This window comes from Lycium ferocissimum, chromosome 5 (assembly GCF_029784015.1).
Source record: "Lycium ferocissimum isolate CSIRO_LF1 chromosome 5, AGI_CSIRO_Lferr_CH_V1, whole genome shotgun sequence".
Lineage (NCBI taxonomy): Eukaryota > Viridiplantae > Streptophyta > Magnoliopsida > Solanales > Solanaceae > Lycium > Lycium ferocissimum.
The window spans coordinates 13,504,284-13,559,761 of record NC_081346.1 but is presented as its reverse complement, the minus strand read 5'-3'; the positions used below and the strand labels follow the sequence as shown (position 1 = coordinate 13,559,761).

Below are 55,478 nucleotides of genomic sequence, written 5' to 3'. Positions count from 1 at the left end.
GTTAATCATCCTCATTGTACAAAGGTGCTGCCCTAGCTAAGCATGCAAAATTACCTTTTTCGGTTGAGTAAACATGAGTCTAAGTGTCCTTTTGAGCTTGTTCATTGTGACATTTGGGGACCTTTCGGAAGTACCTACATATAATGGTAAGAAGTATTTTGTAACAGTGATTGATGATTACTCTAGATACACTTGGATATTCTTAATTGCTTCTAAAGCTGAAACTATAGTAGTTATGAGGAACTTTCTTCTTCAAGCTCAAAATTTATTTTCTTCGCCAAGAAAAAAGTTTAAGAACGAGATAATGGAGTGAATTCTTTAGCACAGAGTTTACTGATGATCACCAATCTTGGCATTCTTCATCGAGTACATGTGTATATACTCCTCGGCAAAATGGTATTGCCGAGCGAAAACACAGAACCATACTCCAAGTTGCCGGATCTCTCGGTATTTCAAGTTCCATTGAAATTTTGGGGTGAATGTGTCCCAAGTAGTCTATATCATAAATAGATCGCCCTCCAAGGTGATAAAGTTCAAATCTCCTTTGAAATGTTGTACCTCCATCCTCCTAACTTGTCACATCTTAAAGTGTTTGGTTGCCTATGTTATCTTTGCAAGTCTACTCACTTGGACCAAGTTCTCTTGAAGAGCAGTGCCGCAGTGTTTATGGGGTACTCTCTACTCAAAAGGATATGTTAGTATGATATTCATTCTAAAACATTTCTAGTCAACGAAATGTTATATTTCAAGAAACTGTTTTCCCTTCAAGGACTTGTCTCCTCTAATAATCTGTATTTCCGCATTAGATGTGCTTACTCCTTCATCAAATCTTGAGTGTCTCAATCTATCTATTGATCAAGAAGCAGCTGAGTCACCACAAGTTGGTATACAACCTGGTGTTGGTGGTCCTTGTTGACACCCAATTTTGTCCCGTCTTCCCAAAATATTTAGTTACGCTTCGATATTTTGGCGACTTTAAAATAATTATTTGTATTTTACTATAATTATTAGTTTTTATTAATACAAGCATTTCATTATTCTATGTAAGGTACAATTGTTATTATCTTTTATTTTATTATCACTGCTACTACTACTACTATTATTATTATTATTATTATTATTATTACTATTATTATTGTTATTATTTGTTATTATTGTGACCAGTATTATTATAATTCGCATTTCAGCATTTTTATCAGCTTATGCACACGCGCATCGTACTTATTTTCGCGCAATTAAACAATAGCGTTTTATTCTTGTTGAACTTTAAAATATTACCACACGGTTATTATGGCGTTTATAATTTTATTTTATCAGGGATTGATAATTACATATGTTTTATATAAAGTAATATTTTAACACACGTTAGCATATAATTAATTAAAATGGGTCTTTTATTTAAATTCGAGGGAGCCAAGTTACTCGGCTTATATTTTAATTCATCTAACCCAAATCCGGACCCAATCAACCCATACTATTTTTGGACCAGCCCATAAGAAATCTAAAAATTGGCCCACACCCATTATCCATCCGACCCGCCCCGGCCCATCTCATTTCTTAATGAAACGAGTAGGGTTTTCCCTACTTGTTTCCCTCAGCGCCGCACCCTCTCTCTCTCTCTTACCCCCGCTCCTCTCTCTCCTCTCTTCCTCCTCTCTCTGTCATTGATGCAAATAGAAATCTCGCAGGCCCCTTTCGTTCCCAACAGGCCTGCATGGCCAATTTTGGGAAAGAAATTAATGAACCGATTTCTTCGGTTCAGAGGTCAATTTTGGATGCTTGTTCTTTTTCTCTGGCTATCTGCATTCAATCTGAAGCATTTTAATGGACTTCGTCCGTTTGTGAAGGGAGATTTGTTCTTTATCAGTCTTTTGATTTCTCGGGTACAGATTTTTAATAAGTTTTGTTCTCTTCTTCGTGGTCTCAAAGACAGATTTGAAAAAAGGTCAACTCAAATCCCGCCCATTTTTTTTTTAGTTTTCAGAATCCTAGCAAAACCCTAGTTCACCCCTATAAATAATCGTTTAGGGAGTCATTGAGAGGGGGTTTTTTTTTTGGGAGGAGCCGCCATCGAATTCCCTAAAAAATACAAGCTGCTCAGTCGCCCAAAAAGAATTTCCCTTTCAAAATATCAGTTTTTTTAGTAATCATAATATTTTGATATCAGTTTGAAGTACTAAATCTTTCCCTGTGGGTTTTCGCACCCTTTGGTATTGGTTCGGATCCGAGTATACACAAACTCGGGGTTTGCGGTGTTTCGAGGATATCGAGATCTCCGCCTCACTTCGCTGCACCCGAAGCAGGTGATTCTCCTTTCCCTTTTATGTCTTTATTTCACTTTCCGACTCAGTGGTTCTGTGTTAATTCAAGTACTGCTTTGTTATGTGATTTGTGTATATAGTCTGAATCCGTGTATGTGTTGAAATAGTTGGTTTCCTGGTGTTGTTAAGTTTACCGGTGCACCATTGGTGATAATTAGTCCCCCGTTTGGTTCGGTTTCTTGCTGGGTAGTTGTCTTCTTACTTTGGTTCGGTTAATATGCTTTAAGTTTGGTGCATTTTCCGTCGTTCGGTAGAGACTTAAGACATTTGATCCGTTTTTAGCATGACCGGTTGATTAGCTTGGTATGTTTAAAGCATGCCTTTGGGCATTATATGAACATTTTTGTCTAGTCTAAATGCATGTCCTGTGCTAATATACTACCATGATAAGAGTAGATAGTCGATCATTATATAATAAAGGCTAGGTATGATTGAATTCAGTTTGGTTAGGCACCATAGTGTAATCAGTCCGCCTTTATCTTGTTGCTTATCCGAGTAAAATGGAATAAAGAACATAAGAAATAAATCTGTTTCAAGCTTAGGCGTAAATTCTATTAACCCGAAAATTCGGAGTATACGTATGAATTGTAGAATGTGGCATAATGAATTAGCCCACTGTATTTGAACCTAGCATCTCATCTTGATGTCTATAAATATGTCCATTTGCAAATATGAATACCTTTGTCGAATGTCATCGCTGTGTGTGGATCAATATTGTTGTCAATTGGACCAATCAAGCATATCTATGTTTAATTCAGTCTTTCGATCAATTTGAAACTGCTTTGAATAAAGTTTGGTAAATTGAACTGAAATAATAACTTGGTCAAGATATGGCTGTTTCCCGAAATCTCGGTGTTTTAAGCCCAGTCTCTCGGCCTTAATTTGGGTAGAACAGTGGCTTAAATGGTTTGAATGCGGCGTCGATTAAAATGCAATCTGTGAAACCTTCTTTTAACTCTGTGGAAATTAAAGACACAAAGATCACCACTATTTTTGAACCTTGAATGTTTTCCCTTTCAAATGGTAGGATTTCAGTCGGGTTTGCGGGATTAGGTATTGTCTAGGCTTTAATGACTGCTGAAATGATTCTTCCTGGGAACAACTAAAATATGAACTGAAATACGATGATGTTTTGCTATAGCTTTAGTACGGTAAGTCACTGACGGTGACGATATTTTGCTACAAATATTAGTGTCCTGCTTTGTTCATATAAGAATATGAGTTGGTAAATGGGCCTAAATGCTATAAAATCCCTCCTGAACTCAGTAAATATTTGTATGTCATGTCTGGACTTGGTACGCATCATGAATTGGCAGCATACCCTCTTCTCTCGCTATGCACGAGTAACATATACAAAATGTCCTATTTGAATTCTTTAAGTAGTCGGATGTTACGAGTATACTTAATCCTGATCATATGCGCTTCGTGTGAGTAAACGTGTATGTTTGAATCTCGGGTATAACTTGTTATCAATGTGGGGTTGCGTAAACTTTGTGTGTCTTCAGAGTATATTTTCAGTTGGTCATGTATATCTATGTATATTACCGGCAAACCTTTATGAGAACACATTGATAGGGAGGCTAGATCGGTCATTGTGGATCAAGCTTGAACCCTCCTCGGTGTTAGCCATGCCTGGGAGTCGTGAAATCCCTTGGAACTTGTGCAACATCGGGAGAACGGGGGGCAAAAAGCTTCCCGATATTGACCTTCTATACATCCTTATGAGTGTGTATACATGAGGTATATTTCAAATAAACATAGAGTATACACGATCTGCAGATTTGTTTGAGTTTATATTTTTACATGTTTAACATTATCCATTGATCGTATACTAATTCTTTTCCTTTTATTTTATGCATGACCTTCGCATATGAGTCCGAGAGACTCGTCTTCCGCATTCGGTGTTGGGCCAAGGCCCAACGAAAATATTATTCCCCTCTGTCCAGTTCTGTCCACAGCAAGAATAAAAATGTCTGGGCCGAGACCCATGTTGCCTAATAACAACGAATCCGCGAAAGATGTTAAAATTCTGGCCGGGAGCCCAACAAGCTAGACAAGACCAAATGGCCGAGCCCATTGATTATATTTGCTCTTCTATTTTATTTATGTGCTTCTAATTTATATTATGCACTAACCCTTTACTTTGTTTTAGATGAATTATAGTAAATTAGTGGGCTAATCTAGTATAATGAGTAGTTAATTAAAAAGGGGAAGTTAGTAGTTAACTCCGTAGGTTTTATTTTTATTTACGTTATCTATAATATCTATCCTAAATTATTTACATTATCTTTAATATTTATCTTAAAATTATTTACATCATTTATAATACTTACTATTACTAGAATCATTAATTTCCAATAACGAGAGCATGTGCCTTGAACTAGAGAATTACTTTCCATTTCTTTATCGCCTGGGAGATTTAACGTACCGTGGACATGAAATATATGAATTTAGGCATCGTAGGTTGATTTAATTTCAATTAAGCATAGTTAACAAAAGATAGTAAAAGGATGAAGAAAACTCGTTAGCTATTTTGTATTTCATTTTGTACTTCTAAAACGCAAAGTCAATTAATACCTCATCGTTTAGTTTGTTTCAAATATTTATTAAAACATTGCACAAACCCGCATTTTCTTCTACTTATATGTAAATTATCATATTTCGTAAATCTTATTTTTGAATAGTATTATTTTACTTCCGTTTAAACTATTAGCAACATTTATAAACTTTATTTCAAATAGCATTCTAAAATCTCCTTTTATGCAAATTATTAGTCCCATTTTAAATAGTGTTATTATTTGAAGTCATTATAAGTCTGTTATAAATAGCATTTAAAATCCTCTTTTATACAAATTACTATATTTTTCTATAAGTCTTATTTTAAAATAACATCACTATTCTCATTCAAAGTCTAACAGCATTTATAAACCTCATTCTAAATAGCATTATATTTAAAGCTTTAGCAATATTTATAAGTTTTTTGGTATTTACGTATATTATCATATTTTCTATGAGTTTATTCTAAATAGAATTTTCATTTAAAACCTTAATAATATTTATAAGTATTATTTTAAACGGCATTATTACATTTTCTTTTAAAACCTTATTAGTACTAACAAACTATTTTCTGAAATTTCAAATATTATATTTGCGTCTTTAGCCCTAATTAATTAACCTACGTTTGGCCGGATAATCGTAGTTACGGATCCTAGAGGATGCCTAACCCCTTCCCCTTAGGATAATTAGAACCACACCTAGAATTGAAATTTAAGCAGACCATTAACGGGTTTAGTTAGCTTTACCTTAGTTAATAATTAGGTGCCCTAATTCACCTTAAAATCAATTAGGTGGCGACTTCTAAAATAAAGCAAAAAATAGGAATCTCCAATATGTTGTACCTAATTTAACCCGGTCTAAGTGGGGTATAACAGTCATAATATTGTCGCGTAATCGAGGAAGTAGAATTACATATGCATGGTGATACTACAAATAATACACACAGGTTCCAGTTGGTTCTCCTCAAGAGAGTCCTGAGTCACACTTTAGCTCCTTCGATACTAGAAATCGGCCCGTACCAAGCAAGCAACCTACTTGGATGCAAGATTATATTGTTCATGGACTGGTCTAGGTGCAAACATCCTATGGCTCAACATGTCTCTTATGGGCATTTGCACCATTCTTACACGGACTTGCCTTGTCATGTATATACAAGTCTCTCGGAACCATCATCCTTTAAAGAAGGTGAAGCGGATCTAGGTGGATTGAAGCAATGAAAGTGAGATTCTTTGCCTTAGAAGATAATCGGACATGGTCTTTGGTGGATTTACCTCCTGAGCCATAAGGCCATTGGGTGTAGGTAGATTTACAAGGTCAAATACAAGTCTAATGGAGAAGTTGAAAGATTTAAAGCAAGGTTAGTTGCCAAGGGCTATAGTCAAAGAGAAGGCTTGGACTATGGTGAAACCTTCTCTCCTGTGGCCAAGATGGTGACTGTTTGAACCATTGTGGCAATTGTTGCTTTTAAACAGTGGTATATCTATCAAATGGATGTACATAATGCATTTCTAAATGAGGACTTGATTGAAGATGTGTATATGAGGGTTCCTGATGGGTTTGCAAAACGGAGTCTCATGGGTTTGCAAACTAAACAAGTCACTTTATGGTGAAAACAGCTCCTAGGCAATGGAACTTAAAACTTACGGAGGCCTTAGTCAACGTGGGATTTCGGCAAAGCCATTATGATTACTCACTATTCACGAGGAGGAGTGGTCTTTACGTCTTTGTGATAATCTTAGTGTATGTAGATGATCTATTGATCACGAGGCCAATCAACAACTTCTCATGCGAAACAAAAAAAGCATTGCGAAGATACCTTGAAGATGAAGGATCTTGGAGAACTTAAGTTCTTCTTGGGTATTGAATTTGCAAGGTCTAGCAAGGAATAGTGATGTGCCAAAGAAAGTATGCTTTGGAGTTGATAGGCGAAATCGGGCTAGGAGGTCAAACCACGGGAACACCGCTTGGGTTCAACCAAAAGCTTACTTCAAAGACGGTATGACAAATGGATTCAAGACAAAGATGCGGTTGAGAACAAGACTAACAAAGATACAACCGAGAACAAAACTAGAATGGAGGATAAAGTTCTTGGAGATCCAAGACCATATCGAGGTTGGTAGGAAGGTTGTTGTATCTTCAATGACTAGACGACTTAGCATTTGCGGTTCAAGTCTAAGCTTGATATATGCACACACAAAGCGAGTCTCGTTGGGAGCGGCACTCGGAAGTAGTGAGGTATATCAAAGAAGCACCAAGTCTTAGGCTGACAGTGCCATCGGGAGCCACAAATGAGCTAGTTGCATATTGTGACTCTGATTGGGGTGGATGCTTAGAATCTAACTGGATATCTACTAAAGTTGGGTGAAGCCTTGATCTCTTGGAAGTCAAAAAACAAGAAAGCGTATCAAGGAGCTGCGAGAAGCGAATTCGAAGCATGGCCTCATGTGCGTGATAACTTGGCTAGTTGGAATCTTAAAAGAGCTAGGAGTTCAAATTGATCTACTTGTATTAATGATGCAGCGACGATGAAAGCTACGAATTCGGATTGCGGCTAATCCCGTCTTTCGCTGAAAGGACAAAGCATATTGACATTGATCGTCTACGCCGTGATTGAAAAAAATTACTCGAGGAATGCGGCCGAACATATACACACAAAGAGCAACTAGCGACTTGTTCATTAAGAGTCTTGGAAAAGCTCGGCATCGATGTTGCTAAGCAAACTAGGAGTCAAGAATGCTTCAACCATCAACTTGAGGAGGAGTGTTAACTAGACTAAGAGTTAGCAAGTTAGCATGGTTGAGTTAAAATGATAAGTATGATTAAGTGAGTTAGTTAGTTAGTTAAGCATTGTATATATAGAGCTAAGTCAACGTAAAGTTAAAAAGTTATCGAAGATATTTTTATCCAAATGTAAAAATTCTCTCTCTATAACTACCTTCCTTCTCCTCCAAGTTAACTTCCTATTTTCTTCTTCTTTTTAGATCAATCAAACCTCCATTAATGAACTTTCAATCATAATGATTCAATCTCATATAAAAAATTGGAAATTTAAATAAAGCATGTAAAAGGGTATGATTCCAAAAAGTAATCTATGATTTAGCTAATTCGTGTGAGTCTCAGGTTTTCCCATAATTAGCTAGAGAACTAGTAAACTTAACCGCTCTTGGCACGGTCATAAAGAAGACCCTATCAACTTTACAAACTAATTAGTTATAATTGAAAGTATTTTGAAATATTATTTTAAGTCTTAATCCGTTTTGTTATTTCACATTTTATGTTACACCCCGTATCTAAGAACTAAGGTTATACTCATATCATTAGAGTTTTAGTGGAAAAATTGAAGGTTTGAACGTTTTGCGAAAATAGTTGATAGGCCTACTTGGCAAAGGATAACTCTTTGATTAGTTGGGAATTTGGGAAAGTACCCTAATGAAATTGTAGTACATAAAAATAGCTTTCTAACGATATAAGGACCAGGCCAATCAGAGATCGGAGCAAGGAGATATGATCGTCTCAATATGGCTAATAGTAAGGCGTTTAAAAGTCTATAGAATCGGCTAAGTTTTGATACGTCGGCTTCCGGTCGAATTTCGTGAAAATCCGTTGGGAATTTTAGAAAACTTAAAACATGAAAGTTGTAGCCTTTGAAATATCTTTCCAACGGTATATTATGGATCCCAAAATGGAGGCTGTGTACAAGAAATTATGTCTATTTTACCGAACAACTTTGCGCAAAATCGACACCGCTTCTCGGGGCGCGTGAGGGCGCGTGAGAGCGCGTGCGATGGCTCGCTTCGCGGGCTGATCGCGCGACTCGAGTAGTTACTGCACAAATGTTGCGCGATTCACTGTTCGCGCACCCATCGCGAAACAGTCGATTTCGGGTCAAAAGTTGGATTTCGCGTTTTAAGTTATATTTAAGCTTGGGGTTTATTTCCCTAACATCTCTAGTCACGAAAAATCACCCTAAAGTCGGGGAACAAGTACCAAGCCTCAAGAACCCTCCAAGGTAAGTTTTATCATGATTCTAGATTGAATTCAAGTCCCTAACCCTTTCTAACATGAGTAAACCCTTCTAATCCATAGAGTTGTGATTGGAACATTATTGTTGGATGTGGAAACCCTAGAACCCAAATTCAAGAGGATTGAACGTCAAAAAGGTAATGTTTCTACACTCTAATCATTCATAATAGTGAATTGATGAGTTCTTGGGAGAATAGTAAATGGGTTTAGTAAAGAGAATTACACGAACTATAGTAGGGTTTTGGATTGTTGACTTGAGATTGTTATAATTATATGGGTGATGGAGAATGATATTAATTACACCTAATTGAGATTGTAGAATCAGCTAGAAGTAATAGAATGGGGATTGGGTGAAGAAAACACCATTAATGAAGGTTGTGGAGCTTCATGCCCACCAAGTGTTTGATAAAATGCTTAGATGATCAAAGCACAAATATTGTTGCTAATATAGAATCCCTATGACCTGTATTGCTATAGATTAAAGTCGAAGGGATTGAAGAACATTGTGATACGCTCAAAAGCAGGAAGTCAAGGTATGTAAGCGCTATCCACGTGTGGGAACATCCTTGTTCTTCCCCATGTTTCAGTATTCCATTATTACACACCATGTTTTAGGATTCTAGGTATATTCATGATAAACCCTAGACACTTGAACCACGATGTATATTATATGGTCAGTTACAATTCCGTTTAATTAGTCTTAATTTACTATTTTGGTGATTGAGACTCAGTCCGTAATCTATGAAAAACCCGTGACTTGTATCCCGGGTTCTATAACGTAAGATATGAGATGTTGTGCTTATTTCCATGAAAAGCTTGTATATATATTTATATATGTATTTATTTTCATGTACCCATGTTCATGTCAAGACTCAGAAATCATGTCTTCAGTTATTTTCATGTTCGGGAGTTGTATTAATACCGAGAAGGCTCAGATAGCCTGAAACTACGTATGCTAACGTAGGATAAGGATCGCTTCGCCCAGTTAGGACGATTCCTTCATGTTTTCCCCATTGAGGGACTTTGGATCCATTCATGTCATGTTCGTGTCTCGTGCCCTGGCAAGGTACGAAATGGCTTAGCTGATCGGGCCGAGATCAGACTCCACGTTTCTCCCCGTGGTGGTTCATGTCGGTATTATAGATTATTTCATGCTTACAGTACTCATGTTTATGTTCAGTTTCAGTATTCGGTTTTCGGTTTTCAATCTCATGTTTATATATCATGTGCCTCGCTACTTCTCTCATGTGTTTATATACTAGTACATTCAAAGTACCGACGTCCCCGTTTATTGCCTTAGGGCCTCGCATTTCCCGATGCGTGCATCGACTTACAGACACACACCGCTCGCAGGGACGCTCTATTATCGCCTTTTGGGTGAGCCCCATTCCTTCGAGGTTTAGTCGGTTGTTTACTTTATGTCATTGATGCATTAAAGGTATCTTTGCTGGGCCTTGTCCCAGCAAGTGCGTTTTATGTCAGACTCATGCTAGAGGTTTCATAGACTAGACAAGTCAGTTGGGTCATGTTGGACTTTCATAGTCGATTAGCCATTTTGGCACAGTTATGGTATTATCCGCGCTTTTGTTTTTAAACAAGTATTTCATAATTACTATGACGTCGTATGTTTTCTTAAAGCCCATCGTGTTTCATATTATATTTCCGCTCATGTATGCCTCATGATGATTCAGCAAGCCATGTGGTTCGCTCGGTCACATGCAGTCAGGCACCGAGTGCCGTGTTACGCCCAGGCCATGGTTCGGGGCGTGACATTTTATATATTTTCTCTAACTTCTTATCACCACTTGGTCCTTTGGAAATTAGATCTATCCAAAAAAATGAAAAAGGGATTCCTTAAGTTATGGTTGAAAATCATTTTCCGCCACATCCAATTCTGCTTTAAAAATTAAATATCTCTCTCAATTTTAAATGATTGACATTCTCCCCTTCCTATCCTGTGCATTGTCTATTTTGCCTTGTCTTATTTTAGTAAATTTTCAACTAATTATATATGTCATTTTTAAAAAAAAATTGTTTTTATTACATAGGGGGTAGGGGAAGGGGAAATGGGGAGGGAATTATAATGTGGGGATTCGAACCTCAAAGAACAAGGTGAAAGTTCAGGTAGTCAACCAACTGAGTTACTAATTATAAATGTCATATATATATATTCTAATTAAAAAAAAGTATGCTCATTCTTTTTTATTATTCCAACATTATATATGAAAAAGTATACACAAAAATTGTAGAATTTATATCATCCTAAGAAAAAGTTGTATATACATTTGTCTACAGATAATCTGTCAATTTAATGTTACAGTAATAACATTACTATCTACAAAGGAAGTATCATATCATTATAGTTTTTAAAGAGGGAGAGATAATACAAAGAAAATGGATAATTAAAGGAAATAAAATGTAAAAACCCACATTTTTGTTAGCCCTGAACCTCGCTTGAGGACATCTGAAACAAAAATATAGAAAATCAATCTCAAAATATACACACAAGCTGACAATTTTTTTAAAACAAATATACCATGTAGTTATAATAAATGAGACTTCAACAATTTTTCCTGCATTAATGAAAAAGAGAAAAAAAAATTGAAATATTTTTTGAGACTTGAGCTTTTCTGAATATGAAATATGAAAGGTTAAGTAGTATAATTAAAACTTTATTTTTACAATAATATAGATAAACAAGATAGGGAGAAAAAGCAAAAGATAGAAATTATTTATTTCTATCTGGTAAGCAGCAGGAACAGGAAAGCGGAAGTCATCCCTTTTCTTTGCAAAGCATAAGGGAAGAAATTTTAAAAAACGAAAAAAAAAAAAAAAAAGAACGAAAAAGAAAAAACAATTACGATTTATGAATCTCATTGTTAACCTTTACTTGATAAAGTTAATTTAAATTTAATACAAACCTTTTGAGGTTGAATGAATCTGCAAATTGCTTGAAGATATGCAAGAAGGAAAATGAGAAAAAGAAATTGAATTGAAGTTACTCTGGAAGCATAACAATGTAAAAATGGCACTCACCCTTTTAACTGGAATTCTCCAATAAAAAATCCACTCAAGCACTATTTAGTTCATCCTACTGAAAATTCCTCGGGACACTTCCTTAGATACACAACCTGACAACAAAAGAGCAATTGCAATGTCCATTTAAAGAGAAGACAATTGGGTTTCTTAATTATATTTGATATTATCATGACATTAACTCATACTACGTTACAACTCTTCGGGCACGTCCTATAGAATAACTCACACATTATGTGCCTTTTAGTTTACTAAAAATAATGAGGAAAGAACCGAATTAATGAGGAAAATTATAGGACTTATTATTATTATTATGTTTTAGGGGAAAAATAAAAGAAAAAGGCCAAAAAAAAAAAATAGATAAATAGCATTTTTGGCCAAAGAGAGGTGCCACATCACTCTTTCATTACCTAGCTTTATAATTATATATACATATATAGGTATGCCACCATGTTTTGCTCCTCTATAAATGTGTTGTAACAACGGACAATTTATAACCTAAAATAATCTGCGGCTATTCAGCAACGTGAATAAGCTACATTTTTTGAAAATGATGAAATTTGATCGATCAATACCTCAAAATGTATTTCCACCACCACTAGAAACAAATACTTTGTGAATACTTGCTCAGCACTTCATGCTGAACTGACATGCAAATTCTTCATGTATAAGTTGCAAATAGCAACTGATCAAATTATACCTTATTGATTCTATTAATGCAAATGCACCAATGAAAAAATAAGTTCTAAAAAGCCCTCTTAATCGAATATTTTGCTTGACTTTGTCTTTAGTACCAGGTGTTGTATATGCGTAGAAGTGATTAAAAGGGGAAGAGACAAAACTTCTACTCTATAGCCGGTAGGTTGGTAAAGAAGAGTTATTTTCTCATATAAAAGAGGGTATGAGCTTAATTTTAAAAATTTCATATATAATTGAGTCCTAACAGAAGGAGGATTAGCTAAGTGATAAGAATTATCCATCTCCAACCATGATAAAAGTTAGTGAAAGCTAGGCTCTAAACAGGATGCTTTTTGTAGGATACGGCACTACACAAAAAAAGGTTTAAGTTACCTGCACCTTCAATTGAAACTACAAGATAGTGTAAGAATTTATACATCAAATACATATGCCTATAAACAAATATATATAGATATCATTTATGAACTGCAGCGAAAATTAGTGTTATCCCAGCCATAACGATCAAGTGCAAAAAACGCTATAAAACGTCAACCTAAAATACAAGAAAGAGATAAAAAAATATTGTGGTGATTTAGTAAAACTAAAGTAGTCTAGTATGATCAGAAATGTTGGGCGTCACAACAAAATCACATTGATTCATTTGAAAAAAAAAAAAAAAAAAAAGCTACTTATAATGAGTTGGATACTCTTAATGATACGGAGGCGCTTTTAAAACCGTGCGGGGCCGCCTAAAGCGACAATATCACATCATGTTAAAAGTATCTTTGTTTTTACCCAATGGCTCCAGCATCGCCCCAATATGTGGCGTGTGGCCGGTTTAACGCCAGCTCAATCTAATCTTTGGGCCGTTTTAGCCCAACAGGAAACACATGCTTATATAACCAGTCAGTCCTGAAACCCATCAGACCCCTTAGCTTATAGCTTTCCGTCAAATGATAAGGCATCTAAGAATAATCTTGAATCTTGATTTTGTGTAAGTTGGGTTATCGCCTAAAATGGACGTAACTATTACTAGGATTTGCAAGAGGGGTCAAGCTCAGGACATACGTGATTGAATAATCTCCACTACACTAGGAGGCTAACTAAGACAAACACTCCATAGTCAGAGGTGATATGATCCTAGTACGTATCACGGTAGGAACACACCATTGTAGGGCATAAAAATATTATGACAAGGAGAAACTCCAAATTAATAAACGTTTTACATATGAACGTACGAGGGAACCATCATCACGAGGAGGAACTTCTGTTCAATGGACCAAAAACGCACAGAATAGCAATTATTCACCACAAAGACTTTATATTTGAGTAAACTGGGACTGACATTCCATTTTCTTAATGTCCAAGGAAAAGAAAGGTAATGATCCAACGTTCGCGGAACTTTGTATATAGTCATGAAAAGAGATTGATGCCCAATCATGTTCATTAGTGCTGTGTGATGAATACTTTTCACTTTTATCTTTTATTTGATAATAGCAATCAGTATATGTGAGAATGCCGGTGATTTTCAATGGAATAACAAATCCAATTTTTGCATTTGTTCGGTGTTCATATATGTTGTGCACATAAAATTGACCCTATACATGTAATTTTTTGCCAAGGGTATTCCGGGTGAACACCCCGGCCTAAAACGTATGTGAGAATGCCGTTGTGGAATATAATCGATTTACAGCGGGCCATATATTTGTGCCAAAGATGGGTTCTAATTGTTGGGCTAAAGCGGCCCAAAAATACTCTTAACATGGTGTGATATTCTCCATTTTGGGCCAACCCCGTACGGTTTTCTCCAAAAGACCTCACATCATTAGGAGTTTTCAACACCTTATAAGCAGCTCATTTTTCTTTTCAGCTATCAATGTGGTACTTTGTACACCCAACAATCTCCCCCTCGAACTAAGTTCCACATGGCTCATTACCATAACTCACGGGTCAGAGATTTAACATGTCTGTGTGTCACCCACATCGTCAGAGTATTTACGGTAACCGAAGCCCAAAGGCTATGTATGCGTTTTCAAAGCTACGGGTAAAGGTTGTAAACCGGCCCATAGACGGGCAAAGGCACTAAGCCGGGCCTCATGCCACAGTCCGCCATCTTCATACTCGTCCCGCCAAATCATTAGCTCTGATACCAGTTGTTGGGCTAAAACGGCCCAAAGATACTCTTAACATGATGTGATATTATCCGTTTTGGGCTAAGCCCGCACGGTTTTATCCAAAAGGCCTCACATCATTAAGAGTATCCAATACCTTATAAGTAGCTAATTTTTTTTTTTCAGCTATCAATGTGGTACTTTGTTCGCACACCCAACACTAATTAGTTATTTGTGTTGTAGAATATTCAACATAAATCTAATGGAGCAACATTGTGCAAGACAAATTTATAAGCAAATTAAAGAGAGAAATTAATGAAAGAGAATTCAATGGAAAAACATAGATTGAATAGGCAAGGCATTTTCAGGAAACTGTCTTTAGGATAGTAATTCCCTCCCCCCACACACTGTGCAAGTGGTTAACGGAAAAGTCCATCTCCAGGATACAATGCCTATTCGGAAAATCAAAATTGCACTTTTTGATTTCTTTTTTTTTTTCCGGTAAATAAGTATCCTTTATATACCAAGGGAAATATGTACAAGCAAAGAAAAACCCCCAGAAAGTTGGACATGCCTCAACCTTCAAACAAACAGAAATCCATCCCAGCTACCCATCATACTTCCTTCTACATGTATTCAACATTACACCTATTACTTCTATGGGTAGTAATTCATGTTCTTCAGGACACCAGCCAGTTTTGAGAACCTAGCACTCCGATAATGTATTTCCTACACTATCATCTTGCATAATACTTCATGAGGACTAGCACTTTTCTGGAATATTCTGTTATTCCTTTCCTGCCATATGAAGCAGACACAGCTTGCCAACACCATTCTGTACACCATAGTTCTAGCATTTTTCCCAGTCATAAACTTACCCGCCTATGCTAGTTCTGCATTCCAACCTAGGGCCTGTCGTCTGTCGATACACTCCTTGCCAGCCCAGTAGCTTAGTCCACAAATTCTTAGAATAAGGGCATTTGAAGAAGAGATGGTACACGTCCTTATCAGCAGCATTGCATAAGAAACATTCTTTGTCATCCACCACTCCCCACTTAGCTAGTCTTGTCCTAGTATATAATTTCCCATGAGCAGCAATCCTGAGAGTGAATATCCATTTTGGAAGTCCAAGGTTGTTGCACCCCAGTCTCCTCCAAGGTACTTTGATGAAATCCCCTCGCAGTTTTTGATACATCTGCTTAATAGAGAAAGTATTCATATCCAACACTTTTTCATTTCTTCTACCACAAGAACTCCACCCACCTAAAATATTGGAATTTGCCGGAGATGAAGTAGAATTTTGATGGAGAAATTGCACCGTTAAAAGAAGAGTGAATTTAGTTATTAAGAATAATTTCTCTGGAATGGAACAAGGAATTGTTTCCTTCAGTTCTCACCTCATCAGACTACAAACAACACAACCCCTTAAATAAATAGAACTTCTTTTTTAAACTAGCAATACATGCTTGTGCGATGCACGAGCCGAACATGTCTATTCACTTTAATTAGCCAATCTTTAAGGTTTGTATTTTGAAAATAACTTTTCAAAACATTCTAATTGTTATTATATATAACAAGATATACAAAATGTATTTTATGTACCATCACTTTAGTTACAATTAAAAAATGGAGCTTAAAATTTAAAAACATATGATGGAATTAACTCTTTGAGATGGAAAGAGTCGGACTTTTTTCTCATTGTCATGACAATGAAAGTTGTTCATCGATGTGAAAAAGAAAATTAGTAAGAATATGAAGGAAAATTAATATTTTAAAAAATGGAGTTTAAAATTTAAAAACATATGATGGAATTAAGTCTTTGAGATGGAAAAAGTCGGACTTTTGTCTCATTGTCATGACAATGAAAGTTTTTTATCGATGTGAAAAAGAAAATTAGTAAGAATATGAGGGAAAATTAATATTTTGATTCTAGATTTTTTTTTTAAATTCTTTAATATCTTATATGTATACTGACAGATTGATATTCATTTCAATTAATTAACTTTTCAGATCCAAACATAAGAACCATTGTTGTATATATTGAATTTTTTAAAAGCAAAACTAATAAAATATTTTTATTAAATTAATTAAAAAATATATTATAATTTTTTATATTAACAATTATAGATAAAAAGAATTGTTACAAAGAAATCAAAATTAGAAAGATATAATAATCAGGGAATGCAAAGGACAGTAAAATAAGTAAAGTATTGACAAAGAAGGAAAACGGGGATAAAAGTCACTCCCTCCCTTCACTTTTACTTGTCGACGTTAAAAAAAGAAATTTTTGTTCTTCTTATTTTATCCTTCACATTAATTACTTTTTTTCAAATCATTTTCTGAGGCTATTGAGACTATACACCAATAAATATGGATATTATGATAAAATATATACTTCATTTATTAATTCTTAAAGAACGTGAAAGGTCAAAAGTGGACAAGTGGAAGTGCATGAAAGGAATAAATATGTGTAGAAGAATTAAAATTGAAGTGCATACATGTATACATGAGAAGAAAATAAATACTCAGTACTATGACATATGTCTAAGTGATAAAAAATTAGTTGGTTAAACTGTACAATTTATATAACTTTTGGTACAAATTTTCATTGCTATTGTTCGTCCCCTCTCCAATAAATACATTCTAATCAAAATTGATAATTTTCAAGAACATTTATTACTACGGATAAGATGAGAAAGATGTAATTAATTTTATCTTGATTTTGTAAATGAACAAGTAATTTGGACATATATTTTTAGTAATGTGGCCAAGTAATATGGGAAAAGAAAATTTTGTTCTTATTATTAATTTTACCCTTCACATTAATTACTCATTTTCAAAGACTATTGAGACTTACACCAATAAATATTAATATTATGGTAAAATATATACTCCCTTCGTCCCATATTACTTGTCACTTTTCCTTTTGCACGCCTCTTAAGAAATCATAAATAAAAGATGTATTTTACTATCTTACCCCTATCTCTCTCCAATAAATACATTCTAATCAAATTGACTATTTTCAAGAACATTTATTACCAAGGGTAAGATGAGAAAGATTTAATTAATTTTATCTTGGTTTTGTAAATGAACAAGTAATTTGGACATATATATATTTTAGTAATGGTAAGTACTTCATTTATGAACAAGTAAAAGTGCAAGGAGGAAATAAATATGTGTCAGAGAATTAAAATTGAAGTGCATATGTGTATACATGAGGAGAGAATAAATATTCAGTACTATGACATATGTCCACGTGGATAAAAAAGTAGTTGGTTAAGAACAAATAAAAGTGCACGGAGGAAATAAATGTGTCGGAGAATTAAATTTGAGGTGCATTCGTGTATACATAAGGATAGAATGAATATTCAGTATAATGACACATGTCCACGTGGGATAAAAGTACAATTTATATAGCTTATGGTACAAGCATTCATTGCGGGTATAATTTTTAAAGCTTTTAGTACAAGCGAATGTTAAGTACTTCATTTATGAATAAGTAAAAGTGCACAGAGGAAATAAATATGTGTCAGAGAATTAAAATTGAAGTGCATATGTGTATACATGAGGAGAGAATAAATATTCAAAAAGTAATGTTGAGTACTTCATTTATGAAATAAATATGTGTTGAAGAATTAAATTTGAAGTGCATACGTATATGTATGAGGATAGAATAAATATTCAGTATTATGACATATGTCCACGTGGATAAAGAAGTAGTTGGTTAAAGTGTACAATTTATATAGCTTTTGGTACAAGCATTCATTGCGTGTACAATTTTAATGTTAAGTACTTCATTTATGAATAAGTAAAAGTACACGGAGAAAATAAATATGTGTCAGAGAATTAAAATTGAAGTGCATATGTGTATACATGAGGAGAAAATAAATATTCAAAAAATAATGTTGAGTACTTCATTTACGAACAAATAAAAGTGCACGGAGGAAATAAATGTGTCGGAGAATTAAATTTGTGGTGCATACGTGTATACATGAGGATAAAATAAATAGTTAGTACAATGACATATGTTCATGTCGGATAAAGAAGTAGTTGGTTAAACTGTACAATTTATATAGCTTATGGTACAAGCATTCACTGCGGGTACATTTTTTAAAGCTTTTGGTAAAAGCGGGGTAGTTTTGTTCGTACCCCCACCGCACTTATATATATTAGAAAAGCAATCGTTGAAACCCCTTTTAAAATGGAATTAGTTATTGAATAGAAAGGACACAATCTTTCTTCAAGGGACGCAACTCGTTAGCAAAGTCACATAAGATAATTACTGTTATTATTAAATAATACTCATATATTTTAATATATATAATAATCCCCCACTTATTATTTAATAATAATATACGGATTCAAAAATGCACGAAGAATATTATTGGGTATTTGCATAACACATAACTAAAAGTAGCTCATCAGCCTTGAACCTGTAGAACGACCATGAGCATAAAATTCATATTCGGTATTATACATGAGTTCTTGTTATGCAATGGCGGCGCCGATTAATATACCCCTGTATTATGAGTATATACCCCTCATTATACTTTCGGTTCAAATATACCCCTGTAGTTATATTATTGGTTTAAATAAATATACCCTTGCAGTTATACTATTGGTTTAAATATACCCCTCCTTCATTAAGGTTATCCAAGAAGAACATTCAATCCTACGTGGCACTGTCATTGATGAGGTGAATATCACGTCGCATGCCACCTCAACGCTACTATTTCCACCACACCGCCACTATGACCATCTCTATATCTAAAAAAAGTGACTTCGTACAACTGAGACAAAGGGGAATTTGTGCTTCCTAAGATACCCACTATGAACAAGCTTTAACTCGTAACCCTTAATTATAATTGCAAGATATTTAACGAGTTTATTGTGTGCGTTAATCAAGACGAGGGCCAACCATTAATCCCTCAAAAAATTCACTGTTTGGATCAACTCATCATTACACTTGGGGAATTGAGAAGTTCTGTTTTCATTATTTTCCGAGGAATCTAAGCAGAATTATGCATTAATTGTCCATCACCAATTCACATCAAAAGCACGCATCTTCCCATTTTTTCCTTTTGGGATCTTCATTCTTCGTTGTTCCATATACTGTAATGTTTCGCTTTCTTACGTTATCTCTTTCATAATTCAGTTGAATTTTAATTTGCATATTTGGTGAAATAGACCTGAGAATTGCCTGCAGCTGAATTATTCGGGAACACAGACTATATATCGAGGATTCTTATTATCAACTTTACTAGTTTGGGATTGATCAAACGTAGTTATTGTTATACTCATTCTCGGGAAACAATAGGCAACTTCCAAGCTTTGAATAAGGACGACTTCTAATGTGCCTCTGAATTCAGTGGCGGAGCCAAGAATATGAAGAAAGGTGTGCAAATTTTCTTCTCATTTGTGTTAAGGGTGTACAATATTAAATATATACTCAAAATAACTAATATTTAACTTATGTCTGTTAGAGTAATTTTCGTGAAAGTGTGTGCACACCACCCTTCCCAAAAGGTGGCTCCCTTACCACCTACCGATCCGCTTGTTGGAGGCGGATCTGCTAGGAATTTGAAGAGGTAGTCATGGTGGCAATACTGGTGGAGTGGAAGGAAATTTTAGTGGTGGAAGAACAAAAAGAGAGGAGTGGTAAAATGGTTAGGGGCGCTGAGGTGGCATGGCACATGACATCCATCTCATCAAATGCCAGTGCCATGTAGAATTGGAGGTCCACCTTGGACAACCTTAACGCAGAGGGTATATTTAAATCAATAGCATAGCGGCAGGAGTATATTTGGACCGAAAGTATAACGAGGGGTATATTTAAAACTTTTCTCATAGTACAGGAGTATATTTGGCCCTTTTCCGAATAATTTTTGGGTTCAACCCATTTTTACCCGCCGAAGTTCAGCCCAATCCGACATTTAACACCCCTATGTATGATCAGTGGAATGAGGAATTCTTTTTCCTCAAACTCGAATCCCGCCGCTGGATGCTTCCTACATTGTCGTCCCCTTTGATCTAGAAAAGGGGACAAGGGAAAGGTACTTCATTTCAGGCAAGCACTAGATGTGTTCTTTCTTTTTGTAAGTTAATGGACTATGATGTGCCCCTGCTCTTAGAATAAGATCTCAGGGCTTTCGTCCAGTTTGAATATTTAGAATGACTCTATCCTTAATTAAGAATTTAGAGTTTGAGGTTTGAGAATAGACAAATTTCCTAATAAGGAGCTTCGCGGCGTATTAGTCGGAGGATTAGGAGTTCTAGACAGATGGTTTATTTTTTCCAAAATAGCTAAACTGATGCTATATATAATGCAAAAGCACCATATATATGTACAACTAATTAATTGAAGTAAAACAACAACAAATTAGCTTTAACTAGAACAAACAAAGATCTGTCCCTGTATTTAACAATGAAACATAAAGTAGAACATAATTAAAGAGCAACAAATAGAAAGTACAGATCCGAGCATGAGTGGTGGGATACTTAACCGGCGTAAACATGAACGCCAACGGCAATGAGTAAGATAGTGATGAGGCCAAAGAAAATGACAGCATGTACCAAAATGGCGAGGCAGCTGGTTTGCATACCACCAAACTCCACCACTCTTCCATGGCCAGGTAATTGGAACAGAAGCCCAGGCGATAAGAGCACGAACAGAACCACCGCTATTAACACTGGTCCCCAATCAGCCATTGTGAGTAATTAACTTGGTTGATTTGGCGAGAGAGAGAGGAAAAAAATTGGGGGAAATGAGATTGAGAATCTCACACGGAACTAGTGTTAGTGGTGGAGCAGATGTGGCCAAAATTGAAACGAAAGGGACAGATGTGATTTTGGATGTTAACGTCATTTGAATATGGTTCATTGCCTCGTCATTCGCGCATTTCTGTGTTGGGCTTTGGTTTTGGACGGTGGCTTCTCATCCTCCCAAGTCCCAACCATTTTTCTTCCTTTAACTTCGGTGACATAAGTAGATAAGAAAGTTAAAGCTAACCATGAAAGTAGACTTCTTTTAAATCATATTAACGTGTCTTATGGACGAAGTCTTTTACACTCAAATTTGAGACCAGACACGCTTCTGTCAATAAAAATATTGATCTGGTCACTTAAATTTTTTTTATATGGGACGGAATGTTGACCAATCAAGAACTCTCACATTCGGATGCTGCAATGAATATGTGGCTATATTAGGAGAGATATATGACAAGAAATGAAGACTTTCGGGACGAGGCGGGAGTGGCCTCTGTGGAGGATAAGATGCGGGAAGCGAGACTGAGATGGTTCAGGCATGTGCAGAGGAGATGCACGGATGCCTCAATTCGAAGGCGTGACAGACTAACTATGGAATGTTTTAGGAGGGGTAGAGATAGGCCAAAGATGTATTGGAGAAGGGTGATCAAACAAGACATGGCGCAGGTCTGACTTACCGAGAACATGAAGGCGCGGGTCCAACTTACCGAAAACGTGACCTTCGATAGGAGGTTATGAAGGACATAGATTATGGTAGAAGGTTAGTAGTTAGTTGAGTGTATCATACTAGTAGTGGTAGTATTATTCTTGTTGTCTCTTGTCATTCAAATCTAATTGTTGTTTTTTGGACTTTGATTATTGTATTGCATTTTTTCCTCTTATTTTTTTTTTCTTTTTCAGACATCTTTTTCATGCCTTATTATTTTGCCATGACTTTTTATACTGCTTTGAATTGTTTGTCTTTGTGCTGAGGGTCTACCGGAAACAGTCTCTCTACCTCTCAAGATAGGGGTACGGTTTACGTACATTCTACCCTCTTCAGACCCCACTTTGTGGGATTTCACTAGATATGTTGTTGCTGTCACTCACAAATTTAAGCGTCTACTTATATATTTTATTTTTTATGATTATTTACTCGATTGAAATATACTTGTTACATCATATATTCTATATTATATTTTATCCATCGAAAACAACCTTCACCCCACAAATGTAGGGTAAGGTCTGCGTACATCATACTTTTCTCATACCTCACTTCCTAGCCCAAAGTCCAATACCAATTGGATCTGTGGTAGGGAGCAATTAGGGCAATTTGTAGGATTGGCCTTCGCTGGAGGTGGTCTTTAATTTTTATTCCTTAAAATGATGGTCTTTAAATTTGCCCTTCGAGTGCAAATGCACTGCGTGCCCGTATGCAATTTAATTTAAATAAAGGTTCAAATTGCATAATTACCTTCCTCGCAAAATTCTGCTTTGCGATTTTATATTTTTTATTTTTTTACTGAGTCGGGGTTCGAACCCACAATCTCAAGATATTAAGCGAAAGGCAAAACTTATAGACCACCAATTTGAATGACAAAAATTAAAGACCATCCCAAATGGAGGACAATCCGCGAAAAAAAAAAAAAAAAGGAGCAATTAGGCCCAAAAGTCCAATACCATGGGCCACGCTAGCTTGCGTTCGCAATTACTCACTTCTCATAACCGTTTCAAATGGATAGTCTCCATGAGCGGATCCAAGGGTGATTTTGAATTACGTGATTTTGAATTACAGAGGAAATCTGAACAAAGTATACAATTAAATAAGTTTAGGGTTATGTGCAAATTTTCTATTTGGAATATCTACGGATGGATCCACTGAATTCCAATGGTATAAAAAAATATGATAAGTAATTGATACGATAATAACACATGAGTGATCAGTCCCATGGTACCTTAGAAAATTGCCATAAGGTACGAGTACGTTGAAATTGTTAACTTTAGCATTCTGCACATTGATGATCTTCGAATTACAACATTGTAGCAAGTTTATACTTCCTCCATCCCAAAAGATTGTTTTACTTTTCTTATTAGTTTGTCCCAAAAAGATTGTTGCATTTTTATATTTAGAAATAATTTTACTTTATGAGATAGTTTACAACCATATGAATTTCTAAGGCTTGTTTTGGACCAGACATTTCAAAAGTCTTCCTTTATTTCTTAAACTCATTGCTAAGTCAAACTAAGACAACTTTTTTGGGATGGCTGGAGTACAATTTATCCGTTTTAATTTATGAAGATAAAAGGTTGAAAAGAGAAGGGGTTACCGTCCAAAAACTGCATCCCAAATGTTATTGTCACAGTCTTTTTATGGATTTAATTTATATACATTGACAGTTAAAAAAAAAATCTTTCAAAGTTACTCTCTCCGTCCCATATTACTAGTCACTTTCCCCTTTTCACGCCCCTTAAGAAATCATAAATAAAAGTATATTTTTACTATTTTACCCTTATCTCTCCACTTAAGTGTACTCTAATCAATATTGATTATTTGAAAAAGCAATTACTGTTCAGGTCAAAATAGAAAAATGTAATTAATTCTATCTCAATTTTGTGAATGGACAAGATATTTGTAGTAATTTGGATAACTAATATGTGACGGAGGGATAATAGAAGAATTGACACAAAGGTAGAACTCTCATAAATACCGGTATAACTTAACATGTTAAAAAGGAGTCTGAAAGAAACTCCTCGGTAATTTTCTCCATAAATGCAAAAAGGAATTTTTTCTGAAAATAATTCTCGTCAAGAATCCTCCACGAAACATTAGAAACAATTTTCTGTGGCATGTATGATTACAGACTATTATTTTATATAGTGTAATTGTGGGATTGCACTATTTGACTAGTAAAACCAATTTAATGACCCTGCAAACTTGTGTTTGATTTGTTCTCCAATAATTAGTCAAATTAGATTATTACACTGACATCAGGAACTCCATCGAACAGGTCAAAACCAACAGAATTTCATTACATTTACAAAGCTTGAGCAGAGTGAAAACAAATCAAGAATAAATAAATAAAAATAATCAGAACAACCATTCATTTTTTTTTTCCCGCAAAATCCAAACTACTAGAAGAAGACAAGAAGAAGCTAGTGAAAGTAAATGCGAATACGAACAGCTAAGATAAGAATGGTAAAAAAGACGAAGAAAATCAGAGTGTGCATTAGAACGGCTTTGCCATTAGTAGTGAAGCTTCCGAGTTCCACATAACGCTGATTCCCCGGCAGCTGAAACAGCAGTCCAGGCGAGAGCAAGATGAAAAGAATATAACCTATCAGAATTGGTGCCCAATCAATCATTTTTCTTTCTTTAGTTATATGGCTTTTCAACTTCTTTGGATTATATTGTTGAACTTGCAGGCTTGTGAAAAAGTTCAATTTACGCTCTGCTACTTAAATTGTTTTGCACTGTGTCAAAATTCCATGCTTTTACCTCAAGGTAAGGATTGCGTTACTGCGTAAATAAACATGGCAGAGCCTTGGGATTGAGGGGAAAGCATCTTCCCTTTCGGATCTTTCTTATTTTTTACCATATAGTAATACAATATTACAAACAAGTTAGTTTATGTTACTCTCGTTTTAAGGATTTGAAGTGGCAACAGAAATAGAAAATTCTACCAAGGACCTCGAGAAACATGAGGATTTAGGTTGTGGTTGGCACCGAGGAGGCGAGTACTTCCAATTTTTTCCTGTTTGGTTGGTTAGAAATATTTTAGTTTTTTTTTTTTATATATTTTATGAAATCGAGTTCCCTAAGTATCAAAGTAATGATTTCCTTGATCGGAGCAGGGAAAACGATTTATATAAGTGGTATTCCATGCTGATTGTATTATCTCCGCCTTCCAACACCCCACCCTCACCCTCAAACCTACCTCTATAGTATTTGCCTAAATTATACTATATAAATAACCTTGGAACAATATTTTTTCATACTTATTACCGCATTATTGAAATTAAGAAAAAAGGTATAGCTAGATGCTACTCTTACTTGGGGCATGTTTGGACATAATTGATGTTAAGTTTAGCGTTCAAAAATTGAAACTAACTAATAGTGAATTAGTGATAATGGAAAAAATTAGAAATATAAAGATATAATACCAAAAAGGCGTTTAAACGGTCTCTGCCTCAATGGCCAATAGATAAAAAGATTAGAATATTAAAACGCAAATGAGATTTATTCTCTACTTTTTTTCCCTTTCTGTTTCTCAACGGGCTGTAAATTTTATTTTTTGCTTTTAATCAAGTTTTTTTCTTCAAAAACTTGTTTAGTTATACATTGTGTCAATTTTTCATTTCAAACTTGAAAAAAAGTTTTTCAAGTTAAAAAAAAAAAAAAAATCTCCCTCATAAAATTTCAACATTTTCTCATGTGTGTCCAACAACAACTTCTTCTTTCAAATACTCTTGTTCAACTTAACTTTAAATATGTATTTTTTTTTTTCCAAATATCACTCAATTTCATATCCAAACACCTACTTAAATTCGCTGTGAATTGGAACATCCTAGGACCTAGAGGCTCCTCTAGTTTTCTACAAGAACCATAGTCCATAATCCATATAATTAAAGAAGGAAAGTCTCTCTCTAAGGTTTTGAGCATCTCTAACTTACGACTTGGAATATTGCAAGGAGCACGCCTCTCTCTTTCAACAACTCCTCTTTAAATGGTTTATTCAAGAAGTATTCGGTCTTCAAGTGCCGTTGGACTTTACAATGAAAGGAATTTTTATAATTGGCTTTTATGTGAAGAAAGATGGACGTTTAGACTTTACGTATCTGGCTCTGGCTCAATGGGAAAATCACAAAAATAAAAGTAGTGAAGCTCAAAAAAAGTATACTTGCTAAAAGAAATATGAACACTGGTGGAGACATCAAACGTGTCATAATATTTAAAAAAGGAATTGAACAAAAGGCACTTCATCTAAAGATTGCAAAAAGAAAGAAAATGCTGTCCCCTTGTAGATATGTAAGGGCAAGGAATAATATTTCCGCTTCAATATGTCATCGGGAAATAGACAAATAGTGGTGTGTATGTATAAGCAATTGAACTCTATTTTATTTTAAAAGGGCATTATGTAAAGGTCGCCACATTTTTCGTTAGTCCACTTCTTATATTGTTAATTAATGTACGGTGAGCATTTTGTTTCTTGTTAAAAGTATCTTCGGATAAGAAGAAAAAAGAAGTGTAATTGGATTTTCCATGTGATAGCATGGCATCTAAATGTGGCAAAATATGATGTTAGTCCCACAGTGGTACGACGACGAAAATTGTTCTCTTTGTATAAATTTGGGCGAAGCTAGCTTTTCTGAATTAGGTCAATGCCTATTTTCTTATCATATGCTTAATAACATCCTAAGGAATTCATTTTTATTAACCAATGAATTGTTCCGTGGATAAGAAGTTCTCTATTCCATTATTCCATGAATCATGTCTCAAAATCCAGAAGATAATGCTACATATTCAAAATGATTTTTTTCATTTGTTTCACGTACAAAAGTAATATTTATTCTAATGTACACATTTAAAAAGGGTATACATAATGATTTATCTCTTGTATAATTATTCTTAATTTGTTATCACTCTTAAAATTAGTTTAAACTAACATAGTTATTACTATTTGTATCTTGAAAGTTGTAGTTTCTTTTTTTGCTTATTCATTCGGTATCCAAACTTTACTCTCAGATAAATTATATTTGGGCTATATCAGCCCATTAAAAGAAAGGGAAAAGGACATATATGGCCGGTCGGGTGAAACTAATTCCACCCGGTGGCCAAAGTCCTTCTAAACCCAAATTATACCCATTAAACTAATCCCGTCCATTAGCCAAAACTTAAATAAGCCAATTTTCAAATAAAAACCCAAATACAAAAATGTTTGAGGCGATTTTTATATATAATATGTGTCATTTGTGTATAAAATATGTATCAGTACCTATCTGTAGTGTATAGAAACTGTATAAAATATGAATCACTAAGGTATGTATCATTTTTGTATATTATATGTATCATTTGTGTATATAATGTGTATCAGCACAGTGCAACTGCCCTGTATAAAATAGAAAATTGTATCATTTTTGTATATAATATGTATCATTTTTGTATAGAAAGTGTATATATAATTCCAGCATGTGTATATAAACTGTATCAGTCTTGTATAGAAAGTGTACCATACGTACAAAAAATGTATTATAGAAACCGTATCATTGTGGTATATAATATGTATCACTATTGTATATGTAAAAAAAAAAATATCATATCATTATTGCATAATATGTGTATAATAAATGTATAATTAACGGATAATTTATGTATAATAAATGTATGATTAATTCCAGCATATGTATATAAACTGTATAATTCTTGTATATAAAGTGTATATATAGTTCCAACAAATGTATATATCTTTGTGCAAATTTTTAGAGGTCACTCGCCGCCACAAAAAGTTTTTTTTTTTTTTTTTTTTTTTAAGCTCTGAAGTTTTTGGGCCGGCCCGGCTATGCATTATTTTGGGCCGACCGGCCATTTTTTGGCATTATTTTGGACCGCGCGGACTCCTGAGGGTATTAGGCCCAAATATTGGCCAAATGTGGCATTATTTTAGGCCATTGGACAAACAATTTCCTTTTCCCTAAAAGAAAAACACTTATTATTCAAAATTTCTTCTTTGTTAAACTCGAATTCGAGACACAAACACATATGAATACAACCAGTTTGCCACATGCCATGATGGTAGTCCCTCCATTTCTAAATAAATGGTGTTTAAGCTTTTCATTTTGTTTCAAAATACATGGTGCTTTACGATTTTAAGAAATAATTGATCTTATTCTTCCAAAACTACCCTTATTTACATAATCAAGAATCATTAAGTAACTTTTTTATGAAAGAGATAACTTTGAAAGAGGTAAAATTTGATTAGGGGTAAGTTAGAAAACACTCCTAATTTTATAGGAGTGAATAATTTTTAAGGGGTGTGCATAAGCTAAAAACACCACTTATTATGAAATAAAGACTATATATGTTTCATTTCCAAGTTCATGTAATTAATGTATACATTCCTATAACTAGAGACATCCATCACATTTAATGACAATTATGCTAAAATTGGCAAAATGTCTGAAAGGAGGGAGAAATTTGCGGCTAACTACTGTTAGGGGGGGAACGGCGGCACATCACGCTTGACCTTACTTTTTGCTAATAACTTTTTAAATTTAAGATAATTAAACATAAATTTATAATGATAGTAATTTTTTATAGTTACACAATTTTATTGCATGTTAACATATACTACAAATTTAGAATTTCATAAATTGAAACAGGGAGAGAAAGGAGAGACAAAAGGAGAAGCAGTAAAATCCAAAAAAGGAAAAAAAAAAAAACTCACAATCCAAAATTCAACGCCGCACGTCTCCAGTGAAATTGGGATCATATACCGAAGGCGGACATTCGTTGACGTGGAAAAACACTATTGGTCAATCTCTCTAGAAACTTGGCATCCTCCCAAAAACATTCAATTGCAATTTGCCATTCCTTTCCTGTCTTTCTCCCATTTCTCAGGCTTCCTTCTCTCTCCTACTCCTTGCCGTTTCCCGGAAAATTCATCCCAAGAATTTTCCCGGAAAAAAGGCATATTCATCATTAACGACCAGGATTCATTAATTTTGGCTCCAGAATTATATTGTTGATATAGTATTGTGAATTTCGTAGATTGGATTGAGGTGGATAATTTGAGATGACTACGAGTCAAGGAGGAGGATCGTCGAGGAGGAGCTCGTTGTCGTTGACGAGTTCGGTATCTAATTTGAAGAAGAAAAGTACAGCTGCTGATAATGGTGCAGGAGGACAACCTGATTCTGCTCCAAGAAAATCGTCTCGTTCCATGTGAGTTTTTATTAGTATTCTCCTGTTATTAACCTCATGCACGCTGTTTTTATTCTTTGACTTTGACATTCATTTACCCAATACTTATGATCATCCTTTGTTGAATAAGAAAAACTCATATGTATTTACTTCTCTTTTGTTATGTATGTATGATTCAACTTATTGGGATCAATTTATATAAATTGTCAACGCTTGAGGCTCAATATCCTGAAGGTCACGGAAAGAGTATGTATGTATACAAGATTTCTATTAAGGGGGTTCAAAAATATAAAAAAGTAAATGTACAGACAAGTCGAGGGAGTTCAACATCTACTATATACACATAAAAAATAATTGTAACTTTGTATATACAGTGTAATTTTTTGCCGAAGGGGGTTCGGATGAACCCCCGGGCTCAACCTAGCTCTGCCCTTGTATGTATATACAGTGTAATATTTGTATATACAATTGTAACATTGTATATACAAAGGTAATTTTTCGCCGAAGGGGGTTCGGATGAACCCCCGGGCTCAACCTAGCTCTGCCCTTGTATGTATATAGATACGGAGGCAAATCTAAAATTTCTAGAACATGGGTGCACCATTAAAAAAAGAAGGAAAAAATGTAGTAAGTGGGAATTGATCCCTAGTCCTCAAGGTAATATTAGCCTTTCTTATAGTGTGGGTTCGAGCAGATAATATTATACCAACTTTAGAAAATATATACATGAAATATCTATTTTTACGGAGAGACCATGGGTTCACGTGCCCTAAATTTAGAATGTAAAATCGCCCCTGTGTATATATGTGTGTGTATATAATGTATAGACACCCATTTAGGTAGGGGGTAAGTGGTTCAGTTATCAGGTTGGGTTGATTGAGAATTTTGGGGAGCTCTTGGTGCAATAAGCTCCAGTAATCCTGCTATTGACGCAAAATAATTAAGTGTGAGATAGAATTTTGGTTATGCTGTCTAGATACTCTCATGCTTAGTTGTTTCACTTATGCTAAATATTGGAAATTCGGAGCTGGAGCTGTGTTCTGGTGCGGGGAATATCTGTGACATATGTATAGGTTCTCCAAATCTAAATTCGAGATGGAAGAATGCATTCCCCTCATGCACTTGGACCTTGGAAATTAAGCTTTTGGAATTTGAATCCAAGCATAGTGATCGCCATCTTACTATTACACCAAGTCAAAATAAACTGAATTAAATGCTGGAATAGAGTGAATTACAGTTGCAAATAGATGATTTTTGCATGGATGCATCCACTTTAGACTGGTTGGACATGGACGCAGGGGCTTCCATATAGTAGGTCTCAAAAAAGACATGGAAACACTATGTCAGTCTGAATGTACCTTATTTGCTATATACTCATGTTCAATATTAAATCAAGTCAATGTTACGTGGTTATACTGCTACGCTATTAAATGCTGTGAGTGATTCATAGGCTGCACAAGTTTGGCTGAGGTTTTTGCTTATTCAGTTTATTGGCTATAGTCTGTTCTTTCGTTTGGGCTGGTTGAGTTTGTTTCATGCACAAATTATTTCTGCCTTTGAAGTATTACACTAGGTATGTTGTTGTTGTTCTAAAGCATTGCTTAGCCACTAAGATCCATCCACTACTTTATCCTTAACTTCTTGACCACAAAGTGACAACTACATTAAGTGACAGTCATAGCTGGAAATGGTTTTGCTAGTGAATCACGAGTTCAGGTTAGGGATGGGGTTAACTATCACTCCAACCCAAAATGATCATTTGTGTATCATTGTTCTAGCAATAATATTTGGTTCACCACACATTTGTTTCAGGGGATTGACTGGAGAGCGGACAGTTAAGAGACTGCGACTGTCGAAAGCCCTAACAGTACCTGATACTACAAGTATTTATGATGCTTGCCGCAGGATGGCTGCTCGCAGAGTTGATGCTTTATTGCTGACTGACTCAAATGCATTACTATGCGGTATCCTGACAGATAAGGTTAAAAATAAAATTTTAACTAAATCTTGCATAGTTGTCATAATCCGACTAAATAAAATCAAGTTATGAGATTTTCCCTTTAACCCCAAAAGAATGCCTTTGACTAACTTTATTTGCATCCTTTCCGTTTCTTTCTTTGGGAAATTGAAGGACATAGCGACAAGGGTTATTGCTCGTGAAATTAATATTCAGGAAACACCAGTTTCAAAGATTATGACGAAAAATCCTGTTTTTGTGCTTTCTGACACACTAGCTGTAGAAGCCTTGCAGAAAATGGTGCTAGGTTGGTATATTTGAATAACATAAATGGTTGATTCTTGTGAGCTTATTCAATATCTCACTGTCAAACCGGCCACAGGAAAATTCAGACATTTGCCGGTTGTGGAAAATGGAGAGGTCATTGCTTTGCTTGATATAGCAAAATGTCTTTATGATGCCATTGCTCGACTTGAAAGGGCAGCTGAGAAAGGAAAGGCCATTGCAGCTGCTGTTGAGGGCGTAGAAAAGCACTGGGGCTCATCTGTTTCCGGTTAGTCGAGAATTTTGGATTGTTTCTATATTTCATTGATATAGCTTGTTGAACGTCTTGGGGTTCATTTTCCAAGTTCCCGGTGGTTGAATACATTATTTGATCTTCCATTGCATGCGTCATTTATTAACCTCCTTTATTTCTTGTTTGTCTCAGGTTCTAATACATTTATTGAAACACTTCAGGAGCGGATGTTCAGGCCTTCACTGTCAACCATCATCTCTGAGAATTCAAAGTAGGTAATATCTTAACTTTTTATAATATTTAATCTGTGATTCATAGTTTGTAGTCTGTATGATAAATTTCACGCAATTACTGTACCTGCTATGTTTCCAGGGTGGTTATAGTTGAACCAAGTGATACTGTTTTAGCCGCAGCAAAAAAGATGCTTGAATCTCGAACAAGCTCTGCAATAGTAATGGTTGATAACAAACCACGAGGAATTTTAACGTAAGGTTTCTCTCCTTTTCTCCACATGTCAGCCATTGAATATGAGCTTTAGTGTAATGCACGCTAATCATCTCATTAAAATATCTGCCCATGGTCGCTGCAGTTCGAAAGACATGTTGATGAGAGTCATAGCTCAAGATCTCTCCCCTGAGTCCATTCTCGTTGAGAGGGTAAATCTCTATCTGTTTAACCTAGCTCTCTCTTTATTGTAAGCTCCTAATAAATTATTATCTAATAGTTTTGCAAGTAAATGAGATCTCATATTCTTTCATTTATTTCCTATATTGGAATTTAAGAAATAGTCATTTGATCTCCCAGTTAACTTTCGTTTTATTACACATTAATGTTCAGGTAATGACCCCCAGTCCAGAATGTGCTACAACCGATACACCTATAGTTGATGCTTTACATACAATGCATGATGGAAAATTTTTACACCTTCCTGTGGTTGATAAAGGTAACATTTGATCTTCCCAAGTGTGGTTTGAGATCTGATATCTTCTTTTCCCGATTTCTTTAAAAAATTGTAATTCTAATGTGGTGCAGAGGGAATTGTAGTTGCTGTCCTTGATGTTCTTCATATCACTCATGCAGCTGTAGCCACGGTAAGAAGCATGCACACAGATGTTTAAATTTTGACGATATTGACTTGTCAGAACTCACTAGTTATTATGCATATGCATGCTTTTACCATAAGTTGACAAGCTTCTGAAATTAATGACTTCCTAGCTATGTTTGCATATAAGGGTGCATATAGAAAATAAGAAATTGTCAGCCCTAAGAGCAAATTAGTGCTCCGAGCTCCCTTTGACCAGTTATGAAGGACCAAATGCTGTTTAAGATCATTGACAAGTCATTATTTCAGAAGTTCATCCATGTGTGTTTTGTCATTCTGCATCTACGTCATGATCATAAGGGACTGATCGTGTCAAGCTGTCAATTGCGGAAAGAGTGTAAACAACAACAGTTAATAACTCAGTTCTTAATGGATAATCATTATGCAATTTTATAGACGAATGAGAGCGATTCAAACTTCAGAATAAGCTGATTTTAGACGACATTGCTTTTCTCAAGAAAACATGTTATTTTAAAATATGCTTGGGTTTCTAAGTTTGGAGAAGAAGCATATTTGTGGCACTCGTCATGACAAAAAAATGGTTCAACTAAGAATCCTAACTAGCAATACATCGAGCCATATTCCCGGTGCTCGTCATGACAATACTAGCCTTAAATAGCATGGATCTCCTTCATGCATTTTCTGTGAAGCTCATCATAAGTAACTGTAAACTTTTAGGCTAATTCACCGGTCAAATCACCTTTTAATGCTGTCTTGTGTATACCTATCCTCAAATCAGCAAACTTCGCTGCCTTCCACTTCACCATGATGATGAGCTTCCCTTGCAGCCATTTGCATTTTAAATGTATAAATTCTTTTTAGGGATCTTTCAACTTGGATCCTGGGGCCACTTTGCTATGACTGTTAGTTTATGCATTCAACAGAAGGGCCCAACAACATGTCCAATATGTGAAAGACATTTCTAGATTTTAAAAATAATTTTGGTCGGTATATACAAAGGAGATCAGATCGATGATGCTGCAATAAATCTTGAACATCATTATGACCTTTCCTAACTTAGTACTAGTTTTAAGATTTTTTGTTTTTTTTTTTTGTTTTGTATTGGTGACATTACAATCCATCCTGCAATGCACTGTGTTGACTTCCAGCCCTTTGAATTTTCTATATTTGTCGGCCAAGATTCCTTGTTGCCCAAGCTTGTAGAATTATTCCTTAACTGTGCCTCATCAACCAGGTGGGAAATACTGCTGGAGCAAATAATGAAGCTGCAAACACTATGATGCAAAATTTTTGGGATTCAGCTATGGCGTTGACTCCAGATGATGATGAAGAGACGCGGAGGTTCTAGCCTCGTTTTCCATTATGTCACATCGTATTTTCTTTTCCTTTTCCTGATTTTTCACATTTGTCTGTGACATTTCAGCGAGGGTTCATTGAAATTAGCTTCTGAAGGTGCAGAAACTGGAAGATCGATTCCTTATCCTTCAGCGAGCCTGCCAAATACTTTTGCCTTCAAGATTCAAGATCGAAAGGGAAGGATGCACAGATTCAACTGTGGTATGCTATTCATGAGCCCTTCTTAAAAAATTAAAAATAAATAAGAAACACATTAAGCACTTGCCTTATCTGACCTATGCATCTTATATGGCCTTGCATATAATGCAGTTAATATCTGTCAGATACAAACTAAAGTTTGGATCCTTATACTTCTTTCAAGCATCTTGTGACTTCTGATATAATAGCTTTCTTTGAAGCTCGCCAAGTCCTTTCGATATTGCAGTAGGATTTCACATGCGATTTTTCCATCAAACTCCTTTTCTTCTTTGGTTCTCTACTAGTGATCCTCATGCAAGTCAAGTTTATGAACTAATAAGGCTTACTTTTCATACTTGCAGTACTCTTGAATATCCCCATCCTGCATTGTATATTTAGCAGTACTCTTGTTTGTCATTTTTTGTTGTCTGGGAAATATTGGAACTGTGGTTCTCCAGTTATTTGGAATATGAATGTGATTGTCAATTATGCCACCAAAACCAACACTTAATGAAATATGGCATCATCTCAGGGCACTCTTTATTCTCCCTCAAAATGAACAGTTATAACCTGACTCCCATTATGTTCCTAATATTTCAATAATCAGATACACGGAGCGTGACAGATCTCATAACTTCAATCATTCAGAGAATAGGGGATGACATTGACCGAAACAACCTTCCTCAGATTTTGGTAAGGATGCGTGAACTTTTCCCTTGTACATATGAAGGTTTTCCTTTCCCGTGTTTTCTGTAATAACCACTTGACTTAATGTTCATTGTCGATCCCTCTCTTGCAGTATGAAGATGAAGACCATGACAAGTGTATCCTAGCATCAGATAGTGATCTTCTAGTGGCAGTTGAGCATGCAAAGTTGTCAGGCTGGAAGGTACGGTTGTTTTTTTCCAGTCCTTGGTTCTAAAACAACACGAGTTAGTATGAATTATAAGAGACGTAACAATGGGGAAAGAATGTTAAGTTTTTAGTTATTAGATGTTGCTTTATTTTTCATTACAAAGTAAGGACCGATGATAGGCATGAAACCTCTACAGGGATTGCGATTGCATTTAGACTATTCAGGAACACCTGGCCGTAGGAGAGGTTCAAAGTCCGAAAGTTTGGATTATGCTCGTCCAGAATCTGCATGGGCTTCAGCCTATACTGCTGTAGCAGCTGGTGCTGCATTAGCTGCGAGTTTAGGTGTATTCGCTTTCTTAAGGAGATCCGGTGAATGATCACTTGAAAGTTTCGCCACTTGATATACCTTGCACAGGGAGCAGCAGATAGGAATAATAATGGGTCAGTTTGATTTGTACGATTGTTGGCTGTGCTATAGGATTTGGATCAGTAGCTCTAAATTGGAGCCCATTTTATCTTTTTTTGCCCGGAAGCTGAATTTGCAGGTGTTTATTTATCTATACTGCTGAGAATTGTGTCCTCTACTCCCTTTGTAATTCTCTGACCCAACAAAGTTTTAGTTCCCGGAGTGTAACAGAATTCAGAGGTGTCATATGGCTCATTGATATTCATGTAAAGATATTGCGAAACAAATCTTCTTTGTGCTTGTAGTGACAAATTTAAATTTATTGTCAATGTCAGTGAAAAGAGAGAAAAACAAAAAAAAAACTCGGTTGAATTGCGGTGTCCAAACTTTTGATTAATTGTGGTTGTTTTTTTTTTTTTCTTTTTAATTATATGTTTTTATTAATCTTTCTTTGGTGAGGGGATTTGGAACGAGAAATTTTAATTATATATTTTTATTAATCTTTTTCTGGTGAGGGCATTTGGAACGAGAAAGGAGATGGTCGAGTCCAATCACTAGCTGCACGACAGTGTCTAAACTGGTCCGTCATTCATATGGATATCAAAATAATGGGTTTCAAAATAGGTCCCAATTTTTGAAAATTGTTTGATTAATTTAAAGTTTTCGGAGTTTCTTGAGTGACATAATAAACTAGGAATCATAGGTTGAATTGTCAAAGTTAAGTACTAAAATGAGTGTAAAGTGTAAACACGAGTTTATCTACTCATTAAAAATTAGAAAAACACATACTAAAAGAATTAGTAATTACTAATAGAAACAAACTTTTCTTCGTCTCGAGTCTCGACTGTAGTAAAAGAGTTTTGAGACACCTAATTGCACCAATAGGACCATTCGACGCGCCAATAAAAATGCTACTACTATAATTAGTACTGGGGGAAATTGTTACTTCTCAGTTTGTTTCAAATTATGTGACGAACTCCGACAAAAATAATCTTTTATATTTAGAAATAATTCAATTTTAAATTTTTTATTTATTTTTAATGATATAAATTAAAATCATACATAAAAATTATTTTAAATTATAAATTTTAAAAAATTTAATTAAATAATATCAGATAAATTGAAACGAAAAGAGTATCTATATAAGATATAAGGGTCCAACTAGAACGTGGCTACAATAGAACCAAATTCTCTGAGGGTTCCACCTCCCTCAGAGAAAAAGAAAAAGAATAAGTTCAATCTTTGTGTCGGTGCATTAATTCACGTGACAATAGCTAGTGATACTCAACGTATTGATTACATCTCACTTTTTCCTTTTCTTCGTCGATCTTTTTCGGCACATTGCTTCACTTCTTTCACTAATGACTATCTAATATTCTCATTGTGAATTTTTCTGAAGAAAAGAATTGTAAAAAAGCAATGCAGACACTAAGTCTCCCCGCTTTCCGAGATCCGAGAAAGCGCCGGACCACAAGAGCCTATCAGTACGCAGCTCTTTTTACTCGCATTTCGCGGCAGATCAAGCTTCTGGCTCGAACCCGCGACCTCCCGATCACACAGCAAAGAACTTTACCAAGCATTACGATAGCGCTCCCTTCAAAGAAGAAAAAGAACTGTACAACATTAAAAAAGAAGAAGGATTTAATGGATTTTTTAATGTAGTCACATGGGTTATAGGAGAGCTAAGTAGATAGCTGAAGCCTCCTGGATTCAAATGATAATGCATTGATATCTCAATCTTTAAACTAGTTAATTTTCATAAAATAGAAATCTTTGAAGAACTTTAATAAATCTAGTTCCATTGTGCTCTGCTGACTATCATTTCAAGCGGCAGATGGATTTTCTTGGTCTAAAAATGGCATGTCCTCGGCTCATGATTGGTACTTTCTGACTTAAATTGAGAAAATTACCACAGTGACTGAAGTGAGGAAGGTTCCATTCCCAGAATATGTTCCAATTGACAAGCATCAAGCCTTCATTCTGGTTGCTGTTACTAAACAAGTTAAGCAACATTACTAAAAGGAAACTTCAAGATCTCCGTATCATATGCCCACCTTTTTGTCTCTTTTTTTTACAAACATATTACACGGGGAAGGAGAATAAAAGGAGAAGGGGACAGTGAGAATGACACACTTTATTACGAGGAAGACTCACCGGTATAACTAGATTATAGTAAGTCTTGGTGGTAAAACATATGTTCACATCTATTCGCACTCGATATTTACATCAAATCATATTAATGTATTAAAGTGAAAATACGTATCAGTTGACCATGATTTAATGATAAAATACGCAAAAGATACATACTCCCTCCGTTCTAAAAAAATTGTCTTACTTTTTTTATTAGTTTATCTCAAAAAATTGGCGAAGTTTTATATTTAGAAACAATTTAACTTTATGAGATGATTTACAACCATACAAGTATTCAAGGCTTGTTTTCGACATTTCAAAATTCTACTTTTGTTTGTTAAATTCCGTGCCAAGTCAAACTAAGATAAAATATTTTGTGACGGAGGGAGTATTATGTATTGATTGAGTGCCAAATATCTCCTTAAGTTTTTTCGCTGTTTCACAGTTTACTACCACAGCCTCCTCCATTTCCAACTTTAAAGTTTAACATCTAATTAACCACTTAAACTATTTACCCAGTAAGACCCACATCACATCAGGACAATCTGTCCATTTAAAGCTTCAACACACTAACATCTGCACATTTATTTCATTCATTCACCTGTTTCCTTACAGCCTTACTACACTACCAGATCCTTCCTCTTTTTAGTTCATCCTAACCACATAGCTGGTTTCCTATTACACCTCACTCACATTAAATCAATCATTTTTCAATTGTCACCCATAGATTTCTTTTCCTTGATATAGTTCATTTGCTATTGCTGTTTCTCCATTTTCTCCAGATTCAAGAATGGACCACTTGAGAACCAAAGCTCCACCTATTTCCTATATTTTCTTGATTTTTCTTACTCTTTCATGGGTTTTTCAGAACACTTATGGAGAGCAAAAACAACCCATTAAAACAGTTGTTGTGTTGGTGTTGGAGAACAGATCTTTTGATCACTTGCTTGGATGGATGAAGAAATCAGTGAATCCTAAAATCAATGGTGTTACTGGTAAAGAGTGCAATCCAGTGTCTACTAAAGCTCAAGATACTGAAACTATTTGCTTCACTGATGATGCACAGTATGTGGATCCAGACCCTGGCCACTCTTTTGAAGATGTGGAGCAACAGGTATAGTTGACGTGTGTGACCATTTCATTAAAAAGTTTAAATAGCTATTCTCATTCACGTGTGATCCTAATTTTTTTTGTGGACTAATCACGTGAAATATTTTTTTTTTTACTTTTTGGATGACGGTGAAATTTGGCTGAAGTGTATAGGTACAGCACAGTGCGTAAAATTTGCAAGTCTATTCATTTTGAAACAGCTCATGTTGTGTATGAAATTTCATATGGTGGAAATTCAGACACTTATGACTGAAGTTCGGTCATTTTTGTATGAATTTCAACTTTGGCTGATTCGATCATTTTTGCTTGAGCTTTAGCCTTTTTTTAATATAAAGTTGAGACATTTTTGTTTGAAGCCTCTCCACATATGACCCAATTCAACTATTTTTGCCTAAACTTCATATATTTCTGAAATGCCTGAATGTAGCCATATGAAACAATACATATTAAATAATGGTATCTAAATAGGTACCCAGTGAAATTTAAACCCATGATTCTGTGATACCATATTGAATTGTATGTTGCAACAGGTATTTGGCTCTGGCTCCATTCCTTCGATGTCAGGTTTTGTGGAACAAGCACTCAACATGTCTGATAATAATCTATCAAGAACTGTCATGAGGGGATTTAAGCCCGAAAATCTCCCAATTTACGCAACATTAGTTCGCGAATTCACAGTATTCGACAGGTGGTTCAGTTCAATTCCAGGTCCAACACAACCAAACAGGCTATTTATATACTCTGCTACTTCTCACGGTTCCACCAGCCATGTCAAGAAGCAGCTAGCTACAGGTTATCCACAAAAGACTATTTTCGATTCGCTTCACGAAAACGGATTGGATTTCGGTATTTATTACCAGAACATACCAGCAACTCTTTTCTTTAGAAATTTGAGGATGTTGAAGTATATGTTCAATTTCCATCAGTATGATTTGAAGTTCAAGAAAGATGCCAAGAATGGGAACTTACCTAATTTGACTGTGATTGAGCCAAGGTAATGTCTCGTGTGATTTTCTTTAATGTCTCGTGTGATTTTCTTTATCATATTTGATTTTTTAATAAAGAGTTTACCATAATTAATATTGTTTTTCAGAAGAAAAAATGTAAATTTTCCATATTCTCCCTTTTGGAGGAAATTGTTTGGATTTCTATAAATTGAGAATTCGTCCATCCAACAATCGCATAACAGAATCCACGATATAATCACTAAAGAGTTTTGTTTAGAGGGAGATTATTCTCTCCGTAGTTATATATTTTGTTTCATATTAATTTTATCACATTTAGGTCAATTAACAAACGATATTAAAGATTTTGCCTCTTTTAGTATACTTTTCATTTGTTATCTGATTTATCGTTGTTCAAGATTTATAATTGTTAGATTTCGCATAACATCATGTTAACATGACCCCAACAGGTATTTTGGTATAACAGGGTATCCAGCAAATGATGATCACCCATCACATGATGTTGCTAATGGGCAGAAATTAGTGAAAGAGGTTTATGAGACACTAAGAGCTAGTCCCCAGTGGAATGAGACACTTTTTGTTATTACTTATGATGAGCATGGTGGATTTTATGATCATGTTAAAACTCCTTATGGTGATGTTCCAAATCCAGATGGGAATACTGGGCCTGCACCTTCTTTCTTTAAGTTTGATAGGCTTGGTGTTCGTGTTCCCACCATTATGGTCTCTCCTTGGATCAAGAAAGGAACTGGTAAGCTTTAAACTTTCCATCTTTTTGATTCAAGCCCGGTGTTTAGAATTGATTCACTGGTCTAATTAATTCAAATTCGTCTCACTATGCCGAGTTTTATAACACCCTAGGTATTTGGCCACCGGAAAGTTTGAGAAATCTGGCTGATTGACCTTTTGAGTGTTATAGCCATAGTTAATATGATTTTTCTGTTACAAACAAAAGAAGATGACTTTATTAGGTACTTTAGGATAGTTGAGTGACCATTTGAGTAATGGACTCTGTGGAATGGTAAAAAAAATTCTTCACTCTTAATCAGAGTTTTTGGGTTGCAGTGAGAATGAAATCCTCTCCGACTAGAAGTGTTAAAACCCCTCATAATGACCTTTTACGACACGAATTAGTTTGTCATGCCGGTGAGTTCCAGACATCGGATGCTTAAAGTGAAAAAAGTACAGAGCTTGTTTTGACTAGTCGCGTTTTAGAGCTCCCTAGTGAAGATGACTCTATTTCTAAAGCTTCAACCTGACCGATGGTTTGGTGGAGTGACTAAGGTTTCACTACACTTGGACTCCATCAAAGGTTTCGAGTTCGACATGGAGTGTTAAAACTAGGGGTGTACAAAGTAAACCGACAAACCGCACCAAACCGATAAATCGAGTCAAATCGAGAAAAAAACCCGACTAGTGGTTTGGTTTGACTTGGTTTGGTGTTGGAAAAAAAAATCCGACCATAATTGGTTTGGTTTGGTTTTAACTAAAAAAAGTCAAACCAAACCAAACCAAACCAACCCTACATTATATGTATTCAAATTTTAAAATATTTTATACATAAAAATATTTATTTGTAATGTAATTTATAAATATTTCTTAAATTTTTTCGTAGTTCTTTAACTATTATCATATTATTCAAGCTCGAACTTCGAGTTTTGAATGTCAATAAGTTTTATATCCTATGGATGTTAGTAACTCAAATAAAGTCCAACTCAAATAAAGTCCAAACCAAAACTAACTCAACACTAATGCTAACAAAAGAAATTCAATTTACCACTATGAATGACAATAATGTTGCATATCTATTCTTCAGTTTTGCATAATTTATTTAGAGAGTGAAAAAACATAACTTAAGTTTTATTTCTTTGTCATGTAATTAATACTTATTAGCCCTACTTATTTTAGCATGACTTAGTATTTTTAGATTATGGTCATTTTCTTTATGGCTTGTTAATTAGCAATATTTATTTTGACCGAATTTATTAGCTTTTGTTGAATATTTTAATACAATGTCTCTTCTCACATTTTGTGTTATTTTCTTTAGAAACACCTTAATTATATAGTTGTATCTTACTAGAACTAAAGAAATATTTGAAGTAAAAGTTATATGTTTTGTATCAAGACTATTCCGAAAAAACCCGAAAAACCCGAGAAAACCGAATAACCCGAGAAAACCCGAGGTTGAAAAACCCGAATTTTATTGGTTTGGTTTGGTATATAAATTTAAAAACCCGACGCAATTGGTTTGGTTTGACGTTTAAAAAATTCGAACCAACCCGGTCCATGTACACCCCCAGTTAAAACCCCTCATAATGAGCTTTCTACAGTGCGAATCTAACTTAGTTGGATCAATGAGTTTCAGAGTAAGACAAGATTGATCCAAAATTCTATTCCTTTCAGATGGATAAACTAAAATATCTTTCAACATATACGGCAAGATGTGCAGATCTGTCTGCACTGTACTTTTATTTAATATACTAGTAATATGGTCACGGGATTAACTCTTTTTTTTGCGTTTTTTCTGTGTAGTGTGCTAGTTTCTGATTAAGTAATGTCACATTTTTGTTTTATATGCAGTGATAAGCAAGCCTAAGGGACCTAGACCAAATTCAGAGTTCGAGCATTCATCAATTCCAGCTACCGTAAAGAAAATATTCAATCTTACATCCAATTTTCTAACTCATAGAGATGCTTGGGCGGGCACATTTGAGCAGGTTGTAGGTCAATTGTCATCTCCAAGGACTGATTGCCCTGGTAAGACAACTAACACTCTTATATATATACTAGTGATTATAATATTTTGCACAAAGCGACAAAATTAATCTTTATTATTAGATGAGAATGTATTTATATTAATATAATGTGGAAGTGATAGGATAATCATTATAGTATAGAATATTCATAAATGATCTTGTCACGGGGGTTTGTTCATTTTATTAATGTATCCTGGCTGGCTACTTCAGTTTTAACAAACCACCCTCGCTTCCGCTCACTTTTGACCATTGTTTCATAAAGTATTAGTACAAAATATTCAAAGTTTAATTTTATGTACCGATAGCATAAATAAATTATATTGATAAATTCTAGTGATAGGATATTGTAGCTTAATTGGGATCTGTCTTATTTTTTCTAGGTTATTAGTTCTACTTCTATATAATATAAGTGATTACCTGTAATTATCTTTTAGGATTAATAACATTTTTCGTCCTTTAGTTATTGATAACTTCTAATTTAGTTATTGTGATACTAAACACATTTCCTAGATAAAAGGATCAAAACCACGCATCTAAATTAATCGAAAATAGTTAAATATATTAAGTCATATATCTCTATGGCTATTATTCCGGTCTTTTAATTAGGTGATTTGATACTGTAAAAGTTATTCCGCCTACCAAGCTAAACTCAATTTTTGATTTGATTATTTGCAGAGGTTCTGCCTGAGGTATCTCCATTGAGGAGTACTACTGAAGCGGATGAAACTCGGGCGTTGTCCGAGTTTCAGAGCGAGGTGGTGCAGTTAGCAGCCGTGTTGAATGGAGACCATTTCTTGAGCAGCTTCCCACATGAAATGAGCAAGAAAATGAATGTGAAAGAAGCTTATAATTACGTAGGAGGTGCAGTTTCAAGATTTATTAGTGCAAGTAAAGAAGCTATTAAGTTAGGAGCAGATGAGACTACAATTGTAGATATGAGATCCTCGCTCACCACTAGAACCTCAGTCCACCACTAGATTATGAATAAAAAACACTTTTGTTATATATAATATAGTTTAGTTTTTGTGGATTTTGCCATTTCCATTGATATAGCATACATGTTGTTCCTGGATTTCGTCCCTGAATCCCCACGAAAATGAAGTTGCAGCCTTTTTAATTAGTAGCCTCTAGCAATTGTCGTATACTAGATTTGGGCAATGTCAGTGGAGCCGGAATTCTATACAAAGAAATTCCAAAATGTCACGCATGAAATTTGAACTTGTAACCTAAAGCCATTTCTTAATTTTTTTGCGTTTCTGTCACTTTACTAGAATTTTCCCTCATGTAAAGGGGATTCAACAAACCTATATATTGTTTTAAAAAAAAAAAAATAATAATAATAAAATATATATATATATATATATATATAAAAGGGCAAACTTAGGGACTTTTGTAATCCTTACAAAAATTTCCAATTTTTTTTTAAACTGTTTAATTAATTACTTTTAGGTCTCAATCTTATTTATTTAAGTCAAATTTTGTTTTTTTTTTTTGTTTTCAAGGTCTACTTTTCAAAAGCTATCGAACATCCTACTTCATTTTTCATGTTCTTTGGTTTTCTGTTTGCTCGATATCCGCATTTGAGCCCAATTAATCCAGATAATTCGCACTGTATCGCGCCCATTCGGAAGAAGCTCTCCCTCCAAAGATTTTTTCCATATCCATGTTCGAACCCCTAATCCCTAATTAAGGGAGGAGCCCATCCGTTTTGGTGTTAAATTATGTATTTATCTTAAAAGTTCATTAACTATGTATAGATTATTTATTTAGAACTAAATAACTTCGTAAAATTATTATACATAACTTATAAATGTCAAATTAAATTTCCGCATTTGATTTGAAGTAAATAATTTCATCAAAATGAAAGTTAAAATATTAAAGGAGTGGAATGAAAGTTTTGCTTTCATATATTGAAAATATACTTATATGAAATTTAATTATTACTAACGTAATTACCCACTTGTGGGACTACAATGGGTATATGATTATTGTTGTTGTACACTTGTATTGACACAAATTATATTTCTTTAATTAAATATCTACTTTTATATCTTGAGTTTGCATCACATAACTAGTGTATATATATATATATATATATAACGACAATAAAAGGACAAGTTTTCACCCTATTTCCACGGTATAATTTTCCAACAAAGAAAATTCAATTGAATCCTCAAAATATCCGGGGTTCCACATAAGAAAAGGCTTTTCACGAAATTAGAGCCTTTTCATAATATCATGGTTAAACTTTTTGAATTGATTAAACAAATCTGAGTCATTAGATAATAAAGACGACATGTGTCAAAATTATAAGATTCTACTTGAGGAAATGAAAAAATTATGTTGTGGAGTTGAGCCAAATCCTTGTTCTACTTCCCCGTGGTATTTTTTTTTGAAAAAGGACAGAAAGGTGGCATATATTTCGGAAATATTGAAGTTTCCTTATAGTACTGTCAGTTAAACTTGTTTACTAAGAGCAGCCAAAATGAAAGGTTGATGCTTGTCAATTGTAACATATTCTGGGAGTGGAACCTTCCTCACTATGGTAATTTTCTTAACACAAGTCATTAAGTACCCAATCAATGAGGGGAAATTGCATGATTTGCCCTTCAAATGGGCAAGTTTTCGACATATTTGAACGGTATAATCCTCATAAATCCACAAAAGAAAGGCTTTTCACGAGAACCTAGATTTTTTGGAAATGATTGGAAGTTTAGACATGAATGTATAAGTTATAATGACGCCAAAGGTCGGTCTTTGAAGAACTTTGTATTGTTATGTAGACAGTAGACTTATTCACCGCTTCAGATTTTTCATTATTTCATCAACAACTTTGTGAAGAGGAGAGTCACGGGAGAATGAATTGGTGATAACAAAAGTCTGATGCGTGAGTGTTTTTCTGTATTTACTTGGATTTTGTCGTATGGGACTACATACAAACAATCATATGGTAATTCTAATTTACTTACACAAGATAGATCATTTGATTTGAAAATATCTAAGGATCTTTTCTTTACAAAATTAAATTAAAATTTTATTTTCTTGTCATCTGAAGAAAAACTCTTCAATAAGTCTACCCTATGTCCCTATTTACACTATCTTGTACAACAACGGTAACTGTGTAAAAATTGTATATTTCCAATTTCGACGCATTACGGCGCGACAGACTACAAGTTCTTGTGAGTAGCAGCTTTTGTCATTTCCCTCTTTCGTCTTTTCCACTAGTCTTTTCCAATTCCTAGGCTCTGTTTTCTTCTTCTTTTGGTTTGATGGAGGCTCTTTTTGCTTTTGTAATAATGGATTTTCTTATATAAAATGGATTGGGCTGTAAACACAAATTTTAGTGCCTAAAAATAAGAACAAGATATACTAATAGCAAATATATTTGATTTAAGAACCATGAGGGTTATAATTTTTTAGAATAGCTCAAATTTAAAGAGATGTTATCCTATGATGATTCTTCTATTCAAGAAAGTTGGTTCATGGGTTCGAGATTTTAATCTTAATATAGAAATTTGGATAATTTAAGAGCTCGATATTTGATTTGTTGTGCGTCACGAATAATTTGATGATCATCACGAATCAAAATTTGAGATTTAGATATCATAAACTGAATTTTGAAGTTGTTCGCTTAGAATCTTGACTTGAATTTGTCGTCGAATTTGATCAAGGATGAAGATAGCGAATGTAGAAAAAGATTGTGGATGCTTTCTTCAGAGCTTCTATAGCTTTTCTTCAATTTGCTTGATGCACTTGCGGTATCATTTCCTAGCCTTTAAGCAGGCTTGAACTTCTCTTGTTATTTTTAGTACCCTATTTTATTTATTTATTTAAATACTTTTTTCGCCCCTTCGGCCGGCCTAGGCCAATCTCGCTCAAGCCTCATACGTCAACGGGCTTACTTAAGTCGGGCTAAAAAGCCTTGTCCTTAAATGGACTCCAAAAATTTTAGTCCAACCATATAAAATCATGGGTTGGGCAGGGCTAGCCCATATTGATGGCTGTACATATGGCCATATGGAGCTTTCTATTTATAGTGGTAAAATAAAGGAGGAGTTGTAATAAAATCAAACTCATCTTCTTTTATTTGATTGATTTCGTCTAAATTATATATTAATCTTATTTATCTTTTGATAAGTGTGTATTTGATTGACCAAAATACGTCATTTATACACTTGACGAGCTTCTATTGACAAGTTTTTCTGACTTAAAATGTCATATTGCTTTGACATATGAGATGATTTCATCGACTACTTCATTTGACTTGGCTCTCCGTTATTTGACATGTGGACGACATTTTAAGATCATTTTTTTGCGCGGATTGCCATTCTTTTGGGGTGATCTTTAAATTTTGCCCTTTATATTTGTGATCTTTAAACTATGCCCTTATATTGCTGGTCTTTAATTTTTGTCCTTCGCATTGCAACTCTGAGCGTTCACACAGAAATCATGAGGTTTTGAGTTCGAACTCCCGCTCAAGTATAAATTAAAAAAAAATTGCAAGGCAAGGTTTGGGTCGCGTGTATGCCGGACCCGGCATACACTTGTTAAGGAATTACCAAATTTATGCTGACCCGTGATACATGCCTTATGGGCGTACTTTATGCATAAGTATCTGCCGATCCGATAACTTTGATAATTCCTTAACAAGTTTATGCTAGTGGGGGCCTACTTTTAATGGGTAAACTTTTATGCCAGACCCGGCATAAACTTGTGAAGGAATTACCAAAGTTATGCCGGACCCAAAGATACTTATGTCAAGTGTGCCCATAAGGTCGGGGGGCATACTTTTAATGGGCAAACTTTTATGCGGGACCCCATAAACTTGTGAAGGAATTATCAAAGTTATCTCGACTGGCATACTTATGCCAAGTCTCGCCCATAAGGCATAAGTATGTCGGGTCCGGCATAACTTTGGTAATTCCTTCACAAGTGTATGCCGGTAGGGGCATAGCAAAATTTAAACTCTCCCTTGCGATTTTTTTTTAAAATTTTAACTGTGCGGGAGTTCGAACCTGAAACCCATGAGTTTTAGCCGAAGGGAAAAAGTTAAAGATTTCAAATATGAGAGGTAAAATTTAAAGACCACCTCAAAAGAAGGGCAATTCGCATCCTTTTAAGATAGACTAATAGTCATTTGGACCTCAGGCTAGTTGAATGGGTTCATCTTTTGGAAGCCTAACTCAATGGGCTACTAGCCCAAATAAAAATGAACTTTTAATTAGACTTAAACAATTTATCTTGATTTGCGCTTGGCATTTCTTGAAATTATGAATTATCCTAATTTAATGTGCACTTAATTCCACAAAATCATATGTCTAAATAGGCTCGAGTTTATTTTTATGTTCTTTTTTTTTTCCTTCTTATTCTTCCCAAAGAAAAGGAGAAAATCTAAACAAAAATAAATCTATAAAGGTGCATTTATAGCCCTTTGATTTTTGCTGAACAGTGTAACATTTTAATTGTTTTCTAGGAGAAGAATGACTTATTAGAGTTCCACATTTTAAGATAGATATTGATTTATCGATAATTTTTCAAAGCAAATAAAGAATATCATTATTTAAGTTACACATTAAGTTTTGCACCTTATATTAAAAAAAACTTAGAAGTCATTAATTTAATTTTTAAATTATAAAAATTGATTAAATTTTGTATATACGAATGTATACCTAGATGATTTCACAATTATTTTTTGGGAAAACTATATATATATATATATATATATATATATATATATATATATATATATATTATATATAGAAATATTATATATATAAACGTGATGATATATATATTTATATATATTATTTACAAAACATAATGATATATTATGAAACATGACGGATTTTCATATATTTTTCGTTTTTTTATTTTTTTTTCCGAAAAATATTTTTTTTTTAAAAAAAATTAAAAAATTGATTTTTTTTTTAAAAAATTATATATATATTTTATTATTTTTTTTTATTTTTTGCTCAAAGGCTTAAAAAATTACCTCAATTTTTTGTGTATGAAAGCTGTATGAAACATATATGAAACGTGTATATGTGAGCGGAATTCTTAATATAATTTTCATACACAAAATTGTGAGCGAAAACTTTAAGCCTTGAATATCGTATGAAAGTTGTTACAATGTTGTTGTAATTGTATTAATTTTCCAGAAACCTAATATGAATTTTATATACGAAAAATGTGAATGGAATTTTAAGTCTTGAGCGAGATATAGACATTTCATACCGTTTTCATGCATAAAATTTTGAGCGTAACGTTTAAGCCTTGATCGAGATATACACGATATATACATTTCATACACAAAAATTTGAGCGATTATTTTAAGTCTTGAATGTTGTATCAAAATTTGTATACAATGTTGTTGTAGTTGTATTAGTTTTACAGAAATCTAACATGAACTTTATATACGAAAATATGAGCGAAATTTTAAGACTTGAGCGAGATACAAATTTCATACTGTTTTCATACACATAATTTTGAGCGGATTTTTTTAGCCTTGAACGAGATATATACATTTCATACACTAAATTTTGAGCGAAATTTTTAAGCCTTGAGCGAGATATACACATTTTATATATAAATTTTTGAGAGAAAAAATATTTTTTTTTAAAAAAAATTTAAAAATAAATAAATAAATAAATAAAATAAAATAAAAAATTTAAAAAAATAAATATATATATATATATTAAAAAGCATATTTTATAATGTTATATTTTGTAAATATAAAACTATCATCAGGTTTCGTAAATATTTTTCCAATTGTCCCTTATTCTTTTTTTTTTGTTGTCTATGGAGCAAACCTATGAAATCATCCAAAGTAGTACTACTACCTATTTGTCCATCGTGGCAGAGCGTGGACCATAAATAGGATCTTACAAAATCACAACTGCCTGTATAGACAGGATATGGCAGCAACTAGAGAAAAAATACAAACATGGCATTTGGAATGAGCGGTCATCTTCTTCCACTGCTTCCTCAAGTCGCTGCCAAACACAATTCTCCCACCAACAAGTATTCTTCTACCCCCAACGTTGAACAACGACAATCTGTTGAAAAAATACCATGTTTTTGGTCAAAGGTACTTCCTGTGGCAGTTGCTGTGTCGCTGGTTGCTCCCCTGTCTTCTTCGGCAATACCCTCTCTCAACTCCTCCAAAACTTCTCCAGTTGTTCCGACAACCCCATTTTCACAATCCAAGAACTTGGCCACTGGACTTGAAAATGGGTAATTTTCTGCCTTCCATTTATCTGCATTTTACTACTTTACCTATCCTACTCAACTTTATGATATTGTTATCTCATATCAGTCGCACTTTGAGGAAATTGAAACGGGGACATAAATGTTTCTCATTGTAGAGTCGGAGGAGTTTGTATAACTCATGGAAATTAAGCAGCTAGTCCAATTTTTTCCTTCATTATTGTGATATGCATGCTTTGTTTCTTTAATTGGTTAAAATGTCAAAGAAATGGGATTGTACCGTCAGTGCTGTTGCACCGTTAAGGGAATTGGTGATCAAACATGCTTAATTTACATGAGGTCTTGGAATGTAGTGTGAAACAAACAATCTAAACGTCCAATCCAAAACGTAGCCATCCAAGACCTTTATAAACCTACTATGAAACCCTTACGTAACCATGTGTAGACAATTAGTAACTTCACACTCTCTTGCACATGTAATTGGATTCCGATGTTCAACGTGAATTTTAATATGAAGTTATGGGTGTGAGAATGTGCTTACAAAATATTGGTTGTAATATCATGTTGAATTGTATGACCCACCTCATCAAGAAGTTTAAGTCGTTTAGATTCAACATGATACAGAGTAGATTAAGGTCCAGCTAGCGTTCAAGTCATACCTCTGTCGATTATCAAAATAAATTCCACGTGTTTGCCTCGCACATGAGGGGATGTGTTGGAGACTAAGGTAAACAAAATATATGTGTCATTCTCAAACATTTAAGCTTCTAAATAAGGTGGTCATACAGATCGACATGGTCGCAGAGAAGACAAAGATCTTATATTCAAGTCTCCCTTTGCCCATAGTCAAAAATAATTTCCACGTGCTTGATGTGCAAGTTACAGAACCAAAATTCTGTGGCAGAACCACTTCCGTTTGCCTTAAGAGCTGAATTTCTTTATGTGTATATATAAAAGTTGTTGTATCCTCTAGATACAAGGGAGCATTTAGATGAATTCCTGCTTCCACCACTGTATAAATTAAATAAATAAGCAAATTTGTCTACTCTCTAATAGTTTAAGTTGAGGTCGTCCACAATCCAAGAAGCAGGGATGACTAAGTTAATTTTGTCAACAACAAGAGGTACAATTTTGTCATTGTCACCAACTTAATGCATGCATCATTCGTTACTCACTTACATTGAAGGAGTGGATTCCATATAAGCTGATGGCGATTGAAGGAAGATTGTGTAGTTGCTAGCCTTCTCAGTTAAGAATATTTTCCAAGTATAGGTACCAGTTTATAGCAGTTATTGCATGTAGTCATCCTTTAATATCCTACTAAAGCCACTTGAATAATACAGTTTTTTACAGAATTCACCTAGTCCTGTATACGGTGTTGTTTTGGAATTCAAAATGTTATTTTTAACTCGCTTTTATTGTATCTGGTATTGTATTAGGGACCATTGTGTTAATTAACCCGTATCTAATAAATGCAATGCATTCCCTGTCCACTTGGTGACTTAATTTTGGTAGTTAAACTTACAAAAGCTAATCATTATGTTCTCTTGCTCCTTACTTGTTTTTGTAGCAACTATTTGTATATACAATAGAGGCAAGTATTTAAAGCCAGGGTGCTCGAACATCTAATGATTACTTCTGTCGTTGGCTTAATATTGCAGAAAAATCAGACCTTGCCCCTCAGTTAATCCAGGGTGTGTATCGACAAATCCCCAGTCTTCTTCTTCTGCCTTCCCCTTGATAATTTCTCAAAATGCTTCTGGCAATGCTATCATGGTAAAGAAGATGTGGACTTTCTAAACTTCCAACTGTCGTTTTAATTTTGTTCAGAAACCAAGCAATTGCCTGCTGTTAAATTCTTCATATCTGTGGCAGCAATTGCAGGATGCCATTTTGAAGACACAGAAGAACGCAAAGATTCAAGTTATTGAAGATATCCCTGATGGTAAATCATATTGAATCAAAATGCATCAAACAGTGCACTTTACTTCAGATGCATAGAGGCCTGAAATACTAGACAGATCCAGATGTAACTGCAAAAAGATAACAAAGTGTTTGAAATCTAGATATTGATTAATTAGGACTGAATAGGAAAAGTTTCTGGTGCATTGTGGGACCGTTTGCTGATGATGGAAACAATTGCAGGAAAATATTTGCAGGCTGAGGTTGATGGAGGATTCGGCAGAGATGTTCTAGAATTTTTGGTGAAAGGAGATTCGGTTGCCTACAGAGCAATGGCCACAAAAGTGACCTATATATACCCATTTACGACTGCATTTGGAGATTCAAAAGGACAAGAAGAAAGAGTGAAAATGATCACAGAAGAGTTAGGATGGTTTGCACCAAGTCTTGACTCAATGGATTAGAACTTTGATGTATATAAAAATCTACATGCATCAAATTTTGTATAGCAATTCGTGCATGTGGTAAGCCTTTTTGGTAAAATATTTGTCTTTTAGACCTGATCATTCTTAAAAAGTTTCTGCTACTTTTCCTGCTTAGCAATCCCCTTCTTAATCGTGGAAATATAATCTATCTGTTTCTTGAAATGAATCTATGAATTTGGTTTATTAATAGTCGTTAGTCATTTTTACTCTGTGCCACTGATTGCTCGCAGCAAATGACCTCTTGGGAGAATCGATGACTGCATCAAAGATGCAGTGCTAGACTGCTGGTACATCTGAGACTTCTTAATTGGCTTGTTGTAAATAGCCCCAGGACTGTGGAACAAAGGATTATCTCATACCTAAAATCAATCTACTTGCAGACTTCTGATTGAATAGCTTCTTTTCTACCCTAATAAATTGGATACTACTGGTTTGGAACTCAAATTCCTTTTCTGATCATTTCACCTTTCTTCCCTCTCAAAAAATAAGCATCTATAGGAAAACATTTACACAGTTATAGCTAAAGAGTGTTTAATGATATTACATCAGTAGGGGTTTATGGTGCTAACTAGATTTTTTGCTTCATTTTGCTGAAAAAAATATTTTGTGGCAGTTTGCGGTGAAAGCCTAAATTGAATTTAAATGGAGAAATATGGTAAGTGAGGATTTATACGGCCGACTCCAGCTTGCTTTGGACTGAGAATTCATATGTCTGACTCGAAGTTGTTTAGGATCGACTCCAACTTGCTTTGGACCGAGGATACATACATTTGACTCCAACTTATTTAGAACCGAGACATAATAATTGTTGTGTTTTGTCATTTGTGGATGTGGTGAAAGCTTTGTATGTTTCAACAGTTAGTTTCTCTTTTCTTGAGAGCTTTAGAAAGTCAAGAGCGCCCACAGTATGACAGTACTACTTTTTCCACTGTGGCGAAGTAGCAACCTAATAGGAAGCTGATGATACAGACAAATGTTTTGCCCCATAAAAGAAAATAACAAAGATCAGAAGTTTCCCGTATGGCTTTGAAGTGGTCCAGCAATTTACACTTTCATATTTTTATTTGCAGAAAGCAAAGTTTCTGGCGTAGTTGCAATTTTAATGAAATGCAAACAGTCCTGGAGTAATCATGGAACTGACTTATCATGAATTTATAGGTTGGAAATGCTAGGTGGGAGACGAAGTATGAGGAGACATGGAGAGAAATAGGAAGATCAACCTAAATAGCCAACTCCCCCCACTGCGTAAACTAAAATATCAGGTGAATCTATAATATATACATAATTTATGTATAATATGTGTATAAACGTGTATAATTTGTATATAATTTATGCATACCGAAAAGTAGACTATAAATCAAGCCGGCTATCTATTTATGTTAAGATCTCGTCCTCCTTTTCTGAATGGGTTCGAGCTACGTGGAGAAAGGAACGTGAAAGATTTTCTTTTTTAAAAATTAGAGCAAAATTCAACTCTGTCAAGTTAGTTCTACAAAATTATCGGAGAGAATAACTTATATGGTCATTCAGGTATAACAAATTATCTACCAAAGTCATTTATCTTTAGTTTGTATCAAAAGTCACTCAAGATAGTAATATCAATAGTTAAAATAAGTTAGTCATAATGCTAGTGTTTGCATCAAGTAAAGAAACACGTGACATGTGTTTATGCATAAGTTGGTTATTATCTAACTATTAATTATACATATTCACAGTCAATTTTACCACTAAATATGTTAAACTAATACAATTTAATTAGAATATCGGATGTAAATATGTTTACTCCAAAAGTCTCTCTAGCTTTAGCAGGCTAGCCTGCCAATAATCTCTTAAAATATCTTATACTATTTGGGAAGATATTTTACTTTTCACAATTTCACAATAATGTGTGAATAGAGATTAAATTTGCAGCCTGATATTTTTAATTCAAAATTCAACCTCCGAAATACATGGTTCGGATATGACTTTTCTCCCTTGTCCTTTGCCACACATTTTCTCATTAATCTTCCAGACTGAACAATCACAAAACGTAATTAGATGATCCACTCATTAATCTTCCAGACTGAACAATCACAATACGTAATTAGTTGATACACTCTTCTATTCTTTTGACACCTACCTTTTGGGACCCATTAGCAGCATTATGCAAGCATTTGAAGCTCTCAAAAGAGGGGTGAAACACGCAGGCAGTAAAAAAGGGCACAGGTATAATCCAATGAGTTTGTAGATACCAAATTAGATTCCATTTTCTTTTCAAGAAACTGTGATATTTTATTGTGAAAGCTACATGGTTCCACCTTATGCTTGTAAACTTAAAGGCCAAACCCATCGACAGACACCTGTGGTCGTCCACTTATTTCACTTGAGCACCTAAAGTTACCCTTGTTTCATTTAGACACTTCAGGTGGGTCATTCCTATTCCACTTAGACACTTTTTGCACCGTTATCGGAGCAAAACCAACACCAAAGGGGCGCCACCTCATTGCACATCCAACCAGCCCAAAAGCCCCAATTTTTAGTGATCAAAACTCCACAAATTTACAAATTAGTGAATTTATAATTAAAATAAGTTAGCACAATTTAATTGAGTTGGCACAATTTAAATGAGCTGGCACAATTTAATTGGCCACTTAATCCACGTAGGAGACTACTGGTGTTGATTTTGCTCCGATAACGGTGCAAAAAGTGTCGAAGTGGAATAGGAATGACCCACCTGAAGTTTCTAAATGGAACAAGGACCACCTTAGGTGCTCAAGTGAGATAGGTGCTCAAGTGAAAGAAGTGAATGACCACATGTGTTTGTTGATGAATTTGGCCTAAACTTAAATTTTAGAATAGGACACGAGTCATGACAATAATTTTTTTTAAAAAAAGATTAAAAAAAAAGGGAGGCTTCAAAGCTTCAATTGATTAAAATATAACCGAAATATTTTTAATTCCATCACTTTCATAAATATAAAATGACTCCATCAATTAATCAAATTAAAAATGTTTAAGAAGAAAAGTTTATTCCCTTTCTCAGCCAAAAATCTTTGGAAAAGCCAAATTCCATGAATTACCGAATTTTTCTTGATTTGACAATATTAACCAATTGTCTCTCCTTTATTAGCTTGGGACGTCAAATTAGGAATATTTATAGGAACACACCTAAATTAGAATACTCTTTAATATCCAATTATATGGGGAAGATATGATGAAACCAA

General features: G+C 34.6%; 4 protein-coding genes across 4 annotated transcripts; 3 read left to right on the top strand and 1 right to left on the bottom strand.

Moving 5' to 3' along the window:
- Nucleotides 1-21,089: 21,089 nt before the first annotated feature.
- On the bottom strand, nt 21,090-21,656 carry LOC132058230 (uncharacterized). The gene has a single exon (XM_059450780.1). The coding sequence runs from the start codon at nt 21,431-21,433 to the stop codon at nt 21,224-21,226; it is 210 nt and encodes a 69-aa protein (XP_059306763.1). The 5' UTR covers nt 21,434-21,656; the 3' UTR covers nt 21,090-21,223.
- A 7,343-nt stretch (nt 21,657-28,999) lies between these two features.
- LOC132056102 (CBS domain-containing protein CBSCBSPB5-like) lies at nt 29,000-36,093 on the top strand. The gene is made up of 14 exons (XM_059448167.1): nt 29,000-29,408; nt 31,200-31,368; nt 31,519-31,651; nt 31,727-31,897; nt 32,054-32,132; nt 32,234-32,347; nt 32,451-32,517; nt 32,699-32,804; nt 32,894-32,952; nt 34,159-34,265; nt 34,348-34,481; nt 35,065-35,150; nt 35,257-35,346; nt 35,510-36,093. The coding sequence occupies exons 1-14, from the start codon at nt 29,260-29,262 to the stop codon at nt 35,690-35,692; spliced, it is 1,647 nt and encodes a 548-aa protein (XP_059304150.1). The 5' UTR covers nt 29,000-29,259; the 3' UTR covers nt 35,693-36,093.
- A 2,248-nt stretch (nt 36,094-38,341) lies between these two features.
- On the top strand, nt 38,342-44,027 carry LOC132056101 (non-specific phospholipase C6). The gene is made up of 5 exons (XM_059448166.1): nt 38,342-38,965; nt 39,492-39,955; nt 40,376-40,677; nt 42,507-42,683; nt 43,358-44,027. Exons 1-5 carry the CDS (start codon nt 38,642-38,644, stop codon nt 43,657-43,659), a joined length of 1,569 nt encoding a protein of 522 aa, XP_059304149.1. The 5' UTR covers nt 38,342-38,641; the 3' UTR covers nt 43,660-44,027.
- A 5,537-nt stretch (nt 44,028-49,564) lies between these two features.
- On the top strand, nt 49,565-52,389 carry LOC132056100 (thylakoid lumenal 17.9 kDa protein, chloroplastic). The gene is made up of 4 exons (XM_059448165.1): nt 49,565-49,915; nt 51,550-51,664; nt 51,764-51,833; nt 52,034-52,389. The coding sequence occupies exons 1-4, from the start codon at nt 49,626-49,628 to the stop codon at nt 52,252-52,254; spliced, it is 696 nt and encodes a 231-aa protein (XP_059304148.1). The 5' UTR covers nt 49,565-49,625; the 3' UTR covers nt 52,255-52,389.
- The last annotated feature ends 3,089 nt before the right edge of the window (nt 52,390-55,478 follow it).

Excerpts from the sequence above, each read along its gene's own strand:
- LOC132058230 (XM_059450780.1), bottom strand. The coding sequence starts at position 21,433 with ATGGCTGATTGGGGACCAGTGTTAATAGCGGTGGTTCTGTTCGTGCTC.
- LOC132056102 (XM_059448167.1), top strand. The coding sequence starts at position 29,260 with ATGACTACGAGTCAAGGAGGAGGATCGTCGAGGAGGAGCTCGTTGTCG. Across the intron at positions 29,409-31,199 it reads AGAAAATCGTCTCGTTCCAT|GGGATTGACTGGAGAGCGGA; the intron begins GTGAGTTTTTAT and ends CATTTGTTTCAG. Across the intron at positions 31,898-32,053 it reads CTGGGGCTCATCTGTTTCCG|GTTCTAATACATTTATTGAA; the intron begins GTTAGTCGAGAA and ends TGTTTGTCTCAG.
- LOC132056101 (XM_059448166.1), top strand. The coding sequence starts at position 38,642 with ATGGACCACTTGAGAACCAAAGCTCCACCTATTTCCTATATTTTCTTG. Across the intron at positions 38,966-39,491 it reads TTGAAGATGTGGAGCAACAG|GTATTTGGCTCTGGCTCCAT; the intron begins GTATAGTTGACG and ends ATGTTGCAACAG. Across the intron at positions 42,684-43,357 it reads TCCAAGGACTGATTGCCCTG|AGGTTCTGCCTGAGGTATCT; the intron begins GTAAGACAACTA and ends GATTATTTGCAG.
- LOC132056100 (XM_059448165.1), top strand. The coding sequence starts at position 49,626 with ATGGCATTTGGAATGAGCGGTCATCTTCTTCCACTGCTTCCTCAAGTC. Across the intron at positions 49,916-51,549 it reads GCCACTGGACTTGAAAATGG|AAAAATCAGACCTTGCCCCT; the intron begins GTAATTTTCTGC and ends TTAATATTGCAG. Across the intron at positions 51,665-51,763 it reads CTTCTGGCAATGCTATCATG|CAATTGCAGGATGCCATTTT; the intron begins GTAAAGAAGATG and ends TATCTGTGGCAG.